The sequence below is a fragment of the Myxocyprinus asiaticus genome, chromosome 33 (assembly GCF_019703515.2).
Source record: "Myxocyprinus asiaticus isolate MX2 ecotype Aquarium Trade chromosome 33, UBuf_Myxa_2, whole genome shotgun sequence".
In the NCBI taxonomy this organism is placed as follows: Eukaryota; Metazoa; Chordata; class Actinopteri; order Cypriniformes; family Catostomidae; genus Myxocyprinus; species Myxocyprinus asiaticus.
Window position 1 is genome coordinate 16,256,560 of NC_059376.1, and position 66,215 is coordinate 16,322,774.

At 37.7% G+C, this 66,215-nt stretch overlaps 1 protein-coding gene across 1 annotated transcript; it reads left to right on the plus strand.

Annotated features, from left to right (window-relative positions):
* Positions 1-24,928: 24,928 nt before the first annotated feature.
* On the plus strand, positions 24,929-57,454 carry LOC127424631 (NPC1-like intracellular cholesterol transporter 1). The gene is made up of 19 exons (XM_051669985.1): positions 24,929-24,983; positions 26,957-28,274; positions 29,594-29,858; positions 29,970-30,070; positions 30,142-30,314; positions 30,619-30,747; positions 31,307-31,489; positions 32,509-32,623; positions 33,323-33,588; positions 33,796-33,885; positions 45,814-46,004; positions 47,434-47,561; positions 47,678-47,807; positions 48,004-48,062; positions 48,163-48,313; positions 48,712-48,943; positions 49,063-49,176; positions 49,462-49,624; positions 54,229-57,454. Exons 1-19 carry the CDS (start codon positions 24,981-24,983, stop codon positions 54,435-54,437), a joined length of 4,020 nt encoding a protein of 1,339 aa, XP_051525945.1. The 5' UTR covers positions 24,929-24,980; the 3' UTR covers positions 54,438-57,454.
* Positions 57,455-66,215: the final 8,761 nt, after the last annotated feature.

Sequence of the window (66,215 nt, forward strand, 5' to 3'; positions counted from 1 at the left end):
ATATTTTAATATGATTATTCATATTAAGTGTTTCATGTACTTTTAATGTTTGTATTGTAGACTACTACATTTATCAATTTAAGAGGTCAAACTCGTAATGTTGCTGTATGGTGCCTTGGGCGAAACCCTCTTCAACACGCCCCCAGATTTGTTGACCGGGGTGGGGGGTTGTCTATGTAGGTGCCTCATGCCGCCCCGCAAGATGACGCCCTGGGCAACTGCACATGTCACCCATGCCTAAATCCGCTACTGCATTACCACAATACTTGAATTACATTACACCAAACAATACCTGACCCTGATACAATGGAAACATGAGACTTAAATACATGGACATAGGAAACATAAACCAATGAATAAACAGAACTCTAAACAAGATAACAAGACAATGAGCATAAACCAATGACATGATAGAACCAATAACAAGACTATGAACCAATGGAAAACAGACAAAATGAACATGAGGGGAACAGGTTATCACATGACCAGGAACACATGAGGAAATAGGAAATCACATGACATGAAACCACATGACCTGAACAGGAACAGGAACTAAACTAAAAAAATAAAGGAAATGAAACAAGAACAAAACACATAAATGTGACAATGAATATGACATGACAAAATATTGACTATTTTTAAAGGACATTTTGTAAAAAGACTAAAACTGACTAAAAAGAAAAAATTCAAAAATGAACATGGCAATTGATTAAGAAAGTGAAACTGTAGGCCTAATAACACTGTTAATTAAAAACATAAAACAAGCAATAATGGGGATAAAGTATAATTTATTAAACATGAAAATAATATGCACAAGAAGTCAATTTCAGAAATCATAAGTATTAGTAAACATGCACAGTAACGTCCTCTGACAACATAAATACATCGTGCAGGTAAACAACTTCGCCAAATGGATAACAGATAAACATCCATCCAGACTGCTGCGATGCCATCCTGAACTTTGTGACAGTGACTGATTGAACTGAACAGCATCCTCAGCCGGAACACGTGACAGCTGGTACATCTTTCCTGTGTTTACAGACATGAGGTAATTACACAAAGAGGAACGACATAAGCCAGCGATTTTGCACCAAATCCAACCCGACAGCTCAAAATATATATCAGTTTTATAAGCTTACGTGAATTTTTTTGAACACTGATTGTTTATGTATTTAATCAATAATGGCAATAAAAAAAATATATTTTTCATGATTATTAACAGTGTAAGTTAAAAGGTATTTCATTTCTGATATATGGCAGTTATCATACAGTATATAATAGTTTGTTTTGTTTGGGCAGATATGTATATAGCCTATTCAAATGATATGATAAAAATGAATTAAAGAAAATATGTGTTACATGTAGGACAACAGGCATATTTAGTATTTTGTTAATGTTTTCATTAATGTGCATTTTTGAGCAAGTATGTGACTTTTTTACATTACATATTTTTATGTAGGCTTTCTTTTTTATATCATGTGTTGTGACAAATCAGATTTCAGATTTGTATGGGTTTAACCTGAAAGCTATGTAAATGTAAACTGGAACTGAAATAGGAATTTACATTGAAAAAACAAAAAAACAGTGTCACGCTTTGGATGGAAGGAGGACAAAGTCGGAGTGAACCCAAGAGCAGTGCATTTAATGACAAAACAGTATACAAAATGACAAATACAACGCTGAGCACTTTTAAAGGTAAAAAAAAGAAGAATAACATAACATGGCTAAACGAAGCAGAATAACAACAACTACTAACATATAAAGGATATTAGCAGGGCATTAAGGGATAGTGCTCTGAGATGTGACTCGATCAACACTGAGTGAATGAGGTGAATTTATATAGTCTTTGATGAGGTGATTGGGAACAGGTGTGGCTGATTAGAGTGCGGGTGAACTAGAGCAGTTGTTGGCTGGGTGGTGGAGACCGAAGGGGGCATGACACTGAGATGGCACTCTGCCACCTCATTTCAAAAGTCCACCACACGCCAAGGATTTTTTGGGCTAGTTTTGACAGAATAATCTTTAACATAAGTACAATTTCTCTTTTGTAATTTTTACACCCCTGATGATAATAATGATCAATACTTCTGTGCATCTATTATTCTACCCATTTTGCTTTGTCATACCCGAGGTACAGTTTGATGACCAGACTGCCTGTGATGCTGAGTACAGTCAGTAAAATCAGTACAATTAATACAGTGTACCTGTGAAGGCTGGGAGATGTGGAGTCGTAACCCGCAGGCAGAGAAGGCAACATCACGATCAGTCTAAGGGTTGTAGCCAGCAGTGTAATGACTGAGAGAGACAGAGAGAAAGATGAAGGGGGATGGATAAAAAATTAATTATATCACTGCAAAAATTGGCGTTCCTCTGATTGCCACACTGGCGGAACCTTCTGGAGAACCTCTAAAAACCCTTTCAACCATAAGTTCTCTAAGGACGGTAAATGGTTCATCCAGTTAACTTTTCATAAGGGAAAGATTTTTAGGCACTTTTAATTTAACGAGTAAACAATTGAATATTTGACGCACCTTCAGAAGGGTGCCTAGAAGTTCTCCAGAGGTTTCTGCCAGTGTGGCAGTCTGAGGAACCGCAAATGGTTCATTTTTACAGTGACTGATCAACAATGAGTCTTATAACTCAAAATGAAGCCATAAACATTGCCTACCTTGCAATTTGATATAAATGCAGGACAGTATAGTACTTCTTTGATCCTGTAGGAGGCAGCGGTACATGCCTTGCATGCTGACTCTCAGCTGATTCAGGACGATTTTGAACACCTTGGTCACCACCAGCTCTTCATACTCCCCCTCATCCCGCAGCCTGCAATGAATAATTATTAGTCTGCATTTTAATACTTTTTATAAATTAATTCAAATCACAATCAGCATTTTCTGGTCTGTGAATTTTTGGAAAGACTAGGGGATACCAAACCACTTGTAATCTACCTGCCATATTTTGGTATAAACAACATACAGTATATAAAGCATGTGGAAAACGTAACCATACCATTAATAGACTTATAATGAGAAACACTAGATCTGTTACAATCACCCCTTTACAGCAATTGTAACTTTTGAAAAGTAAATTATATTACAGTAACTCACTGTATCTCGAATTAGAGCCCACCTTAAAATAATAATATCATTCATTGCTTTTAGTACTTATTAATATTACAGAATAGTTTTCACATGTAGGCCTACAGTATATAGTACTAGTTTTTTTTGTTTTTTGTTTTTTAGCTGTTTGCAATAATATGTGTATAAAGCAAACTGTAATCCACAATGTTTCCTATGTTCTCTGAAACCAGTCAATTAATTCAAATTTGTCTCTCTGTGTGTGTGTACATTATTTGCTCCATGATGCCAAGCGTAATGTTACTCTGTCTGTCCAACTACCAGAGTGTGCCACTGCAGGAAACAGTCCAGCACCACTTCCTCTCCCTCGTCTGCCTCCAGATTGTGCTCTAATACAAAGACAGAGAAAGAATACATGGAAGAGAGGACATTTACAGTATTAATATGGTCAAGTGTTCCTAAAATCATCCTTATGTATGTACAGTATAAGCGGGTGTGGGTGTTTGTCTGTCTCAACTCCACAGTCTAATAACTCCACAGACTTTTTACATGTCCAGATAGACATGTAAAAAGCCCATATTGATAGGAAGATGCAATTCAACAGCCCTGTAGCAAACAAGTAACCAAGCAACCATACCATACACACACAACAAAGGAGCAGTAGAACATACATGTATCATGTGTCATAATTTGCCATACATTGCTCTGAGACACTTTTGTGTCATAGCCCTCAAATGAGCCTGAAAGCAACTGTCAGATATACAGACTAACCCAAAATAAAAAAAAAGTGAACAATATAGAAATTAAATCAAATTTCTTAAATTTGTAATTATCACATTTATTTGGAATCAGGCCTTTGCAAGATTAGAAAATAAAAAGAAACTCTGACACATGTAGGCTATTATTGCTAAATAGGCACCAAAAAGTATTTGGACATTTTTGGACACTAAAGTAACACATAAAATGTATGAATTTCAATTACATTTAACTAACTGGTGCCAAGGTGTTTTTTTGTGGATGTGTATGAAGTCAGTTAACCTCAAGTTCACGCTGGTGTCATAGCAGTATAACCACATGTGTAGTACTTGTTCATCACAATAAATGTGGAAATATTTAGATTTGACTATTAGAAAGTGTCTAAATACTTTATGTCTTAGGGTATGTTAACACGACAACATTTTCAACTAAAAACGGAAAACTTTTTATGTGTTTTGGCTGTTTGTTTACAAGACAACGGCATTTTGGGGCCTGAAAACGCAAACTTTTGAAAACGGGTTTCAGAGTGCAAGTTTTTGAAAACGATGCCGTTATCGTCTCCTTGTAAACATACAAAAACGCAAATTCGTGAAAACGATGACGTCATGCACACGCATATTACGTGTTATATAAAAAATGATGGATTGATAGGCATCAATTTGAGATGTATAATTATCAATATGAATATGTCTGTGCAAATAACAATAATCAACAATGTATTCATTTGGAGTGTTTTGTATGGAGTGTGAACATTGTACAGTAGGCAGAACCTGCAATTTGAAAATCCTGAAATTAATGTATGGATTCAGAATAAATAATGTATTTTAAATGTTATTTATTTATTTACTTAATTTTATTTGATGTACCTTTACCCTGCAATTCATTCACCCACCGCTTATGTATATAGCCAATAGACAGAGATGTGATGCCATGTATTCAACGATATGCTTAGAATATGAAAACATGAAAGCAGTGAAAATGCATGTTAGATCCAGTGTACAAAAGACCTCTCTCTCTGTCAGAAGATATCCATAAATCAGAGTTCTGTCTGATATCCAAAACCAGTCAACATCAACAGCTTGTTATGTTAACTTACTCTCCTACCAGCCCAAGAGTCAGCAGGGGGAATACAGAAGAATGCAGGAGATGAAGTGATGGTAAAAATGAGCAGAGTTTAGTGAATAATCTTGGGAGTTCAGTCTATAGGCATGCACGCGAGTACTTCAAAACAATGCGCGAGACATTCAAAACTACAATGGCGGACTACAGGACTGTGTTTGTGCTGCTCAAGATGTAAACGTACCCTTAGTATTTTAAGAATTTTGAACAGCATATCCATTGTTTGATAATTTAAATATTTAACAAACTTCTTGAAGTTTTGCTTATTTCTGCTATCTTTAAAATAAATGCTATTTTATGTATTTTATTTTGTTATCTAATGCAGTGACATTTATACATTTTAAGTGTATCTTAAGTGTCCAAATAGCTTTTGGGGCCACTGTGCAGTATATAGAAATGTTTATGTCCATCCATCCCACCTTGGGCAACAAAAAGCTCCAAATGTATCTGAAGGATGATCCTCCCTTTTTTCACTATATTAAACATATCCCACTGAAGAGAACCTATGAGAAAAACAAAACATTTATAAAGCTGATAATGTGTTCATCCTTAAGGCATGTTTCGTGAGGTTGCCGTGTGCATTGATTTTTGCTCTCTAAATCAACCTCTAGACATAAAAGTTTTGTTTATCTTTGTAGATCATTTGCAGTAATTTTGCTTGGAAAAAATAAATGAATGAGCTGTAGGCTAAAGGTATGAAAATGATTAGTGTTCACACACACCTGTCCTGTCTTCTTTCCAATGCCTCTTGAACTCACTCTGATATTCTGTGCATGCACTATATATTGTTGAAGGATATAAAGCAAACAGTAAATACCACTAAATCAATCATATAATACAAATATAATTTAAAAAGACAAATGAACATTTGGCTATTCTTGCATACATTCAAAATGATAGTGTCTGATTATCATTAATAATACAATAAGTAATGTCTATTAGCATAATAACATAGCAGTGATATCCAAATATGAAAACCAAAAAAACAACTGCATGAAAACATGCAACAGCAGTAGTGCTACCTGGTTCTCGCTCTCGGTGGGGCACGTCGTGAGTTGTGCGTGGATGCCGTGGAGAATAGCGTGAAGCCTCAACACGTGCTATGTCTCCGCGGTAATGCGCTCAACAAGCCACGTGATAAGATGCGCGGATTGACGGTCTCAGATGCGGAGGCAACTGAGATTCGTCCTCTCCCACCCAGATTGAGGTGAGTCACTACGCCACCACGTGGACTTAGAGTGCACTGGGAATTGGGCATTCCAAATTGGGGAGAAAAAAAATTATTCATTTTACTTTAAAACATCAAATGTAAAGGTATTTGGGCATCATTGTAGACAAAAAGATGCCCTTTCTTTAAAAAAAATGATGATAAAAAAAAAAGTACAGAGTGTCTATTTACACTAAGTGCAAATAGCCCATCTTGTGGCAGAGGCTATTCACACTAACTCCGCCCACCACTGCTCGGACCAATTTCAAGACAGCCATGACAGATGTATTTGGGGTCAACTGCTGATCAAATGAAGGTGGGCATATTTGAATTTTTTACAATGGGGTAGAGACATTAAACTGGTTAATGGGTTAGACATTTAGAGGATCAAGAGATTGGATAACTAAGTGACTATTTTCGTTCCAATAGTCTGGCAGAAAAACAGGATTTTACAACAAACTGCACCCCCGTGTGCAGTTGTAATAGCTCTGGGTGTAATGACTGTAGGCCTATGTGTATGTGTTGTCATGCTGGAGATCCAGGTTTGAATCCCACCCCTTGACATACTTTTTCCCATGTCTCTACTCTTAATATTTCCTATAATACTACTTATACTGTAGTAATAAATAAAAAAGATTCCTCGCAGTGATTTGGTCACAGTGAAGGTCAGGGAGTTGAGAGAAGGATTTGATCTGGAATTAACCATGGTTTTACTGTAGTAATATTGTAGTAACTGTGTTTTTTGGTGGAAACTATATAGTTCTGATGTACTAACAATGGTGCTACTACAGTAACATGTTGTTAACAGTAGTTAATAGTAACCACGTTTACTATGATTTTACTAGAAAAATACTATGATGATACTATGGTTACTTTAGTTGCTTTTTACACTTAAAAAATAGCATCTATCGGAAATAGTGCAAATAGCCTCTGCCAAAAAAGAATAAGATGGAGAGAGAACAGATGTACAGGGTGCTGGTCATATAATTAGAATATCATCAAAAAGTTGATTTATTTCACTAATTCCATTCAAAAAGTGAAACTTGTATATTATATTCATTCATTACACACAGACTGATATATTTCAAATGTTTATTTCTTTTAATTTTGATGATTATAACTGACAACTAAGGAAAATCCCAAATTCAGTATCTCAGAAAATTAGAATATTGTGAAAAGGTTCAATATTGAAGACACCTGGTGCCACACTCTAATCAGCTAATTAACTCAAAACACCTGCAAAGGCCTTTAAATGGTCATAGTTCTGTACGCTACACAATCATGGGGAAGACTGCTGACTTGACAGTTGTCCAAAAGACGACCATTGACACGTTGCACAAGGAGGGCAAGACACAAAAGGTCATTGCAAAAGAGGCTGGCTGTTCACAGAGCTCTGTGTCCAAGCACATTAATAGAGAGGCGAAGGGAAGGAAAAGATGTGGTAGAAAAAAGTGTACAAGCAATAGGGATAACCGCACCCTGGAGAGGATTGTGAAACAAAACCCATTCAAAAATGTGGGGGAGAACCACTACGCACAGACGTATGCAAGACATGGGTTTCAGCTGTCGCATTCCTTGTGTCAAGCCACTCTTGAACAACAGACAGCGTCTGAAGCGTCTCGCCTGGGCTAAAGACAAAAAGGACTGGACTGCTGCTGAGTGGTCCAAAGTTATGTTCTCTGATGAAAGTAAATTTTGCATTTCCTTTGGAAATCAGGGTCCCAGAGTCTGGAGGAAGAGAGGAGAGGCACACAATCCACGTTGCTTGAGGTCCAGTGTAAAGTATCCACAGTCAGTGATGGTTTGGGGTGCCATGTCATCTGCTGGTGTTGGTCCACTGTGTTTTCTGAGGTCCAAGGTCAACGCAGCCATATACCAGGAAGTTTTAGAGCACTTCATGCTTCCTGCTGCTGACCAACTTTATGGAGATGCAGATTTCGTTTTCCAACAGGACTTGGCACCTGCACACAGTGCCAAAGCAACCAGTGTCTGGTTTAAGGACCATGGTATCCCTGTTCTTAATTGGCCAGCAAACTCGCCTGACCTTAATCCCATAGAAAATCTATGGGGTATTGTGAAGAGGAAGATGCGATATGCCAGACCCAACAATGCAGAAGAGCTGAAGGCCACTATCAGAGCAACCTGGGCTCTCATAACACCTGAGCAGTGCCACAGACTGATCGACTCCATGCCACGCCGCATTGCTGCAGTAATTCAGGCAAAAGGAGCCCCAACTAAGTATTGAGTGCTGTACGTGCTAATACTTTTCATGTTCATACTTTTCAGTTGGCCAAGATTTCTAAAAATCCTTTCTTTGTATTGGTCTTAAGTAATATTCTAATTTTCTGAGATACTGAATTTGGGATTTTCCTTAGTTGTCAGTTATAATCATCAAAATTAAAAGAAATAAACATTTGAAATATATCAGTCTGTGTGTAATGAATGAATATAATATACAAGTTTCACTTTTTGAATGGAATTAGTGAAATAAATCAACTTTTTGATGATATTCTAATTATATGACCAGCACCTGTATATGTATTTAACTGATAGTTTATCACCTGGCAGAACATCCTGGGCAAAGTTTAACATATATTCTTTCACCCTACAAAAACTATATGTTCAGCAGATGCTATAGATTGCGTGTACACAACCATGTGTGTGTCTATTTCCACAAGTATGTAAAACTCTCATACATTCGGTGCACACACTGTGTAAATCTTCATCTTTGCATACGTACACGTTGGGGTCTCCCTGAGCCATTTTCACCTACAGTGAACATGAAATACACAAGAGGTTCTAATGTTTGTCTCAGATTCAAAACCAAACAGCAAGACAGTAAAATATTACAGTAGCTCACACACCCTTCCACAAACCATAATCATTACCACATCTGAAATAATAAATCCATTCAGTTGTGCCTTGTTTTCATTTCTTTGATGAAGAAATGTGCTCTGCTCTCTGATGGCATGATTTGACATGCTTTTGAACATTAATCCAAACAAGGTGTCTGTTAAAGTTTCACTGACCCGGAGTTATAATAAAAAGCAAAAAGCATAAATGGAAAACCCCTCTCATAGTTTGCAACTTTTACTTTCTCAGACCACTTTAGCTAGGAAAATCCCTTTCATGATTCAGCATTTGAAAGGTTTATAGCTTTCAAATAATATTTTTGCTGTTGTACAGCTTGATCAAGTTACTACAAACCCAAAATAACTATTTCCTATTGTATTAAAAAAAAAAAAAAATAAAAAAAAAAGTTTGTTATAATTAGGGTTTTTATTCATTATGATATGGTACCATGACAGTACTGATGGTTTGTGAGGGAAGTGTGTGTTTGAGTTTCGGGTAGGAGATGGTGAGTCAGACATGAATGTAACTTCTGGAAGAACTGTTCTGAAAATGTCGAGGCTATTTGGTACCTGATGTGTACTGTATTTGTGTGTGTTTATGTGTTTATTCTGTTGGAACATTTCAGTTCATTAAGTATATACATCTATAAAACAAGCCTCTTAAAGTCAAGGCCCCTTCATAATAGATTCTAAGAATTATTGTCACCTGTTTCCTGCTCCTATAGCGACGGGCACTCTGTCTGGAAAGGGGCACTCTGCCCTGAGTATCTGTATTATCATTCACATATCAGACACTTCTAACCCTGATACTAATTAATGGGATTTTCAAGGACAGACCAGGCAATCATTTACAATTATATATTGTATTACGGCTTACAGTACATAGTCATGAATATACAAGATACTGTATGTAGTATCTTAATGAAACACTGTAAAAGCTGAGTGCAACTTGTTACCTTAAGGGCTATTTCTTTCCGACTTGATATTTACAAATTTGTTGTAGTTTTTAGGTATCATATTATCATAATAAATAATATTTTTGAATTAAATAAAACCTGTTACTTTAGATATTACAACACAAAATACATTTTAGGTTATTTAACAAAACATTTTTACAGTGTACTTGAATAAGACCTGTTAATTTAGATATTGCAACACTAAATACATTTTAGTTACACTGACAAAACATTTGTACAGTGTGCAAGGCAACATGTTTATTAAGATTCATTAAACATTAAACAGCATATGAACAAATGTATTTACACTTATTACACCAATGCACAAAAAAACTGTATTTTTTGAACACTTAAGAATTTACTTCCCAAAACTCAGAATGACTCAGTCTGTTACTAATACAAAGATAAAGAAGCTCAAAAACATTCCAAAGCATAAAAAATTCTTAAAATATTTCCATACAAAAATGCATGTGGCTGTGACTTTTCTGTCTAAAAACACAATGGAGTGAAAGCCACAAGTCTGACCATGTTGTATTTCAAATCTGAGGCTGATAACTCTAAATATAACTATATTTTTTTAATAATGGAACTGAAATATTTTTTAAGACCATGGCACATTCTGCATATTTACACCTGTGCTTACGAGCAGCAATCTGCCCTGTCAAAAATCCTTAGATTCCACACTGTATGTACACTCTATCCTTGCACCTGTATGAAATGCCTTTCTATAAAACATTTTTATGATCGTATGTGGATTCTCTAAATTATATTTGTTATAAAATATAAATCACAGCAGATAGCAGGTGAATGTTGTAGGGGGTAAATGTCATTAGTTTAGAGTGTATAAAACATATTTTACTGATCTTGTGTGAATTTGTATTATAGAATGAGGCATAAGAAAAAATGCCCCCGTTCACTAGAGGAGAAGACAGGAGCTCAAACTTCACTGATTATTGTGCATATGGCCAAAATGGTCAATATAAATGTGCGAAATTTAAATGTTATCAAATGGCTTCAGAGAGGACTTCAGATACAGAACACCACTTGAATGGACTACTTTTCTAATATTTTTACGGTACTTTTTGTATTTGTTTGGGGGAGGCTTAACAGTCCCAGTTCTCATTCACTTATGAAAAGAACTTTTATTGGTTTGAAATTGATTGGTTTGTCTCAATGGGAATAAAAGTTGTACATTTCCGTTCAAACCAACTCGTACGATATCTTACGATTTTGCCATCTGGTTAACTCTTGAATTATTATGAGTTTGTCATGACACTACGTTGATCTTGGTCCTTTCAAATGAAATCTACTGTATAGTTTGTGATGTTTGTACCTCAGGCCCCTGTGCTCCTTTGATCCGGCCCTGCCAGTACAGTATTTCAAGAAAAGGAATCTATTCTCCTTTCAGATCTAGTGTGCAAATCAAAGAAATGTGAGGATAGAGCTCAGGGTCCTTCAGCAAATACTCTTTTTATTAAAAAGAACATTTTGTCTTAAAACCTAATGGGGAGGGGGAAAAACCTGAAAAGTACCACTGACAGAATGAGAGGAACATTCTCGAAGTGATAAAAATGACTCATAATTTCTTTTACCTAAATAAAAAAAAAATTTTTTTTTTTTTTTTTTTTTTTTTTTTTTAGATTTAAGGAGAATTTGTGTAAAGTTTGATCCAAAAGCATTTTGTTTTCAACTTAAAATGCTTGATTCCAATTTAAGTTGAAGAAAAGCTTTAAACACTGAACGGATAATCAAGCACATGCAATTATACATGCATTATGACTCACCAATGTTCAGAACCTGTGGAAATAAATTACCATTTTAAATCCAGGCAAAAAAAAAAAAAAAAGAGAGATCATGTCTGTTTTTATTAACTCCTAGATTGTGCTGATCTTGTGCCAGTTTTTTTTTTTTTTTTTTTTTTTTTTTTTACATAACAGCAATAATTGAATTACATTTTTACATAATTATTTATTGTCAAATAAATAAATATTGTGTATCACAACACACAACCAGACAATATAAATTGTATTTGTTTTTCAGTTGTGGAAATGTTATTTTTCCAGTTTACTGCTCTGCAGAACATGTGTATAATCACAATATGCAACATGACAGCTTTCACATGCAGGCTGTATGCCACCAGCCACCATGCTGGGAATGTAAGCAGCTATATTTCAGTCCTCAGTCTGGCAGTAATGTCTTTGCATTTCTCTTGCAAATCCTCATGTTATTCATGAGCTGGGAAAATATTGAAGTGCGGTAAAGGAAATTAATTTTAATGCAATTTCATAGTCTTAAATTTGTTCTTGCAATACTTTAGGCATAACATTTATGTTTGTGTGCCCTAGTGTAACGTTGCGCTGGCGCTGGCAATGACGATGAAGTAAAGAGAACCCAGATGCAGTTTATTTATGAAGTGCAGTTATCCAAACGTGAGTACAAAACAAAACCAACATAAACGACTTGACTATAAAACAAAACATAAACATGAACTTGACTTGGCTTGAACAATAACACAACGTTACACAACACAACTACAATACTTGACAAAGGACAATGGAAAACATGAGGGTATAAATACATGGACATGGGAGAACAAACAGAACTCTAAACAAGATAAGACAATCAACCAATGAAAACAAGACACATGAACGTGGAGGGAAAACATGAAATCACATGACAAGGGAACCACATGACATATCCCCCCCCCCACTAAGGGGTGGTTCCCGACGCCCCAACACAAACAAAACACATAAAACATGACATAATATTCAAAGTTCAATAGGGAGCTGAGGGGTGGTCTTGAGGCATGGCTTGGCAGGGCGTGGAGCATGGGATCAGGGCAGAGCCCATGGGGGGTGGAGCCATGAGAGGCTTGAGGGGCGAAGTCATGGAAGGCAGAGCCGTGAGAGGCTCGAGGGGCGGAGCCATGGAGAACTGGATACCCGGAGCGTAGCGATGACTCGAAGGGCAAGTGTGGAGCCAGAGGCAGGGAGGACCTAGGCGGCGCCGGAGGCTCAGAGGAGCAAGGCGGAGCTGGGGGATCAGAAGACTGAGGTGTAGCCGGTGGGACTGAGGACAAAGGCGGAGCCGTAGGGAAGGAGGTCCCCGGTGGAGCTGACGGATCAGAGGGACGAGGCGTAGCCAGAGGATTGGAGAGTCAAGGTGAAGCCCGGTGACCGACAGACCAAGGAGGAGCCAGAGGGACAAGGGACCCCGGCAAAGCCGACAGGCTGAAGGACCGCAGTGGAGCCGAGGGAACACAGAGCTGAGGCAATGTTGAGGGACCAACAGGCCAAGGCGGAGTCCAGGGCTCGGAGGGTCCAGGCGGGGTCGGAGGGTTGAAAGTTCCCCTTGCCTGCTCAGGGGAACTTAGGGTGGGTACAAGGGCAGTAACCATCTCCAGGTCCAACTGCTCAGATGTGGCTATAACATGGCATGGAACAGACTCAGGAGTGGCTGTGATGTGGCATGGAGCAGGCTCAGGCGTGGCTGTGACGTGGCATGGAGCAGGCTGAGGTGTTGCTGTGACGTGGCATGGAGCAGGCTGAGGCGTTGCTGTGACATGGCATGGAGCAGGCTGTGGCGTTGCTGTGATGTGGCAAGGAGCAGGCTGAGGCGTGGCTGTGACGAGGCATGGAGCAGGCTGAGGCATTGCTGTGACGTGGCATGGAGCAGGCTGAGGCGTTGCTGTGACGTGGCATGGAGCAGGCTGAGGCATTGCTGTGATGTGGCATGGAGCAGGCTGAGGCATTGCTGTGACTTGGCATGGAGCAGGCTGAGGTGTTGCTGTGACGTGGCATGGAGCAGGCTGAGGCGTTGCTGTGACATGGCATGAAGCAGGCTGAGGTGTTGCTGTGACAAAAGATGGCACTAGCTCAGCGACCATGATGAGGAACTCTGGCTTGGCAGCCATGACGTGGAACTCTGGCTCGGCGGCCATGTCGTGGAACTCTGGCTCGGCGGCCATGCCGTGGAACTCTGGCTCAGCGGCCATGTCGTGGAACTCTGGCTCGGCGGCCATGACGTGGAACTCTGGCTCGGTGGCCATGATGTGGAACTCTGGCTCAGCATCCGCCTCCCCCAATGTGAACATACAACCAGTGATCTGCAGGGCAAGGTGATATACTGAGCGAGGCTGAGGGAACTGCGACCGCCAGGCATCAAAGTGGAGATTGGCTCACTTAGTCCAAAATGGAAAATGTCTTTTAGGGCAACCTCATTAAAGTTCACCTGGTAGGCGAGAGCGCAGAAGTCCTCGGCATAATCCTCTAGGGGACGACTCCCCTGACGTAGGTGTAAGAGTAGAACTGCTGGGTTCATGGTTGGGTCAAGTATTCTGTAATGTTGCGCTGGCGCTGGCAATGATGATGATGATGCAGTTTATTTACAAAGTGCAGTTATCCAAACGTGAGTACAAAACAAAACCAACGTAAACGACTTGACTATAAAACAAAACTTGAACTTGACTTGGCTTGGCTTGGCTTGAACAATAACACGACATTACACAACACAACTGCAATACTTGACAAAGGACAATGGAACATGAGGGTATAAATACATGGACATGGGAGAACAAACCAACGAACAAACAGAACTCTAAACAAGATAACAAGACAATCAATCAATGAAAACAAGACACATGAACATGGAGGGAAAACATGAAATCACATGATAAGGGAACCACATGACATGAAACAGGAACTAGAATTTTCCAAATAAAAGACATGAAATACAAGAATCAACAAAATACACATGACACCTAGAGTACTAAACTTATTAGTAACAATAATCTTTAGAGTTATTATGAAGCAGAAGGTACACATAAACTGTTTATAAATTACACATCAGGTTTATCTCACTATTTTATAAAAAATAAAAAAAAATCTATGTCAAAAGTCAATACTCTTTCTCTTGTGAAGTTCAAAATGTTTTTTGTGTGTGTGTGTGTGTGTGTGTGTGTGTGTGTGTATTGATGGTAACAATAAAAATATATTTGACGTATTTCAGTGTCACTCCAGATTGTCATTATTATTTATATGACTCTAAAATCACTCTATTTACAGTATTTGACTCTATGATGTAGACAGTTGCATCAAACAATATGTCGGCATATAATGCATGCAGTTTATCTAAGCTGAAGGATAACTATTTAAACCTTTGTCCTAAATTCAGTATTGCATTCAGAGGAACGGATTTTATCTAACCCATAAAACTGTTTACAGTGTTAAAATTAATCATTTTAATTAAGGATGCAGTCATCATTTCAAGTAAAGTTTTGTGGATGCATTTTAATCTATCTATCTATCTATCTATCCATCCATCCATCCATCCATCCAACCATCCATCCATCCATCCATATCACAGCTTCAGTTGTGTCTGCCTATCTAGTTACTGCTAATCTACCATGTTTTGACTATTGCAAATCTGTTTTCATTGTCACACCTGCTAAAAACCATCTGGAATACAATGCAAAAATGTAGCATCTTTCAAGCAAATTTCAAAAGTCAGTATTGTCTTGCACTTCACTATTACGCTTCTGCTCTCTGTTCCTCTAAATCCAGATTGGATGGGATTCACAACATCTCCATGATCTAAATCTCTCTGTGGTTCAAGTAAAAAACGATGTTGATCAAAGTTGTTCTACATTTGATGTTGATGCTCATAAGAACATAGGCCTACTAATTGTATATTATTAACATGATATTAATTATCCATATGAAATAGGCATATATAACAGGTCTTGTATCACCCCAAAGCAGTTTTTATGCAATAAAGACCAACTGACTGTACATTATTCCTCTTAACTACTTACCAAGATACTTACCAAAATTAAATAAAAAAAGTTGAAATTATTTAATCATCTTACTTTACATCAAAACTGGATGGAATTCAATAGATTATCTTAAAGCTTAAAGTTAAGATTAGTTGCTTGGGACAACATTCAGTTATACAATTTAGCAGTCATACAAAAGTATTTCATTGCAGAATGCCGCAAATGAAAAAATAAGAATCAACGTGACACCATGCGAGGATCGGATGTGTGAACGGTGAGCTCTGCGCACTTTGCTAGTTTTAATACTTTTAATGATATAAACCGGTAAGATTCAATACACTCTGTTCTATAACTGTTGTAGGAGGACAATATGTCAAAGAATTCAAAATCCTCGGGCTCTGGAGACATTAAAATACACTTACATGCTCATGCTGACACCCCTGAGCAGGCCCCGAGCCAGGGAATCGATTTAGTCCGGGAAGTGCAGGAAATGCGGCGAGAGATGTTGAACATGTCGGCAATGCTAACGAAGGTCGTTGCTGACTTGGAGGATCTTGCTGTGATACGTTGATCGATCACTGCCATGGATACGAAATTCTCTGAGGTGGTTACAAGAGTGGGGGATGTCGAGAAACGGATCGATTATCTGGAGTCATCGGAGAGGGAATTATCTGCTAATCCGCTAGCGACAAAGGTGGATTTGGAGCGTGTCTGGGAGAAGTTGGAGGAAATGGCGAACCATTGCCGGCGGAATAATGCAATGCCGGCGGCACCCCATAAAAAGATGGAAGGTCATTTCTCTTCTTAAGCATAAGAAATATGATATAGAGTTTCTTCAAGAAACGCACCTTTCCCCACAGGAAGCTGAAAAATTTGGAAAGATATGAGGTGGGCAATTTTTTTTATAGTGCTGGCTCGAGTAAGAGCAGGGGAGTCATTACCCTGATAAGTAAACATCTACAATTCAAATGTCTCAAACAGAGTAAAGATAAATTAGGAAGAGTCATTATTGTTTTAACTGAAATTCAGCGACAAAAAGTCTTATTTTGGCGAATATGTATGCACCTAAAGTTGATGATCAGAGCTTTTTTATAGATCCTGAAGGGATGCTGCAAGCCGCTGGCACCACTCATGATATAATATTGGGAGGAGACTGTAATCTTTTGATGGACTCAGTCCTTGATCATAGTGAAGCAAAAGTCTGCAAGCCCCCTAGAGCAACAGTGACGCTTCACAGGATGTGTAAAAATCTTGGTCTTACAGATATTTGGAGACTTTTGAACCTATCTGGTAGGGACTATAATTTTTTTTTTCTTCAGTCCATAAGATTTACTCTAGAATAGATTTTTTTATATATCTAAGTCCCTCATTTTATCTGTTGTTGATTGCTCAGTTGGAAACATTTTAGACTCAGATCACGCCCAGTTGTTTTTAGAGGTGTTGCCACATACAGAGAAAATGAAATCATATAGTTGGCGCTTTAATGTATCCCTTTTGCAAAATCTTGAATTCCAACAAATGCTAAAGGCTGAAATCAGTGTCTACATGGAGACCAACTGGTCCTCAGTATCCTCTGTGGGCATGGCTTGGGAGGCAATTAAGGTGGTTCTTAGGGGTCGGATCATACAGTATGCCTCATTCACCAAAAAATCCAAAGCACAAGAACTAGTGGAATTGGAAGGGATATTAAAAGTGCCGAGGCAGAGCTGAAGCACCGAATGTTGTCTAAAGGCCTTAGAGAATTGACCCGACTGAAATACAGATATAATACTATTTTGTCACGGAAGGTGGAGTTTTGGCTATTCAGACAGTCATACTTTGAGTTGGGGGACAAAGCAGGGAAGCTTCTGGCTAGATATATAAAACAGAGAGAGTTTTTTTCTACCATTCCCTCAGTGAAATCTGCTGGCGGTGAAATATTTACCTTGGCCATTGATATTAATAATGTTTTAAAGAATTCTATCTTGATCTTTATAGTTCCACATCTTCGTCTACTGAATCAGAATCAGAATCAGCTTTATTGCCAAGTATGCTTGCACATACAAGGAATTTGTCTTGGTGACAGGAGCTTCCAGTGCACAAACAATACAATACAGCAACAAGACAGATATAATAATACAAAATAATAATAAAAATAAATAAATAAAATTTGAATAGAAAATAAACTATAGATAGAATATACAATAGGACAATATATATATATATATATACACACACACACACACACACACACACACAGTGGCATGCAAAAGTTTGGGCACCCCTGGTCAAAATTTCTGTTGCTGTGAATAGTTAAGTGAGTAGAAGATGAACTGATCTCCACAATGCATCAAGTTAAAGATGAAACATTCTTTTCAACATTTTAAGCAATATTAGTGTATTAGTTTTATTTTGTACAATTTTAGAGTGAAAAAAAAGGAAAGGAGCACCATGCAAAAGTTTGGGCACCCCAAGAGATTTGAGCTCTCAGATAACTTTTATCAAGGTCTCAGACCTTAATTAGCTTGTTAGGGCTATGGCTTGTTCACAGTCATCGTTTGGAAAGGCCAGGTGATGCAAATTTCAAAGCTTTATACATACTCTGACTCCTCAAATCTTGTCCCAACATTCAGCAGTCATGGGCTCCTCTAAGCAGCTGCCTAGCACTCTGAAAATTAAAATAATTGATGCCCACAAAGCAGGAGAAGACTATAAGAATATAGCAAAGCAGTTTCATGTAGCCGTTTCCTCAGTTCGTAATGTAATTAAGAAATGGCAGTTAACAGGAATGGTGGAGTTCAAGTTGAGGTCTGGAAGACGGAGAAAACTTTCAGAGAGAACTCCTTGTAGGATTGCTAGAAAGGCAAATCAAAACCCCTGTCTGACTGCAAAAGACATTAAGGAAGATTTAGCAGACTCTGTATTGGTGCACTGTTCTACTGTGCAACAACACCTGCACACATATGACCTTCATGGAAGAGTCATGAGAAGAAAACCTTTCCTGCATCCTCACCACAAATTTCAGTGTCAGAAGTTTGCAAATGAAAATCTAAACAAGCCTGATGCGTTTTGGAAACAAGTCCTGCGGACTGATGAAATAAAAATATAACTTTTTGGCCGCAATGAGCAAAGGTATGTTTGGAGAAAAAAGGGTGCAGAATTTCATGAAAAGAACACCTCTCCAACTGTTAAGCACGGGGATGATCGATCATGCTTTGGGCTTGTGTTGATGCCAGTGGCACAGGGGAACATTTCACTGGTAGAGGAAAGAATGGATTAAATTAAATACCAGCAAATTCTGGAAGCAAGCATCACACTATCTGTAAAAAAGCTGAAGATGAAAAGAGGATTGCTTTTACAACAGGATAATGATCCTAAACACACCTCAAAATCCACAATGGACTACCTCAAGAGGCGCAAGCTGAAGGTTTTGCCATGGCCCTCACAGTCCCCCGACCTAAACATCATCGAAAATCTGTGGATAGACCTCAAAAGAGCAGTGCATGCAAGACAGCCCAAGAATCTCACAGAACTAGAAGACTTTTGCAAGGAAGAATGGGCGAAAATCCCCCAAACAAAAATTTACAGACACTTAGCTGGCTACAAAAAGCTTTTACAAGCTGTGATACTTGCCAGGGGGTGTTACTAAGTACTGACCATGCAGGGTGCCCAAATTTTTGCTTCAGGCCCTTTTCCTTTTTTGTTATTTTGAAACTGTAAAAGATGAATATAAAAAAGTAAAATTGCTTAAAATATTAAAGAAATGTGTCATCTTTAACTTTAAGCCTTTTTGGAAATCAGGCCATCTTTTGCTCGCTTAGCTATTCACAGCAACAGAAATGTTGATCAGGGGTGCCCAAACTTTTGCATGCCACTGTATATATATATATATATATACAATATACAAATAATATGTATATGTATGCAAATCTGTCATATACAGAAGCAAGGGAATGTAATGGCAGAAGAGGTATGGTATGTTGGATAAATATAAATAGACTAAGCTGTGTATTGCACATTAATTATTGCTCAATGGGGCAATTTTAACTGTTGATGATGATATTAGAAACTTTGTGGAACCATTAGAACTTCCTAAATTGATGACTGAGCAAAAAAATTATCTTGATTCTGAATAACCTTGGAGGAGCTTGGCGAGGTAACTAAGGCCTTGCCTACAGGCAGGCTCCGGTGCCAGATGGCTTTGCCACTTAAATTTTTAGATCTTATGCTACGGATCTGGCTCCACTTTTGCTGTAAGTTTATACGGAATCATTAAAGAATGGAAAGCTTTCGCCAACCATGACACAAGCCCGGATCAGTCTGATTCTTAAAAAGGACAAGGATCCAAGCGAGTGAAAGAGTTACTGTCCAATTTCCTTGATCCAGCTAGACGTTAAAATATTGTCAAAAATTTTGGCTAACCGATTAAGTAAAGTTATGACATCTCTTATACATATAGGTCAGGTGGGGTTTATTCGGGGCCGTAGCTCTTCTGATAACATTAGGCGTTTCATCAATATCATGTGGTCAGTGGCGAATGATCAGACTCCGGTCGCTGCCATCTCACTTGATGCCGAAAAGGCATTTGATATGGTAGAATGGGATTATCTTTTTAAGATTTTGGAAATATACGGGTTCAGGAATTCTTTTATTGGATGGATCAAGTTACTTTATGGACACCCGGTAGCGGCAGAACAAGCAAATGGATTAATTTCAGATTACTTTACTCTGGATAGGGACACCCGGCAGGGTTGCCCCTTTTCCCCATTATTGTTCTGTCTTGCCCTGGAACAATTAGCAGCCGCAATAAGAAAGGAGGATGGTTTTCCAGGGGTGATGGCGGGAGGTATGGCACATAAGCTTTTGCTTTACGTAGATGATATTTTATTTTTCATCTCCGACCCTACTAGATCTATGCCTTGCCTCCACAGAATTATTAATTCCTTTTCTAAGTTCTCAGGATACAGAGTTAATTGGTCTAAATCCAAAACTTTGACTCTGACAGCATACTGCCCGGTAACGGCTTTTCAGCCGGGCTCCTTCCAGTGGCCCAAAAAGGGCATTAAGTATTTTATTCCCAGTAAATTTGAGCGATTTAAGAGTCGTTTACACGACAACGATGTACTAAAAACGGAAACGTTTTTCTTTTGCGTTTTTGAAAAGTTTTTCATACAGATAAAACGTCAAAATGATCCCCGTTCACACGGATCCACGAAAACGACTAAAAACGGTGTATTATGCATGCCAGGCCAGTAGTTTGCGATGTCAGTTTATAAAGAAACACTACGCGCCTGCGAACATAAGCATTCTTCCACAGAGCGGTGAATACAAACAATGAAGGTGGCAAAAGCATCGAGCAATTTTGTCTGGATGGACGATGAGGTTGCTTTATTTCTACAATAACTTTCCTGGAGAAGCGTCAATAAACTCAAAATCTTGAGCAGCACAAACACAGTCCTGTAGTCTGCCATTGTAGTTTTGAATGTCTCGCGCATTGTTTTGAAGTACTCGCGTGCATGCCTATAGAATGAACTCTCAAGATTATTCACTAAACTCTGCTCATTTTTACCATCACTTCATCTCCTGCATTCTTCTGTATTCCCCCTGCTGACTCTTGGGCTGGTAGGAGAGTAAGTTAACATAACAAGCTGTTGATGTTGACTGGTTTTGGATATCAGACAGAACTCTGATTTATGGATATCTTCTGATGGAGAGAGAGGTCTTGTGTACACTGGATCTAACATGCATTTTCACTGCTTTCATGTTTTCATATTCTAAGCATATCGTTGAATACATGGCATCACATCTCTGTCTATTGGCTATATACATAAGCGGTGGGTGAATGAATTGCAGGGTAAAGGTTCATCAAATAAAATTAAGTAAATAAATAAATAACATTTAAAATACAAATACATTTTTCCCATCTGAATCCATATATTAATTTCAAGATTTTCAAATTGCAGGTTCTGCCTACTGTACAATGTTCACACTCCATACAAAACACTCCAAATGAATAAACAGTTGATTATTGTTATTTGCACAGACATATTCATATTGATAATTATACATCTCAAATTGATGCCTATCAATCCATCATTCTTTATATAACACGTAATACGCGTGCGCATGACGTCATCGTTTTCACAAATTCGCGTTTTTGTATGTTTACAAGGAGACGATAACGGCATCGTTTTTCAAAAACTTGCACTTTGAAACCTGTTTCAAAAGTTTGCATTTTCAGGCCCCAAAACGCCGTTGTCGTGTTAACGAACAGCCAAAATGCGTACAAAGTTTTCCGTTTTTAGTTGAAAATGTTGTCGTGTAAACGGCCCCTTAGTTAGAGTTAATTTTGACCCTTTAATAAAAAAGGTTTTCGAGCGATGTGGGCAGGTCGGCTTCATTACATTTATCTATGATTGGGAAGGTTAATGTTATTAAAATGAATTGTATTACAAAATTCAGCTGCCTGCTACAATCTCTCCATTTAGATGTCCCCCTCTCTTATTTCAAGCAATTTGATAGCATAGCGAAGTCCTTCATTTGGAATGGTAAACGTCCCAGATTACATTTCAGTAAGTTGCATAGGTCGATTGACAAAGGTGGGCTAGGCCTACCCAAGATTTCATTTTATTATTATGCATTCAGTCTCAGACATTTGGCTCATTGGTTGCTTCCACCTGAGAAAGCCCCTCCCTGGTTTTGTATTGAATAGGAATTTCTTGCCCCATTTCGCCATCGCAAAGCCTTTCTATCAAAGTAATCGGAGAAGTTAAGTTACACCCCGTTATCTCGCATTTGCACTCGGTATGGACAAAAGTGTCCAGAGTGTTTAATTCAGACATTTATTTAAATGTTGCCTCGAGCATATGGCTGAATCCAAAATTATGTATTAATAAGTCCCCTTTCTGCTGGACAGAGTGGATTGTGTGGGAGGTTAATACGCTTAGTGACCTATATGAGAGTGTAGTGTTGAGATCCTTTGAAAATATGGTTCAACATTTTGGGATTCCCAGATCTCAGTTCTTTAGGTAAATACAGCAGCACCACCTGCTCTGTACTATTTTTGGAAGTAGCATACACCCCCCTAAAGCGGCAGATACTCTGGGAGTGGTGATAACTGCTTTTGGAAAAGGTTATGACGCATCAGTCTTGGGGATGGAGCTTTAACTTCTATCAAGAGATTATGGGAGAAAAATGTAAACTTGGTATTGAAGGAAGGAGTGTGGACTAGGATCTAGTCTACATCTAGAGATACAAGCTTTTGGAAAAGCTTATACAGTTTAAGATTTTACATCGATTCTATTGGACCCCCTCTAGATTGTATAGGCTTGGTCTGAAAGACTTACCCACCTGCTGGTGATGCCAATCAGAAGCTGGAGACACAACTCATGTTTTTTGTTGGTGGTGTGTTAAGATCCAAGAATTTTGGTTGAAGGTTCAGAGTTTTATGTGTGACGGATTGGGCACTCAAATTTCATTTTGCCCCAGACTCTGTATTTTAGGCGATGGGGCAGTCATTAATATAGGGGATAAACACATAAAATGATCGGCAAACAGATTGTTCAAAGGGGATGGAAGTCAGCTGGAGCACTCTCATTTCAAGAGTGGTGCACAGAGATGGTGAGGGTGGCGGCATTCGAGGAAATGTCATGTAGAAGGCTGGGGAACTTAGATTCATTTGATAGGAAATGCGGCAGCTATTTGGCCTTCTTGGAGAGCTCTTGGAGAGGGGCAGTGTACTCTTGACATTTTCTCAACCAACTTCTTGAGGTATCACCCTGGGATGCTTTTTAAACAGTATTGAAGGAGTTCCCATCTATGTTGGGCCCTTATTGGCTGCTTTTCTTTATTATTTGGTCCAAGTCATCAATTTAAAAAAAAAAAAAAAAAAAAGTTTTTTTTTTTTTATTACATTTTAGTTTTGTAATGAAATAAATTAATATGGTAGCACAATTATATTTTTGTCTACAAAACTAATTTCAAACATTTAAGCATACGCCTTCAGATCAAAAGATTTTTATGATCATGAGAAACAGTTCAGTCAAGTGTTTCAAAACTTTTGACCAGTAGTGTATATATATATATTGTGTGTGTGTGTGCGTGTGTGTGTGTGTGTATACTCGTGTGACCACAGGGATGTTTGTTGAGGGTCAGGGTGGGGTTGGGGATTGGGAGGGGTAATAGTGGGGGTTAGATGTTGATTCTGTGAATATATGTTTTGCGTTTCTTTGTCAATTGTATGAATCAATAAAAAGTGTTAATCTGAAAAAGATAAGAACCAAATGTTCCACAAAGCTGTGTAATAAATAATACAAATAACTGTAGTTGTATTATATTGCACTAGATTATGTTTCTGAAAGAGCAACAAAGTCATAAAAGGTTCAATGTTATATTATACAAGTGATTCATTTGTCTCAAGATCATGGCAATTTGAAAATGATTACAATGAAGCTTTATTTAATAAGAACTATGAGCCCTTCCTGCAGTCTTGTGTCATAAATCATACCTGTTTGCAATTATTTCTTTACACTGATGAAGGCTCATCCAGAATTCCTGTTTGAATGTCTTTCAGTTGGCTCTCTGGAGGAACGATTTCACTGGAAGAGAAAAAACAGCACTTTTTAACACTTTTTGAACATGATAAATGTTTGGCTCATTTTTGTTCAAAGCAAAAACAACAAAAGTAAAATTAAGACGAGGTACTGAATTAGCATTAATCGTGCAACATCATGTCACGTCACACTTTCTATATCAATACATACCATACAAAAATGAGAAAAGGAAAAATGAAGTTGTAAATTTATAGTGGACTGTTTGGTTTTCAGTGGATTAAGAGAGGGGTATTGGGGATGGTAGGGTGTGTTTTGTTCCTTTGATGATCCATAGTTTCAGTAACACACCTTCTGTTGTCTGACCATCTAGTTAATGATCAGTGAGCTGGATTGGCTTTTATCCATTCTGGTTGGTGGCGAACACATCAGGCCAGATAAAACTTTGTGCATCGTCGTATCACAAATGTTCACCCAATGAGGTTGAGAAAGCCTTTCATTTCCTTTTGGCTTTCTGTTTTATACTGTAAGCACTGATAGAGGTAGAACGGGGATCTCTTTGTTACCTAAAGCTCCAAACATCCCTCTTCCCTCCATCTCTCCACTGGAACTAACACTGTACTCACTGAAGAGCAAAGACTTATAAAGAGAGATGTATTTCCAAACGAAGAGCTGGACACAGCCCATTACATTTTTTACACTTTCTGTCTGCATGGTAAGTCTTCACTAGACTTATGTTCTATAATTAAATGAGTTGCAGAATATGTGAAACAGGTTGTTTATATGTTGTAAAGGGAAAGTGATTGATTTTAGTGGTGACTTATTGTACATTCAGTTTTCTTTACTGAATGGGGATTAGTCATTTGGGGTGATATTTCTTTCTTAGCACACACACACACAAAATAAAAAATGTGATTTCAATATGTGTAGATTTTCAGCCAGACAGTATCTCCTGTTAGCACCCCTGGAGATTGAGCACATAAAATAGTGGACTACAAAGAAAAAAAAGTCATGTTTTTTTTCTCATTTCTATGGTCTTTGCCAACAGCCTACTGTCATAAAACTTGCAAAGAGTTTCAAGGACATCAATGCCTTGATTACATTACCTTGATTGCAACACAAAACTTGATTAAAGTTAGCATTAAACTATTAGTCAGAGTATTGTGGGTGTTAACTTTTCTCATGTAGATTTCTTATCTAATTGAGTCCCATGGTTATTGAAAATTCTTTCGGAACTATATTATTTTTACTGTAGGAGCCATGTAGAAAGAAAAGGCATTTTTCTATTCTGTTTCTTATTTTTATATTAATTATTATTATTATAATTATTATTATTATTATCTTAATTATATTTCATTGAAAATTACAGTGGTGGTAAATGTGAAGGGAAAAAAAGTAGTTAGTAACACTTTACAATAAGGTTCCATTTGTTAACATTAGTTAATGATGTTATGTACCATGAAAAAACAATTAACAATGTATTCTTAACAGAATTAATCTTTGTTAATGTTAGTCAATATAAACACAATTGTTCATTGTTAGTTCATGTTAGTTTATAATTCATGAACCAATGTTAACAAATACAACTTTTGATTATGAAAATGTATATACTGAAATTAACATTAACCAAGATTAATAAATGCTGTAAAAGTATTGTTCATGGCTATTTCATGTTAACTAATGTTAACAAATGGAACCTTATTGTAAAGTGTTATCAAAGGTGTAAGACAGACAATTGTTAGCAAGGCTGAAACCAAATATTAAATATTGTGTGTGTGGGGGGGGGGGGGGGGGGGGGGGGACTCAATGTAATACTATGACAATCAGCCAGAATATTGACCCATATTGAGCATTAATCAAAATGTTTTGTAGGATGTGTCCCCCTCAATGTCTATGGTGGTTACAGCCCTGATAGAAGAGATACAAACTAGAAGCACCAGTTGATAAAACTCTCACTTGCGCCATCATCACCGTGGCACTGCATTCTCACTACATCTTAAATTTGTTCTGTACATACAGTATGTTTTTAAGCCTTGCCAACTCACTGATTGCATGTCCATAAGTTTCTCTTACATTACTGGATATCACTGAATTGGATAATGCAGGTATACCTGCTGATATTAAGGTGTAATCAAGGTAACTTTATACAGCTGCATAACATAGTTTGCAAGGTTTTGTTGAAATGAAAACAAAAAAGCTACAAAGCTACAAGGTACTGATTGTTTCAAATATTTTGAAAGCATCAGATTGAATTGGTTGAAAATGAACAAATTTAATCAGTAACTTCTTATATCGTATGCTGCAGCAATAGCCTCCAAGCAGCTTGTTTAGCCAGCATACATATAGGTTCAGGAATGTACTGTTGACCTGCAGATTTGCTAACTGTAATTGTTGATTAATGAGAAAAAAGGCTCTCAACTTGACGGCTTTTGCTAGAAATGAACCACATTACATATTAACAGCTATTACTTCAAATCCAATAATTTTTTGTTGTAAACATTAAAGAAAGCATATATTTTATTTGTACTTTTTTGTGGGGAGTCAGAGAAAAAATAGGCGGAGCAAGTAAGAAAATGACCTGAAATGTGTGATTCAGACGTATAAAATACAGGGAGTTTTGTTTGAAATTTTGTTAAAATTTCTACCCAAAATTTCAGCTGAGCAGTTACAACTCTCTGTCTATTGCAGGTCCTCACCGTTGCTCAGCATGAATCTGGCTACTGTTTATTTTATGAGGACTGTGGGCTCAACCCTGCTGTGGAGGGAGCTCTTATTCCCCCAAGGGTACCCTGTAAAGACTACAGAAAAGCAATTAATATAACGGGAGACCACTACCAACTTTTTAAAAGCGTGTGCCCAATGTTGGCCAATGGTGAGGGTGAAACATTAGCATGCTGCTCCATTAGACAGCTCACCTCTCTACAGAGCAGCCTGACACTGTCCAAAGCTGTGCTTATCCGCTGCCCGTCCTGTGCCGACAACTTTGCACATCTTCACTGTGCCACCACCTGCAGTCCCAATCAAAGTCAGATTTTAAAAATCACCAAAACAGCCAACATCACACAACCAAATGGCAAGGATAAGGAAGCTGTGGTTAGTTACGAGGCCTACGTAGCCACCAGCTTCTCAGATGTGTCTTTTAGGTCGTGCAAAAATGTACGAATCCCAGCCACAGGAGGCTTTGCTATTTCCACTATGTGCGGTCGTTACGGTTCAACACTGTGCACGCCGCAGCGCTGGTATGATTTCCAAGGCGACTCCAGCAATGGACTTGCTCCCCTGGATATTAATTTCAGGCTCTTACCAGAGGGTCAGACTGCTGGGCTTCCACCAGGAGCATTTCCGTTTGCCGGAAGGGCATTGAATTGTAATGAGACCACACCCACAGGTGAAGAAGCTTGCTCCTGCCAGGACTGTGATCAATCCTGCCCAGCTGTACCACAACCAGCCCCTTTACCAGATCCATTCATGATTGGTAATCTAGATGGTGTGCTTGTCATCTGCCTTATTATCTTCTCTGTTGTCTTTTTGATCTTCATTTGTTACTTGATGTTCAAGAGCATCAATCAGCATTTCAGGTCAAAGGACTCCGGGAAGGGCAAGAGCATCAAGGACCAAAATGGAAATGAGATTGACCAGAAAATCAGTCCCAAAGATGTTACATACTCTGACAAAGCCAGTCTTGCCACTCAGGAATTTCTGGGTTCACTTTTCCAGACCTGGGGAACTATAATGGCCCGCCATCCTCTGAAAGTGCTCCTGGCCTGCCTCGTTGTAGTATTGGCATTCGCAGTGGGAATAATAAATATAGAACTGACCACGGATCCTGTCCAACTCTGGTCAGCTCCCAATAGCCGTGCAAGACGTGAAAAGGACTTCCATGATGCACATTTTGATCCATTTTACCGCACCAATCAGCTGATCCTGACTGCCCCAAACCGGCCCAGTCACCACTACGACTCCTTACTGTTTGGCAAGCAGAACTTCAGTGGCATCATCTCTAAAGGTAATCACTTGAAGATTACATAGAGGGACAATGTGCTAAAAAATACCTTGTACTGCATAGTTTTTCACTTGGTCAAAAAGATAAGGGTTTTCACAAGACCAAAACTTCAGCAGTCAAAATTTCATGATTATCAATACAAGTTTCAAAAACACAGCAAAATCACAATAATATGCTACACACATGTTTATATTAAAAGTTACATATTAATATAAATATTAACAAATTTAATTTTTTTTAAAATTACACGTAGCCTTCAAGTATTTCTCCAAGTGATTATTCAAGTAAACAGTCATTAATAAAATGAAGTCATTTAACAAATGAAGATGAAATGAATGTGACATTACATTAGCTTAAATCGTATTAATACCTGGCTGAAAGGAAATGCATTTAACCACAGAGAGAAAAAAGCTTTTTTAAATTGTTACATTCAAAAGCAGCCCTCTGTCACTAAGTGCAGGAGGGAACACATAGATACAGTTGACAGACTGGTGTTGTTACACTTTTTTTTAATATTCACTCAAAAAATCACTCTTTGGCTGAACTAGATTCAATCATGGAAAGGGGTTCCTTGTGTGTAAAATGAGTCTTCTTAAATTAAACTACCATGTAATCTCAATTAAAAAATTCAAGTAGAGTGAACCTAACTGAATTAAGTAAACTCAACTAAAATAGACATGTTAAATTAACTCAAATGATTTTTTTCCCTGTGATTAACAAGTAATTACAGTGAATGCTAGCATGGTAAATGCATGCTAATGGGAAACAATATACTATGATTAGCATAGCAACTGCTCAGTGAGTAAAACAATGTAAAGCATTCTCAGTATAACCTATCTTCAACCTAAGATCAAGCTCTACTTTTCACCATGATGGTAACCCCCCCAAACTTGAACATAAAACAACAAAATATTAAATACTACAAGTCTCCCCTTTTACATTAATCTTGCAGAAAGAAACATTATATAACACTTACTTTTAACATTTTCTTTCACTCTCGAGTGCCATGTTGGGAAATGGAAAATTAGAAATTCCCTGCCCATCTTCAGTTAACCAAACAAAAACATTTCATGTTTTCCCAACACAAATTAGATTAAGTAAAGCTTTAAAGCATTGAAACAACTTAGTTAATTTAAGTGAACTTGGTTACATACATTTTTGGAGTTATGTGAACAAGGGAGGATTCAGTAAAACGTACAGTACAATGGTGAAAGTAAATTTTTTTTGAGTGTTGACTTTGTATGTAGCCTACTTTTGACATGCTTTATTTAATGTAGCTCTCCAATCCCGTTACATTGAGATACTATATGTCTTTATCGCAGATTTGATCATCGAGCTGTTGGAGCTTCAGCAGAGAATCCAGGCAATTGAATTTTGGTCAGATGAACTAAACCACACCGCAAGCCTTAATGATATTTGCTATGCACCACTCAATCCAGACAACCCCTCTTTAACAGACTGTGCTGTCAACAGTCTACCACAGTACTTCCAAAACAGTTTGGAAAACCTGAATGCCAAAGCAAACATGACTGAGCTTGGCGTGACAAAAGAGGTTGATTGGAGGGACCACTTTATCTACTGTGTAAAGTAAGCAACATATCCATACTGATCATGCATCCCTAATCGTTGAATCAACTTTTGAAAATTCAGCGGTAACCCCCTTGTATAATTTAATTTATATTCTATTCTTGCCCACAGCTCTCCATTATCATTTAAAGACATCACAGCTCTTGGCATGAGTTGTATGGCAGACTATGGAGGCCCTGTCTTCCCCTTTCTGGCTGTGGGAGGACATGAGGGTAAGACACAAAACTGGTCATTAGCATTGTTATCAAGATTGACTGAGCTGACTTTGGCTTTGCATTTTCAGATGAGGAATACACCACTGCTGAGGCTCTGCTCCTTACCTTCTCCCTGAACAATTATGCACGATCAGACATTAAATTTAAGGTGGTTGAGGAATGGGAAAGCAGGTTCCTTGAAATTGTCCAGGAATATCAGAGAAACACAAACACAAACTTCACATTTGCCTACATGGCTGAGGTGAGACTGTTGTTAAAATAAAATGAAACTTGTATGACTTTTGTTCTTCTGTGGAGAACAAAGGGAGATGTTAGGCAAAATGTTAGTCTCAGTCACAAATTAGTTTTCAAACTATGGGAAAAGATGCAATGGAAACTAATGCTGACTGAAGCTAACATTCTTCCTAACGTCTCCTTTTGTGTTCCACAGAAGAAAAGAAAGGGTTTCTAACAACACTGGGGTGAGTGAATGTTGACAGAACTTTAATTTTTGGGTGAACTATGCCTTGAACAATCTCACAATCCAACTGTTTGATGTGCTGCAGAGGTCTTTGGAAGATGAGATTAACAGAACCACTGCAGAGGATATCCCCATTTTCATGATCAGCTACGCTGTCATCTTCCTCTACATTGCAGTGGCCCTTGGGGAATATTCATCCTGCAAGCGTATCCTGGTGAGTACATAATGGGGTGGTTTATGGGTACTGATAAAACTGATAAAAAGGAATACAGCAACATTTCTTTTTGCAGTGTATCTTAAATACAATCTGAAGTAAAAATAGTCCGCAATATGTTAAAACTTGCCTCTTAATAGATGGGTGGTTGTCATGAAATTCTTGACAGACTAAACTCCTTAAACTATTTAAAAAAGCATTTCACTTTTGCTTTACTAATTGTTAGGCATGCTGCTTTAATAACCACATATTTTTAATGAATGCATACAGTATGTAAACTTTAAAAATGTCATTTGTTACACTAAAGCACCATTTACAAAGGTAAGGGAAAATGGTGAAACTGTAAAAGAAATGACAAACTGTCACAGCATCCAATACACTTATACTTATATGTTAACCTAAAATACTGACAAGACACCAAATAAATAAATAAATAAAATTAAGTAGCCTGAAATAAGGTGGAATGCATATTTTTCTGCATGAACCTTTTTCTATTGTTTCCAAGCTGTTTCAGTGCATGATATACAGAATTTACAAATAACCGCCTTAATATTCTTAGGTAGACTCAAAGTTCCTGGTTGGACTGGGTGGTATTGTGGTTGTTGGCAGTTCTGTCCTGGCCTCAATGGGCTTCTATGCCTGGATTGGGGTCCCATCATCACTGATCATTCTACAGGTGGTGCCCTTCCTTGTACTTGCTGTGGGAGCTGACAACATCTTCATTTTTGTACTGGAGTATCAGGTATATAAGTTTTAGAGAGTTATGTTTTTCTCTGTGTCCTTAATGCTTTATTTTTCTTTCATTTTAAAGTTTGATCTTTTACATTCTAACCTAGGCTGCTTTATTGATTCAGCTTTAAATTTACTCACTAGTTAGTTTTCAATTTCTCTAGTAGTCTTAGACCGATATATTGGTTTTACCGATTAATCTGTGTCGATAGTTGCTTTTGGGACTAAAGAACGCTGTAAAGGAGCCAAGTCTTTGTCATTTCAAAATAAGAGTCCCCAGAGTGTTTTGGACTCGTTTACAGTTAAAAGTCCCACCAAATGCACACCTTTTTTTTTTTCCTGGGTATTATTACGATTTTGTTTGCACAATAAACTGCATCTGGGATTTTATTCATTTTGGACTCTTTCAGCCTTTGTATCTATGCCGGTCATAGCAGGGAAAGACTAAGACTTTTCTTTTTACATTCTGTAAATAATTTTTTTTTTTTTTTTACAAATCTGCCAATTAATCTGCCTTTTCCATCACCTTAGTTATCGGTATCTGCAAAATCCACTACTGCTCGACCTGTAGTCTCCTGTCATGGTTCTTAGATTTACCCATTGCTGAAAAGACCAGTATTAATGGTCACCTGAATTATCTTGTGTTTTGGATGCTGTTGTCCCCAAAAGGCTTCTTAACTAGCCTAACCAGCAAGAGTTACATGGTCAGCTATTTAGAAGGACCATGCTGGTTGGCCACCTTCATCAGCTAAGCTTTGCTAGGCTGTTACTGCTACTGTGGCTTGCTGGTCCACCAGCTAGACCAGCACCAAGCCAGTACTAACCAGCATAAACTGGCCTGGATCACTCATGCTGGTCTAAGCTGGTCTTTTCAGCAGGGCCTTTGTATATTTTATTATGTATCTTAGTATAACTGTTTTATTGTCTTTTATGTATCCATTACAATCTCTCTTTATTAGTTTATGATTATATCCTCATAAAATACAAAACTGTGTTTTCTTTCTCTCTTGTTCCATGTTTAATCTTTAACAGAGAGATATGCGCAGACCAGGAGAGAAGAGGGAGGAACACATCGGGAGAGTACTTGGAAATGTGGCTCCCAGCATGCTGCTTTGCAGCTTGTCTGAATCAGTTTGTTTCTTCCTGGGTGAGAATCTCACACTGAGTGGAAGCAGTTTTCAGAGCTATCAGCCAAAGACAAAAATGGGGAATGTTTGTCATATTGCCTGACCTTTAGTCACTAGCGCATGTCAGCAGAAAAATGAAGCAACAGATTTATACCATCCTAATTAAGGACAGAAATGATTCATGTACAGACAATAACATGTCATTTCAGCAAGTACCTTGGGGTCCAAAGGTCTGAGACCACTGGTGAAAATGCTTTTTATCACATTCTTTTCTAATTATATAATTGTTTTTGTTTTTTCATACAAATTCTATTATGAGCCAAATATGATGATCTGTGTTTTCCCAGCATAATTTGAGAATTTTCTTAAGAACTTCAATGGAAGCAAGAAAATCCAACCTTTTGTACAAAGGATTAAACATGGCCACAAATGTATTTCATTTGTTTAGTGACCTAGTAATAGTACAGAATCTCATATATTTTGTCTTGATTTTAGGATAACTTTCACTTTTTTTTCTTTTTCAAAATTCTAAAACTTTGTTTATTTCCTGCTTTAGAAAAAAAAAAAATCCCCATTTTTCAAATATGGTCTTAGACTTTTGGACCCCACTGTACATTACTCCTGAATGAGTCATACATATTGCAGTCGATGGGACCAGATGAATTCTGTCTATATACATACAGGTGAATCATTCTCTCTTCGTGCATTCTCTCTCTCAGGTGGTTTGAGCACTATGCCTGCTGTGAAGTCGTTTGCCCTGTATGCAGCATTGGCTGTGCTCATGGACTTCATGCTACAGATGACTGCCTTTGTGGCTTTGCTCTCGCTTGATGCCCGGCGACAGGATGCAAACCGTTGTGAGATAGCTTGTTGTGTTACTGTGAAAACCCCACATCCATCCAAACCTAACCAGGGCATCCTGCTCCCTTTAATGAAAAAATACTACGCCCCTGCACTTCTAAACCCTGTCAGCAGGATAATAGTGGTATGTTCCTTCATTAACAGTGAGAGAATTAATAGAGTTTTATGTAACATCTCTTACTAAAGACCAAAAATTTTGACATAATCACTGCAAATCTTTGTCTAATCATAAATGTGGATAACTAGGGTGACGTTCAGTCCTGTTACTCTTTGTTTATTTTTTACATCTTATAAATGAGTTATAGTTTCATATCCCGTCATGTTCTTTCAGATGGTGTTGTTCCTTGCGATGTTCTTTGCCTCTATTTTCCTGTTGTTCCATGTAAAAGTGGGTTTGAATCAGGAACTGGCTATGCCATCTGTAAGTACAGAAATTCATTGAATATTACAGTACACTGCTAATTAAAAAAATACAATGCCAATTATAAAAAACAGTTTTAGAAAAAGACAAACTTTGAATGTTGGTTTGAAAAAGCCTTGCCTAGAAGCATGGTTTTAATGCCTTAAAGACTACTACAGTTTTTTTTTTTTTTTCTTGCTTGATTGGACACGGGATAACTATTAGTCTAATTAATGATAAAAAAGTGTAATATACATGGGCTGTGCCAAGTTTGGTCGACATTGCTTGAAATCTTTGGAAGGAGCTACAGTTTAAAATTTGGTCTCAGGTTAAAGATTTTGAAAAATAAATAAATAATTCAAGTTTGTACATTAACAGCATATCAAGCCAATTTAAAGGAATAGTTAGTCCAAAAATTATAATTCTCTCATCATTCTCTCTTGACTTACATTGTATGGATGTCTGTTTGTCCATACAATGTAAGTCAATGGGGTTCGACATTTTCAAGCTCCAAAAAGGACATAAAGGCAGCATAAAGGTAATCTATACAACTGGAGTGGCTTAGTCCATGTCTTCTAATGTGATATGATCGTTTTAGGTGAAAAAGAACAAAATGTTTCTTCTTTTTCACTATAAGTCTTGACATATGCAGTCTCCTATGTGGGTTCATGAGAGAAGCTCGATTACACTTTCTCAAGCTTGACGCATGTGCAGAATGCTGTACACACGCTCTTTGCATGTGTCAAGAACGAGGAAGTCTGTTTCTCACCCAAAAACAGTTGTCGTGTAGATTACCTTTATGCTGCCTTTATGTTCTTTTTTGGGGGCTTGAAAGTTTTGTACCCCATTGACTTGCATTGTGGACAAACTATGGAGGCCCAGAAGTGCACAACACAATGAAATTTACAAAGCAAACAAAAGTTCACAACACAAAGAAATCAAAGCACAGCACAAAGAAATCAAGCTACAACACATATAAATTCAGCCACAACACAACAAAATTAACTCACAACACAACATTAACTCACAACACAAAGAAATTAACTCACAACACAAAGAAATTAACTCTGGCTTTATTTATTTGTGTTGTGGCTTAGTTTATTTGTGTTGTGGCTTCATCTATTTGTGTTGTAGCTTAGTTTATTTGTGTTGTGTCTTAATGTCATTGTGCTATGGCTTAATTTATTTGTGTTGTGGCTTAATTTATTTGTGTTGTGTCTTAATGTCATTGTGCTATGGCTTAATTTAGTTCTGTTGTGGCTTAATTTAGTTGTGTTGTGGCTTAATTTATTTGTGTTGTGGCTTAATTTAGTTGTGTTGTGTCTTAACGTCATTGTGCTATGGCTTAATTTAGTTGTGTTGTGGCTTAATGTCATTGTGCTATGGCTTAATTTAGTTGTGTTGTGGTTTAATTTAGTTGTGTTGTGGCTTAATTTATTTGTGTTGTGGCTTAATTTAGTTGTGTTGTGGCTTAATTTATTTGTGTTGTGGCTTAATTTAGTTGTGTTGTGGTTTAATTTAATTGTGTTGTGGCTTAATTTAGTTGTGTTGTGGCTTAATTTATTTGTGTTGTGTCTTAATTTCGTTGTGTTGTAGCTTAATTACGTTGTGTTGTGACTTCATTTATTTGTGTAGTGGTTTAATTTATTTGTGTTGTGGCTTAATTTAGTTGTGTTGTGGCTTAATTTTGTTGTGTTGTAGCTTAATTACGTTGTGTTGTGACTATTTATTTGTGTAGTGGTTTAATTTATTTGTGTTGTGGCTTAGTTTATTTGTGTTGTGGCTTAATTTAGTTGTGTTGTGGCTTAATTTATTTGTGTTGTGGCTTAATTTAGTTGTGTTGTGTCTTAACGTCATTGTGCTATGGCTTAATTTAGTTGTGTTGTGGCTTAATGTCATTGTGCTATGGCTTAATTTAGTTGTGTTGTGGTTTAATTTAGTTGTGTTGTGGCTTAATTTATTTGTGTTGTGGCTTAATTTAGTTGTGTTGTGGTTTAATTTAGTTGTGTTGTGGCTTAATTTATTTGTGTTGTGTCTTAATTTCGTTGTGTTGTAGCTTAATTACGTTGTGTTGTGACTTCATTTATTTGTGTTGTGGCTTAATTTAGTTGTGTTGTGGCTTAATTTATTTGTGTTGTGGTTTAATTTAGTTGTGTTGTGTCTTAATTTTGTTGTGTTGTAGCTTAATTACGTTGTGTTGTGACTTCATTTATTTGTGTAGTGGTTTAATTTATTTGTGTTGTGGCTTAATTTATTTGTGTTGTGGCTTAATTTTGTTGTGTTGTAGCTTAATTACGTTGTGTTGTGACTATTTATTTGTGTAGTGGTTTAATTTATTTGTGTTGTGGCTTAGTTTATTTGTGTTGTGGCTTAATTTAGTTGTGTCGTGGCTTAGTTTATTTGTGTTGTGGCTTAATTTAGTTGTGTCGTGGCTTAGTTTATTTGTGTTGTGGCTTAATTTAGTTGTGTCGTGGCTTAGTTTATTTGTGTTGTGGCTTAGTTTATTTGTGTTGTGGCTTTATTTAGTTGTGTTGTGGCTTAGTTTATTTGTGTTGTGGCTTAGTTTATTTGTGTTGTGACTTCATTTAGTTGTGTAGTGGTTAATTTATTTGTGTTGTGGCTTAATTTAGTTGTGTTGTGGCTTAGTTTATTTGTGTTGTGGCTTAATTTAGTTGTGTTGTGTCTTAATTTTGTTGTGTTGTAGCTTAATTACGTTGTGTTGTGACTTCATTTATTTGTGTAGTGGTTTAATTTATTTGTGTTGTGGCTTAATTTATTTGTGTTGTGGCTTAATTTTGTTGTGTTGTAGCTTAATTACGTTGTGTTGTGACTATTTATTTGTGTAGTGGTTTAATTTATTTGTGTTGTGGCTTAGTTTATTTGTGTTGTGGCTTAATTTAGTTGTGTCGTGGCTTAGTTTATTTGTGTTGTGGCTTAATTTAGTTGTGTCGTGGCTTAGTTTATTTGTGTTGTGGCTTAATTTAGTTGTGTCGTGGCTTAGTTTATTTGTGTTGTGGCTTAGTTTATTTGTGTTGTGGCTTTATTTAGTTGTGTTGTGGCTTAGTTTATTTGTGTTGTGGCTTAGTTTATTTGTGTTGTGACTTCATTTAGTTGTGTAGTGGTTAATTTATTTGTGTTGTGGCTTAATTTAGTTGTGTTGTGGCTTAGTTTATTTGTGTTGTGGCTTAATTTAGTTGTGTTGTGGCTTAATTTAGTTGTGTTGTGGCTTAATTTAGTTGTGTAGTGGTTTAATTTATTTGTGTTGTGGCTTAGTTTATTTGTGTTGTGGCTTAATTTAGTTGTGTTGTGGTTTAATTTGTGTTGTTGCTTAGTTTAATTGTGTTGTGGTTTAATTTATTTGTGTTGTGGCTTAATTTAGTTGTGTTGTGGTTTAATTTAGTTGTGTTGTGGCTTAATTTAGTTGTGTTGTGGCTTAGTTTATTTGTGTTGTGACTTAGTTTATTTGTGTTGTGGCTTAATTTAGTTGTGTTGTGGCTTAGTTTATTTGTGTTGTGGCTTAATTTTGTTGTGTTGTAGCTTAATTACGTTGTGTTGTGACTTCATTTATTTGTGTAGTGGTTTAATTTAGTTGTGTTGTGGCTTAATTTATTTGTGTAGTGGTTTAATTTATTTGTGTTGTGGCTTAGTTTATTTGTGTTGTGGCTTAATTTAGTTGTGTTGTGGTTTAATTTGTGTTGTGGTTTAATTTATTTGTGTTGTGGCTTAGTTTATTTGTGTTGTGGTTTAATTTATTTGTGTTGTGGCTTAATTTAGTTGTGTTGTGGTTTAATTTATTTGTGTTGTGGCTTAGTTTATTTGTGTTGTGGCTTAGTTTATTTGTGTTGTGGTTTAATTTGTGTTGTTGCTTAGTTTAATTGTGTTGTGGTTTAATTTATTTGTATTGTGGCATAGTTTATTTGTGTTGTGGCTTAATTTATTTGTGTTGTGGCTTCATTTATTTGTGTTGTGGCTTGATTTCTTTGTGTTGTGGTTTAATTTGTGTTGTTGCTTAGTTTAATTGTGTTGTGGTTTAATTTATTTGTGTTGTGGCATAGTTTATTTGTGTTGTGGCTTAATTTATTTGTGTTGTGGCTTAATTTATTTGTGTTGTGCAGTGTTGTGGTTTAGTTTATTTGTGTTGTGGCTTAATTTATTTGTGTTGTGGTTTACTTTATTTGTGTTGTGGCTTAATTTATTTGTGTTGTGGTTTAATTTATTTGTGTATTGGCTTAATTTATTTGTGTTGTGGTTTCAATTAGTTGTGCAGTGTTGTGGTTTAGTTTATTTGTGTTGTGGCTTAATTTATTTGTGTTGTGGTTTACTTTATTTGTGTTGTGGCTTAATTTATTTGTGTTGTGGTTTAATTTATTTGTGTTGTGGCTTCATTTTTTTTGTGTTGTGGCTTAGTTTATTTGTGTTGTGGCTTCATTTATTTGTGTTGTGGCTTCATTTCATTGTGTTGTGGTTTAATTTATTTGTGTTGTGCAGTGTTGTGGCTTAGTTTATTTGTGTTGTGGCTTAGTTTATTTGTGTTGTGGCTTAATTTAGTTGTGTTGTGGCTTAATTTATTTGTGTTGTGGCTTAATTTAGTTGTGTTGTGTCTTAACGTCATTGTGCTATGGCTTAATTTAGTTGTGTTGTGGCTTAATGTCATTGTGCTATGGCTTAATTTAGTTGTGTTGTGGTTTAATTTAGTTGTGTTGTGGCTTAATTTATTTGTGTTGTGGCTTAATTTAGTTGTGTTGTGGTTTAATTTAGTTGTGTTGTGGCTTAATTTATTTGTGTTGTGTCTTAATTTCGTTGTGTTGTAGCTTAATTACGTTGTGTTGTGACTTCATTTATTTGTGTTGTGGCTTAATTTAGTTGTGTTGTGGCTTAATTTATTTGTGTTGTGGTTTAATTTAGTTGTGTTGTGTCTTAATTTTGTTGTGTTGTAGCTTAATTACGTTGTGTTGTGACTTCATTTATTTGTGTAGTGGTTTAATTTATTTGTGTTGTGGCTTAATTTATTTGTGTTGTGGCTTAATTTTGTTGTGTTGTAGCTTAATTACGTTGTGTTGTGACTATTTATTTGTGTAGTGGTTTAATTTATTTGTGTTGTGGCTTAGTTTATTTGTGTTGTGGCTTAATTTAGTTGTGTCGTGGCTTAGTTTATTTGTGTTGTGGCTTAATTTAGTTGTGTCGTGGCTTAGTTTATTTGTGTTGTGGCTTAATTTAGTTGTGTCGTGGCTTAGTTTATTTGTGTTGTGGCTTAGTTTATTTGTGTTGTGGCTTAATTTAGTTGTGTTGTGGCTTAGTTTATTTGTGTTGTGGCTTAGTTTATTTGTGTTGTGACTTCATTTAGTTGTGTAGTGGTTTAATTTATTTGTGTTGTGGCTTAATTTAGTTGTGTTGTGGCTTAGTTTATTTGTGTTGTGGCTTAGTTTATTTGTGTTGTGGCTTAATTTAGTTGTGTTGTGGCTTAATTTAGTTGTGTAGTGGTTTAATTTATTTGTGTTGTGGCTTAGTTTATTTGTGTTGTGGCTTAATTTAGTTGTGTTGTGGTTTAATTTGTGTTGTTGCTTAGTTTAATTGTGTTGTGGTTTAATTTATTTGTGTTGTGGCTTAATTTAGTTGTGTTGTGGCTTAGTTTATTTGTGTTGTGACTTAGTTTATTTGTGTAGTGGTTTAATTTATTTGTGTTGTGGCTTAATTTAGTTGTGTTGTGGCTTAGTTTATTTGTGTTGTGGCTTAATTTTGTTGTGTTGTAGCTTAATTACGTTGTGTTGTGACTTCATTTATTTGTGTAGTGGTTTAATTTAGTTGTGTTGTGGCTTAATTTATTTGTGTAGTGGTTTAATTTATTTGTGTTGTGGCTTAGTTTATTTGTGTTGTGGCTTAATTTAGTTGTGTTGTGGTTTAATTTGTGTTGTGGTTTAATTTATTTGTGTTGTGGCTTAGTTTATTTGTGTTGTGGTTTAATTTATTTGTGTTGTGGCTTAATTTAGTTGTGTTGTGGTTTAATTTATTTGTGTTGTGGCTTAGTTTATTTGTGTTGTGGCTTAGTTTATTTGTGTTGTGGTTTAATTTGTGTTGTTGCTTAGTTTAATTGTGTTGTGGTTTAATTTATTTGTATTGTGGCATAGTTTATTTGTGTTGTGGCTTAATTTATTTGTGTTGTGGCTTCATTTATTTGTGTTGTGGCTTGATTTCTTTGTGTTGTGGTTTAATTTGTGTTGTTGCTTAGTTTAATTGTGTTGTGGTTTAATTTATTTGTGTTGTGGCATAGTTTATTTGTGTTGTGGCTTAATTTATTTGTGTTGTGGCTTAATTTATTTGTGTTGTGCAGTGTTGTGGTTTAGTTTATTTGTGTTGTGGCTTAATTTATTTGTGTTGTGGTTTACTTTATTTGTGTTGTGGCTTAATTTATTTGTGTTGTGGTTTAATTTATTTGTGTATTGGCTTAATTTATTTGTGTTGTGGTTTCAATTAGTTGTGCAGTGTTGTGGTTTAGTTTATTTGTGTTGTGGCTTAATTTATTTGTGTTGTGGTTTACTTTATTTGTGTTGTGGCTTAATTTATTTGTGTTGTGGTTTAACTTATTTGTGTTGTGGCTTCATTTTTTTTGTGTTGTGGCTTAGTTTATTTGTGTTGTGGCTTCATTTATTTGTGTTGTGGCTTCATTTCATTGTGTTGTGGTTTAATTTATTTGTGTTGTGCAGTGTTGTGGCTTAGTTTATTTGTGTTGTGGCTTAGTTTATTTGTGTTGTGGCTTAATTTAGTTGTGTTGTGGCTTAATTTATTTGTGTTGTGGCTTAATTTAGTTGTGTTGTGTCTTAACGTCATTGTGCTATGGCTTAATTTAGTTGTGTTGTGGCTTAATGTCATTGTGCTATGGCTTAATTTAGTTGTGTTGTGGTTTAATTTAGTTGTGTTGTGGCTTAATTTATTTGTGTTGTGGCTTAATTTAGTTGTGTTGTGGTTTAATTTAGTTGTGTTGTGGCTTAATTTATTTGTGTTGTGTCTTAATTTCGTTGTGTTGTAGCTTAATTACGTTGTGTTGTGACTTCATTTATTTGTGTTGTGGCTTAATTTAGTTGTGTTGTGGCTTAATTTATTTGTGTTGTGGTTTAATTTAGTTGTGTTGTGTCTTAATTTTGTTGTGTTGTAGCTTAATTACGTTGTGTTGTGACTTCATTTATTTGTGTAGTGGTTTAATTTATTTGTGTTGTGGCTTAATTTATTTGTGTTGTGGCTTAATTTTGTTGTGTTGTAGCTTAATTACGTTGTGTTGTGACTATTTATTTGTGTAGTGGTTTAATTTATTTGTGTTGTGGCTTAGTTTATTTGTGTTGTGGCTTAATTTAGTTGTGTCGTGGCTTAGTTTATTTGTGTTGTGGCTTAATTTAGTTGTGTCGTGGCTTAGTTTATTTGTGTTGTGGCTTAATTTAGTTGTGTCGTGGCTTAGTTTATTTGTGTTGTGGCTTAGTTTATTTGTGTTGTGGCTTAATTTAGTTGTGTTGTGGCTTAGTTTATTTGTGTTGTGGCTTAGTTTATTTGTGTTGTGACTTCATTTAGTTGTGTAGTGGTTTAATTTATTTGTGTTGTGGCTTAATTTAGTTGTGTTGTGGCTTAGTTTATTTGTGTTGTGGCTTAGTTTATTTGTGTTGTGGCTTAATTTAGTTGTGTTGTGGCTTAATTTAGTTGTGTAGTGGTTTAATTTATTTGTGTTGTGGCTTAGTTTATTTGTGTTGTGGCTTAATTTAGTTGTGTTGTGGTTTAATTTGTGTTGTTGCTTAGTTTAATTGTGTTGTGGTTTAATTTATTTGTGTTGTGGCTTAATTTAGTTGTGTTGTGGTTTAATTTAGTTGTGTTGTGGCTTAATTTAGTTGTGTTGTGGCTTAGTTTATTTGTGTTGTGACTTAGTTTATTTGTGTAGTGGTTTAATTTATTTGTGTTGTGGCTTAATTTAGTTGTGTTGTGGCTTAGTTTATTTGTGTTGTGGCTTAATTTTGTTGTGTTGTAGCTTAATTACGTTGTGTTGTGACTTCATTTATTTGTGTAGTGGTTTAATTTAGTTGTGTTGTGGCTTAATTTATTTGTGTAGTGGTTTAATTTATTTGTGTTGTGGCTTAGTTTATTTGTGTTGTGGCTTAATTTAGTTGTGTTGTGGTTTAATTTGTGTTGTGGTTTAATTTATTTGTGTTGTGGCTTAGTTTATTTGTGTTGTGGTTTAATTTATTTGTGTTGTGGCTTAATTTAGTTGTGTTGTGGTTTAATTTATTTGTGTTGTGGCTTAGTTTATTTGTGTTGTGGCTTAGTTTATTTGTGTTGTGGTTTAATTTGTGTTGTTGCTTAGTTTAATTGTGTTGTGGTTTAATTTATTTGTATTGTGGCATAGTTTATTTGTGTTGTGGCTTAATTTATTTGTGTTGTGGCTTCATTTATTTGTGTTGTGGCTTGATTTCTTTGTGTTGTGGTTTAATTTGTGTTGTTGCTTAGTTTAATTGTGTTGTGGTTTAATTTATTTGTGTTGTGGCATAGTTTATTTGTGTTGTGGCTTAATTTATTTGTGTTGTGGCTTAATTTATTTGTGTTGTGCAGTGTTGTGGTTTAGTTTATTTGTGTTGTGGCTTAATTTATTTGTGTTGTGGTTTACTTTATTTGTGTTGTGGCTTAATTTATTTGTGTTGTGGTTTAATTTATTTGTGTATTGGCTTAATTTATTTGTGTTGTGGTTTCAATTAGTTGTGCAGTGTTGTGGTTTAGTTTATTTGTGTTGTGGCTTAATTTATTTGTGTTGTGGTTTACTTTATTTGTGTTGTGGCTTAATTTATTTGTGTTGTGGTTTAATTTATTTGTGTTGTGGCTTCATTTTTTTTGTGTTGTGGCTTAGTTTATTTGTGTTGTGGCTTCATTTATTTGTGTTGTGGCTTCATTTCATTGTGTTGTGGTTTAATTTATTTGTGTTGTGCAGTGTTGTGGCTTAGTTTATTTGTGTTGTGGCTTAATTTATTTGTGTTGTGGCTTAGTTTATTTGTGTTGTGGCTTCATTTATTTGTATTGTATAGTGTTGTGGCTTCATTTATTTGTGTTGTGGCTTAGTTTATTTGGGTTGTGGTTTAATTTATTTGTGTTGTGGCTTCATTTCTTTTGCGTTGTGGCTTCATTTCTTTTGTGTTGTGGCTTAGTTTATTTGTGTTGTGGCTTCATTTATTTTTGTTGTGGCTTCATTTATTTGAGTTGTGCAGTGTTGTGGCTTAGTTTATTTGTGTTGTGGCTTAATTTATTTGTGTTGTGGCTTAGTTTATTTGTGTTGTAGATTAATTACATTGTATTGTGACTTAATTTATTTGTGATGTTATTTAATTTATTTGTGTTGTGTAGTGTTGTGGCTTAGTTTATTTGTGTAGTGGCTTAGTTTATTTGTGTTGTGGCTTAATTTATTTGTGTTGTAGCTTAATTATATTGTATTGTGACAATTTATTTTTGATGTGATTTAATTTATTTGTGTTGTGTAGTGTTGTGGCTTAGTTTATTTGTGTAGTGGCTTGGTTTATTTGTGTTGTGGCTTTAATTAATTAATTTTTAAAATCAATAGAACATTGATGAGAATCAATGTTAGCTTTTCTAATCCTTTAGATAATCGTTAATTGTTAACATCGATGAAACATTAATTAAAATTAACACTAGCTTATTGATCATTCAGATTCAACAATCATCAAAGATAATTATCAATTATCAAAAATCAATAGAATATTAATAAGGATTAACATTGACGGGGCACCACCCTGGAATCAGGGACTAGTAACCAGATAGTAAAACAGTCTCAATATTAGATTATTTTCTTAGGAAAATCGACATCCGAAGAATATCGATTTTCGGGAAAAATAAATAATGAATGAAGGCTTGAATCCGAGCACTGACATCCTGTCAGCATGACACAGGTGTATGCAAAACAAACCAAAACACTTCTCTGTGTAATATAACAAAGTTTATTTATGCAGTAATATCAATTAATAATTAATACAATGCAGTTAATAAACTTCCGACTTACAACTACAAACTAAACAGTGATATGATTAGATATGGAAATCAAAATAATCCTATAACACATGAGGGTGTGTGTGAGAGTGAGTGTGTGTGTGTGTGTGTGTAAGGAGGGACGCACACAAAATGGCGGACGTGACTCTCGTGGAGAGTATGTCACGCAAGACTTCCGGCCAGAGAATATGGCCGCGAATGTGGGCGGAGAGAAACCAGTCAATGGCGTCTACCAGTTACCGCGTGTATCCGCTTGTACGATAGCTTAGGGACAAAGCTGAGCTTTATCACGAAGCTATCTACTAGCCAAAAATGTGTGCAAGAATGTTTGTGAGGGATCGCGCGCACGTGTGTGTGTGTGGTTAGTACGAGAGAAAGAGAAAATAAAGTGACGGCCCCAAAGCCGATTTCGCGATCGTGGGAAAGGAAGCAGCTGTTAGTTTATCACTCAGAGACACGGTGGACGGCTCGTAAAACGTCCCGCGGTCTTTGATTCTTTAATGGATAAACTCAGTGTGCCGGTCTCACCCGCGATGGCGGAAATGCACAACAGTCCATTGTGGTTGGTCCACAATACAGCAAATCGAATTCATGATAATTAATACCCTGAGTATTAATAATGAGCGGACATGGCGGTCCGTAAACTGTACAAGCAATAACCTTGAAACACAAGAATAACACACTATAATATTCTATCTCTGCCCAGACGTAAACCTCTTACTTGAATCGCATGAGGATGCAGAATGTGTGTTCATCCGTCCTTTAACTCAGACTCGGTTCCTCAAGGCTCGGGTGATGACGGGAGGCCGTTTCCTCGCTCTGTCCGCGGGCGGTACAGCTGCTGATTCTCGGCGGGCTGGCGGAGAAATCAGCGACGTTGACTTGATTGAAGAGGGAAGAGAAATCTTTTCTCTTTACTTCTGCAGGCAAACGGATGAAGATGCAGATTGCTCGGCGGTCTCCTTCGGATCCATTAGAGTGTTTGGTGGAATACAGAGTAATCTCAACTCGTCCAGTGAGATGGAGATTGTATGGCCACAGTTTCAAGTCGGACGTTAATTCCTTGTGCCACGAGGCTGCACCTGAGAGCAGCGATGAGCTGCATCTACACAGCTCATCGCTGGAAGCAAATCCCGGAAGCATTTCAGAGGTATTTCTACTCCTGATGATGTCATGGTTGAGGGACATTCTGTTGTGCCTCATCCAATAGGAGTTGAGAGTTCGATCCTTTAGTGAGCAAGGCTTCATGGGATTTGTAGTCTGTTTTGGACTCCCTTTGTTTGATTTTGGCGCGGTTTTTATCAATAAGATTTATGATTTATGTGGGGGCCTGAGTTAGGTTTTACGACTGTGTTAGGCCTGCCTTTGTCTTCTATCTGAATACATGAGGCCCAACATTAGTTTGCTTGTGTTGTGGCTTAATTTATTTGTGTTGTGGCTTAGTTTATTTGTGTTGTGGCTCAGATTATTTGTGTTGTGGCTTAAATTCATTGTGTTGTGGTTTAATTTATTTGTGTTGTGCAGTGTTGGGGCTTAGTTTATTTGTGTTGTGGCTTCATTTATTTGTGTTGTGGCTTCATTTAGTTGTGTTGTGGCTTAATTTATTTGTGTTGTGGCTTGATTTCTTTGTGTTGTGAACTTTTGTTTGCTTTTTAAATGTAGTTGTGTTGTGCACTTCTGGGCCACCGTAGTGATATAATAATATCCTTAAAAAAATTGGAATAATTAAGTTTTTGATGGATATTGTTTTCCGCAAAGGAAATCTGAGATGGCATAATGGTCAGTAAATGATGAGAGAATTAATTTTTTTGTGTGAACTGTCCCTTTAACTTTGCCAAAATAGTAATTAGTAAAATACAAACAAACATCCAATTATTCAATTATAATTAGTGTTGCCTCCATCTCTTCCTCTATGATTATTATCAGGACTCCTACATGTTGGACTACTTTGCATACCTTTATAAGTATTTTGAGGTTGGTGTGCCCACGTATTTTATTACGACCAAAGGGTTCAACTTCAACAGCTTGGAAGGCATAAACGCAGTGTGTTCTAGTGTGGGGTGTGACCCGTTCTCTTTTACCCAGAAGATCCGATACGCCACTGAGTACCCTGAAAGGTGAGCACTACTGTATATATCCATCCTATGATATCGCTAGACTTTTTTGCCTTTTTACAAAACATTATCAATTTGCCCTTTTGTTGCTTACTCTAATCTTTTATCAAACTAAGACAATACAGATTAAGATATATAAATTCTAAGACAGAATGTATTTCTCATGACCATTTAATCTAAAGGCTTATGCTTAAATGCTTGAAATTAGTTTTGTAGACAAAATTGTGCTAATGTATAAATTGCATTTCATAACTTCAGTTGGATAGTGAAGGAAAACCAGCCACCAAGTGAGAACCCATTTAAAACTGTATAAAAGCAACCAAGGTGGATAGAATGATAATTCAGACAATGTCTAAAGTGTGCAAAATTGACTGTAATCCAAGGGTTGCTACTTTGAAGAAGCTAAATATAAGATAGTTTTAATTTTTTTAACATTTCTTTACTATTATTCTACAACAAAGGAAATGAGTAGGTGTGTCTTTTGACAGGTAGTCCATGTAAAAATAGTGTAAACTATAAATCCAACTATTAAAATATAATCAAAATTTGAAAATGGAGGGACTATTTGCACTTGGTGTGAATAGCACCTGCCAGACAGCACTGCTATTTGCACTCCAATAGTCTGGAGGAAACACAGAATTTGAAGACAAACTACACTCCTTGTCTTGCTGCAGTGGTGTGGGGTGTAATGATAGTGCCGATGTGCTTTTTTTCATGTGGACGACCCGGGTTCAAATCCGCCTTATGTTCCACTTTTTCCCCATCCTGTTTCCTAGCTCCACTTTTAATAGTTCCTTTAATCCTACTTATAATAATAAATAAAAAATTAATATAAAGGTTGATTTCCTCACAGTGATTTGGTCAAGGTGAAGGACAGGGAGTTGAGGGAAAGATTTGTTCCAGGTAAAATTAACCATGTTTTACTATAGTAATATTGTAATAACCATGTTTTTGGACGGAAGCCATAGTTTTCATGCAACTATACATTACTACAGTAATATGGTGTTAATATAGTAACCATGTTTAATTTTGTGATTACCATGATCTTACCACAAAATACCATGTTGCTACTATGGTTACTGTATTAAAGCCATGGTTAATTTTGTTAGGGAAGGTTAGGGTTAGGTTTAGTGGTAGGGGTTGGTGTAGGGTGTCTGTGGGACTCTAAACAACAAACACACTGCAGTGAACCCAAATACTGTATGGTAGTAATATTTAATTAGGAGTGAAAATAGTATCTGCCTCTATTTAGACTTAGTGTAAAGAAGATGCTTTTTGTTGCTATTTATACTTCGTGCAAATAGCCTCTGCCATTATAAAATAATTATAGGGTGTCACATTGCACATGTCTATAATGCAACATTTTCCATTTAATCTCAAAACTTTAGAATCTAAGGCACTTGTAAAATCACCATGTACCTGATTGCTCTAGATCTTACATGGCTATCCCACCAGCCTCCTGGGTGGATGACTTCATTGATTGGCTGAACCCTGGATCCAAATGTTGTCGTCTCTATACCAGCGGCCCAAACGTAGGACAATTTTGTGCTGCCAATGAGAGTAAGTGTTTTTATTTTTATCAGGTCAAAAACCGCAAAATGTTGAAATCTAAATTCTGTGTTTTGATTCATTGCAACATTCTAATAAAACCAAACATAAACTTTCTTGGACAGCAGGTGCCTTTGTGTGTACAAAGAAGTGTATGAGTGCACCCCAAAATGGAGTTCTGCGGCCAAATGTTGAGGAGTTTAACAGGTTCCTGCCAGACTTCCTTGCCAACAGACCTGACCTACAGTGTCCAAAAGGGTAAAAAAATAAATAAATTGCTCTGTGACACAGATTATCCAATTTGTAAACCAAGTTACCTGAAGGACTGAACAAGACCTTTAAATATATAGTATTGTTCAGAATAAAACATGTTCATGGTCACAGTCACCAAAATATAGTGCACTGACAAAAAGGTTTAAAACCTAAAAACTTTGTTTTTTCATTTAATATCCAGTGGCTTGGGAGCTTATGACAAAGCAGTGGTTAGGGATAATAATACTGGGGAAATAATAGGTGAGATACATGAATTTGTATGTGTAACATTTGCATACACAATATTTGCAAGTGCTGCGATTCCAGTCGCAATTAATCATGACATATCTCCAATTTTTAGCTTCTCGGTTCATGGCCTACCACACTCCTCTGGTTAACTCCCAGGAGTTCACTGGAGCCCTGAACAAGGCAAGAGAACTGGCCTACAACATCACACGGACTATGAGGCAAATCCCTGGCACCTCTCCTGACTTTGAGGTCTTCCCTTATACGTAAGTGTCCTTTCTTGCTTATCATCCTGTATTTACCATCCTCACCTTTGCAGTTTCTTCATCGTGATAAGATATGAAGAGATAATGAGTGCATATACCACCATTGAATAATAACATCTGTCCTTGAGCTACTTTATTTTATTTACTACAAAATAATATCTATAAGCATTGTATAGTACAGGAGTCAGCTAAACTCAATGAACCTTAGATCTCTTAACAATCAGGGCAGGATTACCGGGGCTCCCGGGGCCCCAAGCAGTGAGACCCCATTTCCTAGTACCAATGTAATGCAGGGCCCCATCTCTGAGTCCCATGTATAAGCAAAGTGACCCCTGAATTTCCATTGTTGTGTCATGATCAATTTCTATGCTCTGACTCTTTGATCTTTCATTACGCAGTGTGATGTACGTGTATTACGAACAGTACCTGACCATTGTAAATGAGGGTCTGTTCAACATCGGGATGTGTCTGCTCCCCACGTTCGTTGTGTGTTGTATCCTGCTTGGTATGGACTTGAAGTCAGGCTTTCTAAACCTGCTCACCATAGTCATGATCACTGTGGATACTGTTGGTGTCATGACACTGTGGGGAATCGACTTCAATGCTGTGTCACTCATCAATCTTGTGACGGTGAGTAGGTCGGAGAAGCACATGTTTGCAGTTCATAAAACCAATGACAATGGTGGAAGGTTCTTAATGATGCTATATGGTAGTCACATTCTAATCATGCTACTGTCTCTTTTTTTCAGGCTGTTGGCATATCAGTAGAGTTTGTATCTCATATAACACGCTCATTTGCTCTCAGTATTCGTCCCACAAAGGTTGAAAGAGCAAAGGAGGCCACAGCAAACATGGGCAGTGCGGTGAGTACTATAATTGCAAAGATGGCACAATGCAAGTCATCATTAGCTTAATTAGTAGAGCCATTGAAGACCATAAGAAACCATAAGATTAAATTTGATATTCAGGAAGGATGAAAGATGAAGGATGTTTAGATATTTTATCTGGAAAGCAAGACACAACTACTGAGAAAAACAATTGTACTGCAGACTGTCAGACTATAGTCATGAGCTTGGTCATGCATCTGTTTGGCATACAAATGTGCAGTTTCTGTGCCATTAAATGACAGTGCACGTTCTCTTTCCCAGGTGTTTGCTGGTGTTGCAATGACCAACCTACCTGGAATTGTGGTGTTGGCGTTTGCAAAGGCCCAGCTCATTCAGATATTCTTCTTCAGATTAAATCTAGTTATCACTCTGCTCGGCATGGCCCATGGCCTCATATTTCTGCCTGTGCTCCTCAGTTTCTTCGGTATGTTCCATACATGCTTGAAAGCGTGCATACAAACACACAAACATACAATCTTAATGTCAGGGATGCTCAAAACTATAATCAAAGCTATAATGGAATGTTTGTTATGGTACACTATACTATTATTTTTGCAGTATGCAGTATGAATACTGTGCATGCTGTAGTATGCACATTTTTCATGTGCATGGAATGCTAAAAATATGCGGTATATAGTAGAACACACAATGTGTCATACAAGTCATAAACATGCAATGTGCTCGACTTGCTCTTCGACGTCCAGTAAGACAAATGGACCGGCAGCAATATCAGCTGTGATTTTTAACATTGTTAACATTATATTATTTGTTATATATTATTATTTTAATATTATTTTACTTGGCAGCAAAGAGGTGAGACATTTAAATTTACAAAACTGGATTAAAAGTGCACGGGACATTTTTTTTTTTGTTTTCCTCCCCTCATAGCCAGAGGGGAACTGGCTCCCCCAGATGAATCTGGTTTCTCCCAAGGTTATTTATATCTCCATAAACCAGCATCTTATTGAGTTTTGTGTTCTTTGCCACAGTTGCCTTTGGCTTGTTCACTGGGGGCCTAAAGACAATAATGTTTAAGTTGTGATATCCAATTGCATTATTCATTTAAACCACACAATGAGGATTTTAAGACATTACAGTATCTTTTTCTATTACAGCATAATTTTCTGTAAAGCTGCTTTGAAACAATGTGTTGTGAAGAGTGCTATACAAATAAAAATTGGACACCACTTGCTGAATTAAACATGAAATGTGGGAAGATTTGATAACAATATTTCCCTATCTGTCACTCATTCGATGTTGTGTCGATGTAGTGAGTGTCAATCTTGGGAGCCCCAAACACCTCTGCTTTTTTGAAAAAAGGCCAGTGAGAATTGGCGAGAATTGGAATTTGCATGCCATTCCCCAAGACATACGGGTATAAAAGGAGCTGGTATGCAACCACTCATTCAGATTTTCTCTTCGGAGCCGAGTGGTTCTATTCATTGAGCTGAATTCACCCGCAAAGTTCATTCACCTCTCTCTGCTGGATCTTACAGTGCATTTCAGCGGCTTCTCCCCCTCTGCATCTGTGGTTTGCAGAGAACGCCCCTGAGCATTTCGGCAGAACATTTAAAACAGTATATTCTAAAAGAGTATATTTTCTTTCTGAAAGAGCGGCACACATGGAACGTCTTTTTAAAGACGCGTCTTTTTAAAGATGCCTTTCCGTTTGTGTGTTATTCCTGGTTGCAGTCGCTATCTCTCCGCTTCCGATGGCCACGATTGCTGTCTTACGTGTCTGGGCACTGCCCATGCGGAGACATCATTCGTGGATGAGTCATGTCCTCATTGTGAGAACATGACCATGGCAACGTTGCGGTCGCGGCTTGCTTTCGTGAGAAAAGCACCGGTCCGTCTACCTACGGGTTTGAGGCCACGTCGGTTAGCACTGGGGGCGATTTGGGGACATCAATGGGACCACCTCTGCCGGGTATCCCCCCACGGACCTCCCATTCCCCAGCATGCTCGCTTGCCCCGATCGGGCTCTCGCAAGAGACCGGCGACTCGTCTCAGCGCGAGTTCAACTTCTCGTTCGGAGCTGCGGAAGACAATGAGTTATCGAGCGCAGCATCGGAGAGCGGGCTCGTTCAGTCTGACGCAGAGGCTTCGGCTTGTCTTCCTTCTTCGGGAATGGTCGCCCAGCCTCACGCCGACACAGAAATGACGGACGTGCTTTCCCGGGCGGCCGCGAGCGTCGGGCTAGAGTAGAACCCTCCACTCTCCCCTGAACCCTCACGGCTCGACGATCGGTTCCTGGGCACGGGGCGCCGCCCAAGGCCACGCCCTGCCCCCGTTCCTTTCTTCCCGGAAGTGCATGAGGAGCTGACAAGATTGTGGGAGGCACCTTTTACTGCCCGGTCCCGGTCTTTCAGCTCCACCCCTTTCGCTACCCTCAATGGCGGAGTGGCTGGGGGTATTCGGTGATCCCCCAGGTGGACAAGGCGCTCGCAGTGCTCCCGTCCAGGGCCTGTAGGTTTACGTCATCCCTGACGGTTAGAGCCCTGCACGCCATGGCTCTCCTGCAAGTACACCAAGCCAAGGCGCTAAAAGAACTGCCCGAGGGTAGATGGGAAAAGCAGACAAGGCACGGTTCCTTGACACCCCCATTTCCCAGGTTGGCCTGTTTGGCGACACTGTCGAGGACATTGCCCAGCAGTTCTCGGTGGTGAAGAAGCAGACGGAGGTTATACAACATATCCTGCCCCGGCGCGGCTTAAGACCCCGCACCCTGTCTGCTCGTCGCCAAGGGCGTCCTCCTGCAGCAACAACACCGGCTCCGCCACAGCCCGCCCCCGTGGCCCAGCTCCGGCGTGGAGCCCTCTGCAGGAAGCAGACGCTACCCGTCTCGTGGCCAGCCGCTAAGAACCCGAGAAAGGCTTCGAGGTGCCCCCGCGATGGGCGACCCAGGGGCGAGGAGATCCACTTCTCTGGGGCTGTTCGACAGATCACTCCATCCCCCGGTGGAGGGCCAGGAGGAGAATCTTTTGCCCAAAAGCCTGACAAAAGAATGGTTCCCTTGTCTCCTGGGTCACATATCCAGTGCACACGGCCATCGTCACGTCCACCGTCCCATTTTAGCAGGTATGGCACTCCAGCGGCAGACCCCCCGCCCCTGTGCGCCCAGCTGTGGCACAAACACGCCCACACGGGATTGGTTCCAGTGGACTACGGGGACAAGATTCCTCCTCCCCCCTCCTCGACCAATCTTATGGTGGGCGGCAGGAGCTAGGTAAGTGCTTCGATGTCCCTGGACTCAGCACGGCCACGGGGCTCGAGTTCCCTCGACGTGGCACCTCGAGCTCCACCCCACCGCTAGGCCCCGCCCGCCGGTACGTCCGACGTGATCATTCCGGCCACACCGCTTGGGTTGATGCATATGACACCGCTTCAGCACTGGCTTCGGACTCGAGTCCCGAGATGGGCATGGCGCCGCGGGACACATCGTGTGACCATCACACCAGTCTGTCGCCGCCTCTTCAGCCCTTGGACCGACCTGGCATTTCTACGGGCAGAGGTTCCCATAGAGCAGGTCTCCAGGTGTGTCGTGGTTACAACAGATGCCTCCAAGACGGGCTAGGGCGCCGTATGCAATGGGCACACAGCTGCCGGCACTTGGACTGGCCTGCGGCTGCGTTGGCACATCAACTGCCTAGAGTTGTTGGCAGTACTGCTTTCAGAGGTTTCAGCCGTTGATCCAGGGCAAGCACGTGTTGGTCCAGACAGACAACACAGTAACGGTATCTTACATCAACCGCCAAGGCAGTCTACGCTCCCACTGCATGTCACAACTCGCCTGCCGTCTCCTCCTCTGGAGTCAGCAGTGCCTCAAGTCGCTAAGAGCCACTCACATCCCAGGTGACCTCAACACCGGAGCGGACACACTGTCATGTCAGGTTACCCTCAGGGGAGAGTGGAGACTCCACCCTCAGGTGGTCCAGCTGATTTTGAGTCGATTCGGTCAAGCACAGTTAGACCTGTTTGCAGAAAATCCTCCCCCTTTGGGTAGGACCTACCATGGGACATCTCCACATGACATACTTCTGACAAGGCTCGGTAAAGACCATGTGACATATTTCCACTCAAAATACCCCCCCCCCCTTCTCTGGGTAGGGTGTGGTCTCCGCGGTGTCTTCCCCTTGGGGGTGACACCCCCCCCGATTCAGACACTTATGGCTCCCAGTCAGTTAACAAATTCCACTGTTTTTGGGGAGAAAAGAGAGGGAAAAGAGGTCTTGGCTGGGCTAGCCTGTCCCTATAGTTGGGCAGTCGACTTGTTCCTGATGGACCGTTCGATGCTCATAAGAACATTGGGGCAGGTTACGTGACGGCCTGATGCATTGGCTACGAGGCACACAGCAGTCTGCCCGTCACACACCGCCAGCTCACGCAATACAGTTCAGCTAGTTGTGCCATTTTGTATAGGGACCCCTAGTGTCACTACATCGACACAACGTCGAGTGAGGGACAGATAGGGAACGTCCTGGTTACTTTCGTAACCTCCGTTCCCTGATGGAGGGAATGAGACGTTGTGTCCCTCTTGCCACAACGCTGAACTAGCCGCTGAAATGGCTGGGACCTGGTCTCGGCTCCTCAGCACAAAACCTGAATGAGTGGTTGCATACCAGCTCCTTCTATACCCGTATGTCCGGGGGAGTGGCATGCAAATTCCACTCGCCCATTCTCATTGGCCTTTTTTCAAAAAAGCAGGTGTTTGGGGCTCCCAAGAGTGACCCCTAGTGTCACTACATCGACACAACATCTTGTTCCCTCCATCAGGGAACGGAGGTTACGAAAGTAACCAGGACGATCATACTACTTTTTGAAACTTTGAAACATTCATCGTTGCATTGTTTATACTGCTTTGCATACTTTATTTTAATTGTAGGCAGTCTACATTAAGTGCTATGTAGTATTCATTCCAAACACCTCATCTAATCAATAAAAAGCAGGTGTGCTAGAACAGGGTTGTAACTAAAGTAAATGGAACGCATGTTTGTTAATAAAAAAATGATTATCTGTGTTGTTCAGGGCCAGGTGTGAACATGGCAGTTCTGCTGCAGATGCAAGACAAGAGGGAAAAGGAGATGGAACTCCAGAGCAAAGCTACATTTGACAACATTAGCTTTGAAAACAATGAAAAATCCCTCAACATAGTGCCCATATCTTCATCAAAGAGTGACATTAACTCTAACAACAGCAGCCAAGAACAGCCTGATGTTGAAGTTGCCATTTTTTAACCCAAGACCTCTCATGGCCTACTCTTATTCTTTTAATTTACCTCTTCAGTGGCATTGACTTTAGAAGTCCTAAGAGGAATACGTAGAATTCTTCCTCTGATTGAAGGGACCGTCTGCTATTACTTGCACTAATGCAGGTGACCTTGGGGAATAACAACAAAAATGGGAATACATACAGTATATACATATACAGTACAGTCATAAAGCATACCTGCATTGTCAGTTTGAATTCACAAAACACTTTGGCGGTAGTTCAGTGTTTCAGTGTCTTATTCGCTAACCACCCACAGTCCCACTTGACAGCGCATGAAAACTATACTAGAATACATTTTTTGGTGAATTCCCCCATCGGTTTTGAGACCAATAGACATCATCACAGGTAAAAGCAGAAAAGAATCATGCTGTCAGCTTCCTGACACCTTTTGAACTTCTTGATAACATTGTTGCTGCTACAAAACTGTATATCACAGTCTGAAGAACTTGATGTTCACAGACGTCGCTCAGCATTACACTTACTGTAAGTGTTCTAGATTGTCGATCTTTCATCATCTTCACTGGTGATTATCTTAAAGGTACACTGTAAAAAATGTCTGTCATTTTAACAGTAAAAGACTGTAAAAATGCTACAGAAATAAAACGTTCATTGATTAAAGAGTATTAACAGTAAAATATACATTACATTTTTTTTACATATTTTAAAAGACAATACAGTAGTTTTTACAATAAACTGATGTAAAAATGACATTTTTTAGATTGAAAAAGTATGATTTTCCTATATAAGTAATGATAAAAATTTACATTATATTTAACAAGAGAGTACATGTACTTTTTACAGTAAATTATTGTTATAATTACAGTAAAAAACAGTAATCGGGCATTCCCACAATTCCCTGCGTGACCCATTACATTTCATTATATTTTATGGGAATAGTTATGTTTCTTCTTATTTTTAATATCAGTTACATACATTGGGGTGTTCAGTTTTATATCTGATGTAGTTTAGTTAATGTTTACTGCATTATTTTAATTTCACATGTGTTACCCTGATGGTCTCTACATGTTTATTGGTCATTGCTCCAGGAAGAGCAATCCACTATTGATGAGTTTCATGTCATCATGTGCCCTTCTGTAGTTACTATGGTGATTAACAAATACCGTATAAAGTAAAAAGCAGATTTTTACAGTTTCAGAAGGCTAATATCAAGTTTATGAAATCTTTTTTACTGTAAATTTAACCGATTTTTTTTTTTTTTTTTTTTTTACAGTGTTATCGTGGTCATGTAAATTACAACAGTTTTAAACTGTAAAATGTACAGGTTGTTCTGTAAAGTTGTTTACATTTTTACTGTATTTTTTACATAATTATTCTGGCAACCACAGCTGCCAGTTTTTTTTTTTTGTTGTTGTTTTTTTATTTGTTTTTTTTTAACAGTGAATAGTTCACCCAAAAATGTAAATTCTCTCATCATTTATTCACTCTCATGCCATCACAGATGTGTATGACTTTCTTTCTTCTGTAGAACACAAACACATATTTTATAAGAATATATCAGCTATTTTTGGCAGAACTATTCCTTTAAGTTCTTATGTAGAATATGGCAAATAAGGAGTTGAAAGTCACTCTTTTTCATGATTATTATTATTTTTTTTTTTTTTATCCCCTTCTCTCCCCAATTTGGAATGCTCAGTTCCCAATACTTAATAGGTCCTCATGGTGGCGCGGTTACTCACCTCAATACGGGTGGCTGAGGACAAGTCTCAGTTGCCTCCGCTTCTGAGATAGTCAGACCGCGCATCTTATCACGTGGCTCCTTGTGCATGACACCGCGGAAACTCACAGCATGTGGAGGCTCATACTACTCTCAGCGATCCACGCACAACTTACCACGTGCCCCATTGAGAGCGAGAACCACTAATCGTGACCACAAGGAGGTTACCCCATGTGACTCTACCCTCCCTAGCAACCGGGCCAATTTGGTTGCTTAGGAAACCTGGCTGGAGTCACTCAGCACACCCTGGATTCGAACTCGCGACTCCAGGGGTGGTAGTCAGTGTCAATACTCGCTGAGCTACACAAGCCCCTGAAAGTCACTCTTTTAGAAACAAGGAAGTTAGTACAATAGTTTAAGACTATTATCATTTTTTTGCTCAGTTGTGTATTTTAAATGTAATGTCTTATTTAATTTTGTTGTTGTTTACATTTAATATTGTCATTTTTTGTGAAATGTTAATTGCTCAGAATAGAAACACTGTATGCTCTCAAAGGAGGAAAACAAATCGGTGACACTTTACAATAAGGTTCCATTTGTTAACATTAGTTAACAACATCAGTTAACATGAACTAACAATGAACAATACTTAATAAGCATTTATTAATCTTAGTTCATGTTAATTACAACATATAGTAATACATGTTTACAATTAAAAGTTGTATATGTTAGCATTAGTTATTGAATTATAAACTAACATTAACTAACAATGAACAATAGTATTATAACAAAGATTAATAAATGATGTACAAAAATATATTTATATTGTTAATTGTTTGTTCATGATACCTAATGCATTAAATAATGTTAACAAATGGAACCTAATTGTTACCAACAAATCTAGTAACACTCCAGTATAAAGAGTATAATGTCTGCTCTTGTATTATAAGGATTACTGTAATATTAAATGCACTATATTTGTAAAATGCACTGAGTATTTGTACATTCTGCACATGGTGAGAGTTCAGTATATTACACAGCTCCATCTCTAAACTTGTATGGTAAGACATTAAACTAAAAGGACTAGAATAAATCACATTTACCTGCAGTATGGTAGAGTTTACCACTGTTAGTACTATTAGAAATAGTTTAAGGGCCCTTTTCACATTTCTGGGTTTGGAAACCGAAAACTGTAGTAGGTAAACTTCTTTAGAGGTACACTACATGCAAGACCACAGCAAATATTATTTGTTTCCATTTGCTCCAACAGCATTAGCAAAACCACCATTACATTTCCCTGACTTTCCACAAAATTAAAAAATAGAGAGTGATGGATTACGACAGTAAGAGAGAAAAATGCCAAATTTACAGTCACTCACACTGCAGCTGTGTTAACTTTTTTATTTTTTTTATTTTTTTTCAATACCAGGGTAATATAAGACAAAGTATAGTAATATAAAGTACATAAAATATTTTTAAAAATGTAAACAAAGTTTGCAAGATTTACACTGCTAAATTATGGCAGAAATGCATGATCAGTGTGTAAAAATGGACCACTGGACCATTGGAATTACAGTGCGTGTGAATGCTATCCCAATTCAGAGGCAATCATTAAAATACTACAGTATGTAAAAACAAATGCTTGATATTTATTAGAGAGTAAGCAACTTAACAGCAGAACTGCAATACATTCAAGCACCATAAAAATTGGTAAAAGACACATTAAGTGAAACATTCTTTATGCAATGATGTGGCTCAAATGAACGGTACAATTATTAATGACCTTACTTGAATATAAAATTATCTCGCAAGTATTAAAGTTACAAAAAAATATTAGTCATTTTACATCATGGTGTCAGCAAGTCACAGTTCACATTTACATGCATCTATAGTAGCATGCTACTATTAACAGCACTACTTTGTGCAGTGACAAATGAAGATTTATACAGCCACACCAGAGGCAAACTATATCCTCAACACTGATCTTTACATATACTTTGTAACCATGAAGGAATTTAGTATATAAAGGGTTAGTTCACCCAAAAATGGAAATTGTCATCATTTATTCAACCTCATGTTGTTCCAAACTTGTATGACTTTCTCACGTCGAACACAAAAGGAAATTAAGCAGAATGTTAGTGTCAGTCACCATTGACTTTCATTGCATCTTTTTTCCATGCAATGGAAGTAAATGGACACTGAGGCTAACAAACTGCCCAACAGCTCCCTTTGTGTTCTACAGAAGAAAGGCAGACAGGTTTAGAACAGCATGAGGATGAGTAAATGATGACAGAATTTTGGGCTGAACTACTCCATTAACATTAAAATCCAAAATGAAAGGAAAATCCAAAATGAACAAAGGACGTGCACACACACACACCCCTCATAAAAAACAAAACAAATAAAAATACAAAACACAACACAACAGTGCAGTGGGCCAAATTGTGCAAACAAACCACCTGCAATAGAAACCAGCAATCTGCAACTCCATTTCTTACACTCATACACATGTACACACACATCAACAACTTTAACCCAGAATTCTGCTGCTCTGTGATCAATATTGCTGCGTATGGGAAATTGCTCTCACACATGTACAAACTCACTCTCTCTACTGGTGCAGAGTTCACTATGGTCAAAAGGAATATTTGGGTGAGGACAATAAGGGCCAAGGCTCTTAAAATGTATAATATCTGTCATGTATTATTAGCATAGCTAACAACAATCAAATAAATGTCCCAGCATTTTAAAATACTTAAACTTATAGGGATATAAGCCTATGAAGACTATATGGCACTTCTTGGGCGGTTGCCATCATGTTTCACCTTGGGGAGAAAAATATAGAGCCCTCTACCATCTAGTGGACATTTAGCTTGTTGCACCTTTTATGCATTCTGAAGACACCATATCCTCAAGTAAACTAACCACACACCACAAGAACACATCTGGGCTTGTGTAAGCAAAGATTAAGTTTAATGACTAAAGATTCACATCTTTTCCTCCATGACCATTGCAGAAAATGCAACTCCTCTTGTAATTTTGGACAATATGTGCTGATCAGCCAAGTTAGATAAGGAACCAGATGGATGACTTATGAAACAGAGCAGACATTGATCTTCTGATGAATTTGTACAACTCATAAGCAGAGGCCTCCAGGTCCATCATCCATGAAACGGTCCGTTACTTAAATCAGTGAGCATTAGAAGACCAAAACACAGTTTATGAGGGTACTAATACATTGCAGGAGAAAGTCTGACCTAAAAATCAGTTTCTGAGACTCTCTAGTGGACATGGAGACTTTCTGCCCTGAGGTCAACACACAAGAGACCTCTGTTCACGAACTTTAAAACTTCTTTTTTTCCTCCTAACACAGACAGAGAATGGGACAAAGTATAAAAAACTACATAACATATTTTTGAATAATTAAGGATTTTTAAGTGTATTTAAGTGACAGGCAGACAGATAGATCAGGAAAAAGAAAAATACCTTTTAGGTTGTGTAACCATGCATTTCCAAAGAACAGCATAGAGGGCTAATAGAAAGCCTATGAACACTGCTGCAGCTATTGCACCTGTGAACAAAGGCATAGCAAACACACAAGTGCACCTGTTAAACTGTTATCTGGGGTCTTGTAACGTTTTCCCCAATGTAGACATATACCGTGACATAATAAAGAAGGCATGAAGTGCCACAGTTTCAGCATGTTGGTTTCATCTGAGGCAGAGTCAAGGATTCAGATCAAATCACTTGTCTTTCTACTTTAAATGTAACTGGGCCATTTTGGGGCTTTCGTGAGCCTTCAATAAATGTTTTGTTTTGTTTTTTATCAAGGAGACTGACCCAAAGATATAATGTGTTTGTGGGGGGTTTGGGATTAAATGTGAACTTGGATAAAGTGCAAGTGTTGAAGGGGACAGTAGTGCTGTGCTTATAAGCTCTAATGATAAGAAAAATCAGGTTCAATTTTGAAGCTCCAAAAATCAGCATAAAAGTAATCAATAAGACTACAGTGTTTAAATCCATATCTTCATAAGCAATATGATAGGTGTGGGTGAGAAACAGACAATTTTTACTTTCTGCTTCTTGTGTTTTTGGTGATTTGCACTCTTCATGCATATCGCCCCCTACTGGGCAGGGAGAAGAATTTTAAGCAACAAAGGACTTAAATATTGAACTGTTTCTCACCCACACCTATCATATCACATCTGACAATATGGATTAAAACACTGATGCCTTTATGTGATTTTTGGAGCGTCAAAATTTTGCCACCCATTCACTTGCATTGTATGGACCTATAGAGCTGAAATATTCTTCTACAAATCATAATTTGTGTTCTGCAGAATTTTTATTTTTGGGTGAACTATCCCTTTAAGCAATGTTCTAGTATACTTAGTGTACACATTGTACATATTGTCAATGAATGACATTATCATAAAAAAATCTGATTACATATTAGCAAAAACAAAAGTTAAAATGCATTTTAAAAATATTTAATATTCAGACATTTTGAATCATATTTAATGTTGCAGTGTCTTTCTTTCACACACACACACACACACACCCTTATCTCATAGACCACGGACTAGTATAATCAGATCTCTCTAGAAATGTGGAGTATAAACATGTTGTTCATGGAGACTGATATTAATAAACAGATCTCGTCATATCTTCCAGGGAAAAGGGCAACAAGTTGTGAAATCAAATGATAAATTTCACAATTGTTTTCCGCTTTTCTCAGAACACAGAAAAACTAAATACTCAAGAACAGAAAGACTACTGAGCAAATGGAGAGCTAAAAATAAATCAGATGCCCAAAGGTTTTGTTTTGAAAGGTTAGACTATAATAACTCATTGTACATTGGTCTGCCCCAAACTGCATTATCCCGCCTACAGCTAGTTCAAAATGCAGCAGCCAGGCTTTTAACAGGGTCAAAAAAAGAGGGATCACATTTCCCCGGTTTTAGCATCTCTACACTGGCTTCCTGTAAAATTCAGAGTTGATTTTAAAATACTGATTTTTGTCTATAAGGCACTATCTGGTCTCGCACCCCAATATGTCAGTATATATAGACCTTCTATACCCTTACTCCCCCACCAGAGCACTCAGGTCCTCTGACCAATTCGTATTGAGGGTTCCTCGTTGCCGCTATAGATCTAAGGGTGATCGTGCCTTTCCTGTGATAGGTCCTAATCTATGGAATAGTCTCCCTTTCCAATGATCACTCTGTCATTTTTATTGATTGATTTGTAAAGCACTTTGGGTCAACTTCTGTTGTTTTTAAATGTGCTCTATAAATTTAGGTTGACTTGACTTGAAAAGTCTTGTTTTGGAAGCATAAGCCATATGAGTCACACAAAACATGGTGAACAAACCCTCCAGTCAGAGCAGAGAGGAGTTTCGTCAGACTGACAGTTGCAAGAAGGAATCAGCAGTTATAATAAGCATGTAAAAAATGCCTAAATCTCAAACTTAATGGTGAATACATGATGCAAAAAGTAGGACTCATGAGAGTTGGGGAAAGTGGGACTAAACGAGCGTGAGGCAGTAGTAAAAGAGAAAGTGCAAGTCAGATCAGTCAAGCCAGTGACAGTCAGGCTACAGCAGTATGTGCAGTCAACTAACAGATTTCAGAACAGCATGCAGCCAAACCATTCACACTGAAGCCAACATTAAGCGCCATTCGCAATCCATTTAGATTCCGTTATCTGACTTATTTCCGAGTGCAACAGGAAATTCAATAAGAAAAAAAAACTTGGGACTTGATTTCATCCTTTGTGAAACCATTGGATCATGATAAGGGGGCATTACACACCAGAACTGAGACAGGTAGTTAGTGGGGAAAGGTTGAAAAATAAGATTCATTTGTGACGTGATTCAAAAAGTTAAATGGTTTCAGAGGCAGAAACATTTCTTTTAAATTTGGAATAATGTGCACCGCTGAATCAAGGAAAATAAGACCAGGAATGTGCATAAAAAAGTAAACACATTACATTTTTATCCCATGTTAACTTTTAAGAATTGTTTAAGATTATTAATTAATATAAAAATTAATTTACAAAATGTAAAATACATGTTTTAAAACATAGTAAGATTGTACCTGGTATGATCCCACTCTCTCTGTTAATAGGGGTCTCGGCAAGTGGGGGTGGATGGGTAGTTATTGAGCCTTTAGAGACAACGTGGATTATGTTAAGACATGCAGGTAAACATATTATTAGCAGGATACACTTTAAAATATATATTTTTAACATTTATGCTTTTAAATTTTATAACAAAATTCCATAAAATTGAATTGTGCAATTTTTAACCAAATTAAATCAAACTTAAACTTCTCATTTTATTTTGTTCAGTATTACTTTTTATTTATATTTGTATTACAATTTGATGTAATTTTGTTATGAAATTGAAATGCATAGATCTTAAAAATTTTATTTTTGAGTGTTAGCAAATTTAGCTGTAAGCTGTTTTATCAATTACCATTTCTATCAGAGTGGGAGGGAAGCCATGAAGACACTGGTGAAATTATCTAGAGAGAGAAAAAAGAGAGAGAGATAAATCTGTAACAGGGTCTGTGGACATGTGCCTCAGTTTGTTCACATTTATTGAATGTCCACTAGGCAAATTTCTCTCATAAACCAGAGTGTGCAACAAAAATGTCATATGCTTTACATTATAATAGTTGTTAAAACAGAAAGAATTGTATAGGCTGTATTAAAAATAGGTGCAGTGAGTAGTATGATTCGGTCAATGAAATAAAGTATAACTGATGTTTTTAAATCAACATGAAACAGTAAATGCAACCATTTTACTTCTGTAAACTGATGTAGGGCAGGACTTGATTTCATCAGGAATTTAGTCAATCATGAAAAGAGGGTGTTAAAAACGAGAATGGAGAGAGGCGGTCGGAGGTGAGGGGTTGAAAAATTAGAGGGTTTGGTGACAGGCAACTTTTCAATTACCAGTGTCATTGCTGAAATATAATACTAGCAGGCGTACTTGTAACTACAGTAGAGCTGCAACTAACGATTATTTATATAATCGATTAATGATTATTAGAACGATTACTCGACGATTATTGCAATGATTAATCATTAGCTCTTAACCAATTATTCAGCTTGTGCAACAACTTAAAAGGTTGTATTAAATGTGCTTACTAACAATAAAGAGTGCATCACCAGACTGTGCAAGAGTTTGTGTCAACAGAGCAGCACCATTCACTAACGCGCTGGTGCTCCGCATACTATATATTTACTTATTAAACACAGCCATTTGTGATTCACAGAGTTATCGCACGTCTTCAAGTGGCTTTGAATAAAATAAAAAGAGTCATATGAACTGCTTTAATGGTGTTTTAATGGTTCTTTTATGTCATTTTTGGAGCTCGACAGTAACGAACATGACTAACACACAGTATCGGATTTGGATTAGGCTCGTCAGACCGATACCCGATCTGTCTAAAAGCTTCAGAATCAGAGCCGATACCGATCCAAGTATCGGATCGGTGCATCCCTAGACATAATATACTTGTATTCAAGATCTGTTCTCTAAAAGCAAGTCTAAATACCTTATATGCTGCTTCTCAGGTGAATGCATCTTTTTTTAAAGGATGTTTAGATATTTAAAAATATTTGTATTTTTAATATTATATTCAACATTCTCAGATAACAACATTTTTCTTCTGCAGTATAGCTTCTAAAATAAATGTACGTTGTTTTAAAGGCGTTTTAGATATTTATAATTGGAAAACAAGCCAAAACAAAAACAAATCAAAAATGTATTTTGTTGCAGTGTATAATGTGGCAAAGACTACCTCTCTCACCTTTCTGTTGACTTCAATCCATCTTTAACTCACAAAAAACACAAATTCTCTCTTATTAATAAAGCTGTGTATTGCCAATTTTCTTCACGATAAGAAATACACAGTGACACATATATTATGATTCATTAAGTCGCGAGCCATCACGTTATAATCTAGCTGCAGCAAGCGCGCGCTCGAGGGATGAGCGTCCCTACGACAGAGTGTGCATCAGCCGGGTGCAGTTTCAATCTCTCCCCTTAGATCGGGACATTCACGCAACTCATAGAAGAGGCGCTGATCGCACAGAGAAATGCCAGTTTCGGAGTTTGTAGTTATTTACATGATCTGCTTCCATATTATTTGAACTTTATTGAAGCTATAACGCATTAAATATAACTGCATTTAAGATGTAACACCGTGTTTCCTTTCAAGAGCTCCAGCTCCACATATTCCACAACGAGAGTGCTTCTGTATTTACTTCTTTTGTATTTTTGCCTTATAATTCCCTCATACTTTGCGATCTACATCATATGAAGCTGTTTGTAATGATTAGATTGCATCCAGTGAGCTATGTAATTCTTCCTCTTCATCCAGGCGTAAATTGCAGTGCTGCTCTCACGCGTCATCATTAGTTTCATATGTCATTTTGCGATGAGTTCAAACGACTATTCGACAACGAAAAATTTTGTCGACCATTTTTTATTGTCGACATTGTCAATAATAATAATTTCAGCCCTACTTTTAACCCATGATTACTTTTATCCAAAAAATAAAAATTGCTGATAACAGGTGGGTTTCCAAGATAAAGCAACTAGTATTCAGCAGGTCATTTGATCTCAACACGGTGGCCACCATGAGTGGGCGACCCACCCCATGTAGAATAAAAAAAGCTTTTTCTAGGCCACTGATATGACAGGAGTCTCCATCTAATGTGTATCACCTTAAACATTTGTCACTTTTCATTTCTTTAGGGGTAAAACTTACAGTGGAAAAAATAGCCTACTTGATGCCTATCCTTATTGCACCTTAAAGAAGCCTATCCAATACTAATATGTGTTAAAAGACTGAAAGAAGCGGGGTATATTGTGATACCAAGCACATAATTAAGGTTTATACGTAACATACTGTAACAACCAGTCCATTATTGCCTAAATGTACCAAGCAGATGTGAAAAGCAAACCTTAACAGCTTAATAGAAAATTAGAAGCTGACATGAATTCAGTAAGCTACAGAAAAAAGTGAGGGAGGCACGTCCAAGCACAGTTGTTTAACCAAGATAAGAAAGTATGCCATGACTGAAAGTTTCCACAACAAGCTGGGGGACAGGAAATGGGGAAGGGGAGCAAGACAGATTTATTGTTTCCCAAGACATGCTCCTCAAAATAGCTTTAAATGGAGTGAACTTTACAAAACACAAAAGATGTGTCATTCTGATAAACTGCACTAATAAACTTCTACCTTTGCAAGAGAACTAAAGTAAAAACTTTATTTGTACTTTATTTTGATTTTCCTCAGCTAGAAAATGTCTTTAAAAAGTCTGCAAACACGTGAGACATTTAAAACAAAGGAACAGTATGCTGCAGAAGAGTTAAGTTTTTATTTACATGTTGCATTGCTTAATGTGTCTGCTTGTACTTTACCTGTGTGAGGTTGTGGTCATGTGATTCTTCATGAAGAGAGCTGTTGTTGTTTCTCACCTCTGTCCACATGTTTCAGCGTGCTTGTCTTCGCGTGTTCAAACTTGTCGGCCCAGCATTCAGAGAGGCGGTCAAAACAGTCCCATTTACTGGGCGGAGAAACAAGAGCAAGTGGGCGGGGAAACAAGAGCAAGTGGGCGGAGAAACGAGCAAGTGGGCGGAGAAACAAGCTCATTCGCCTCTAATACGTGTAAATTGTTTACAGTTGTAATTGTTGATGTTATATTTAATTTTGATATTAAATATGCGCCATTTTTGACAGGAATGAAACGAGGCTGTGAGGGAAATATAAATGATGTTCATTGGGTTGTAGTAGCCTACTGTTGCCTTGTGTTGATTATGAAGAAAACGTGTTGCTAAAACAAAATGTAATGGGGAAAAAAAAAAATACGAGTTGTGAAAATTAGATGTGATCTATCACCTTTATACAGTGTCTACCCAGATAGCACATGTGCATCTGTGTGTTTTAGATCTTTTCATATGGAAAGCATCACAAGCCAATTAACAGGGCCAGATTAACAATATGGCCAATTGGGCAGGTGCCCAGGGGCGCCACGTCCAGGGGGTCACCAA

Coding starts and splice junctions, on each gene's coding strand:
- LOC127424631 (XM_051669985.1), top strand. Junction 33,589..33,795: donor CTGTCAGCAGGATAATAGTG/GTATGTTCCTTC, acceptor ATGTTCTTTCAG/ATGGTGTTGTTCCTTGCGAT. Junction 48,314..48,711: donor TTTGAGGTCTTCCCTTATAC/GTAAGTGTCCTT, acceptor TTCATTACGCAG/TGTGATGTACGTGTATTACG.